Raw genomic sequence first — 58,874 nt, forward strand, 5'->3', positions numbered from 1 at the left:
TTAGAGTCTCCATTCATTCAGATATTGGCTGTCATCGCTTGGCTAGAGCAGTTGTCCAGTGTGCCCTGTTCTTCCTCTGCTGTGGTATCAGATGTCCTCTGCAGATCCCAGTGGGCTGCCATATTTTCCATGTGCGTCCAGACCAGCCGTCGACTACTCTGTCTTTTCCAGAAGAGGAAAAGAAGACCAGTTCTTGCAGGCAGGCCCAAGGGCCTAGGCCAGGCGACCCGGGCCCCACCAGACCCCCAGTCTCCATGGGTACCAGGTTAAGTCCTGGCTAGTCCATTTCCCATCTAACTTCCTACTGGTGTGGCTGGGAAATCAGTGGAAGATGGCCCAAACCCTTGGCTTCCCACAACCATGTGAGAGATCTGGATGGAGCTCTAGGTTCCTGCTTCAATGCCATCCAGCCCTGGCTGTTGGGCATATTTGGGGAGCAGATTCTCACATGTTCTCTCTCTCTCATTCAAATAAAATGAATCTTAAAAAAAAAAAAAGATTGAATTCTAGCTAGCATGGGACATTATCAAAATGCCAACACTCATACAATGTGAGAGAGCCTGGCACTTACTGCACATGAAGTAGGAAAAGACACACACTTACCAAGAAAGTACAATGTTTGCTCAGCGGAAAGACATTTAAATTCTGACTTGTCTAAGGGAAATGCAAAATGGACTGATTTTAAGGCACCCTGGCAATTGACCTCACCTGTCTTCCAACAAAGACCACCACCATGCCCAAAGACGCATCCCTAAGGTACAGCATTCATTTTTGGTACTGGGCTTGTAGCTCCTGACATACCGTCTTTGGGTGTTTCCTGGCTGATCTTAATGCTTCCATTGTTTTCTTCTAATGTATCTGGCCTCCAATCTCTGACTTTGAACTTTGTGCACTTCTTGTGCCCAGTATAATGACGGATCTGTAACAGGCCCAATAAATGCTAGTCCTGCTGCATCACGTCGCTGAGCTTTGTCCCACCACTTGATCCCTGGCCTCCTCTGCCCTCTAGTGGCAGCATGCAGGACTGCCCCATTAAGACAAGCCCAGGCAACTTGTTTAGGAAACAGCTATCTGCCATTTCAAAATTCCTGCACTTTCCCACCTCACTCATCTTCTTCACTTGTTGTTGTTGGTGATGGTGGTGGTTGTGGTGTTGGTGGGGTGTATGTGTGTGTGTGTGATCTACTTTAAAAAATGATTGATTCATTCAAAATGCAGGGTTACAGAGAGAGATGGAAAAGCAGTTCTTCAATCTGTGGTTCACTCTCCAAACGGCCACAACTGCCAAGGCTGCTGAGTCAAGCCAAAGCCAAGAGTCAGCTTCCCACATGAACATTGGTTCAAATACCAGATACTCCAGTTCCTAGCCTGCCCACTGCTAACATGTCTGGGGAAGCAGCAAAAGATGGCCCAAGTATGCAGGGAGTTCCAGATTCCAAGCTTGATGGAGGTTCCCAGAGCAAGCCAGTGCCCTGCTCTTTTCTTAATAAGAAGACTTTGGATTACTGATTCCATCTCCTGGATTCAGGTGTGTTCAGATTTTCCATTTCTCATGGAGTGCACTGGGAATTTTTGTGTCTAGAAATGTGTCCAGGGCCTGGCGCGATGGCCTAGAGGATCCCATATGGGCACTGGTTCTAATCCCGGCAGCTCCACTTCCCATCCAGCTCCCTGCCTGTGGCCTGGGAAAACACTCAAGGGTGGCCCAAAACTTTGGGACCCTGCACCAGCGTGGGAGACCTGGAGGAATTCCTGGCTCCTGGCTTCAGATCGGCGCAGCACCTGCCATTGCAGTCACTTGGGGAGTGAATCATCGAGACGGAAGATCTTCCTCTCTTTCTCTCCTCCTCTCTGTATAGCTGACTTTCCAATAAAAATAAATAAATCTTTTAAAAAATGTGTCCAGTCTGTCTAGATGAGAGAATTTGTTGGCGCACAATACCATTGTTCACAACATTCTCTTATAGTTCTTTTTATTTCTATATGATTCCCACTTTCATTTCTGATTTTTCATCTTCTCTGTTTATTTAAGTCAATCTAGCTGAAGTTGTATACATGTTGTCTTTTTGAAGAAGCAACAATTGGTTCTGCTGCTTATTTCTGTTCTAATCTATTATTTCCCTCCTTCGGCCGAGTTTCTTTCTTTCCCTGGTTTCTTGTGTTAAGGGCAGGGTCGCTCCTTTGAGCTCACTCTTTTTTACTTGTAGGCTCCGGCAAGTATGCATTTCTGTTTGGGATGTGCCGGCATCTGTTACACCACCTGTTACATAAATACATCTTCTCCCAAGAGACAAGGACAGCAGGCAGTACACTGAAAACTACTCAACATCATGAAGTGCTCAAGAAACACCGATGCAAGCATACTACACACCTATTAATAAAAGTGTGACCTCCTGAAAGCAATGGTGATTAAAATCTAATGTCGATGAGCATGCTGCCTGAGACCCAGGGTGGTGGCACTGCAGGGAGACAACGAAGGCGCAATTTCAGCTCCGGCCTCTGTGCAGCTGCCTGTCTTCTATGAGAACCACCCAGGGGAGAAGCAAAACTGTTCCCTGCCCCAGAGTTTCGGTTCCCAAGAACATCACCCCACCTCCGAGTAGAGCCTTCCTTCAATACCTCTCTCACACCTGTGTCCACCTCTGGCTAGCAGATAACGAGAAGGTACATGAGATGGAGCACAAGCGAGCACCGCCCCTGTGCCCCACATCCAGAGAACGTCTTCCCAGAAGAGAAATGAATGACAGGAAACGCAGCTGATTGCGCAACCACCGGCCTCAGGCGCAGCCAGGCCCTAGAGGAGGCAGAGGCTTCCCCATCCTGCCAACCCCCTTGTCGGCCTCACTCTCCCAGTACAGCCAGGAGAAGCAGACCTTGGAACTCTCCCCAGCTTCCGCCGCCCTTCAAGCCCCCCGTTCTGGCCACGCAGATCCCGAGTTAAAGCTGCTAGCTCTCAGGTCCCCCAAGCAGTGATCCTGGCACCTGAGACCTTTCAGAGTCCGCTGAGGATTTGGGGAGTGGTGCAGGTAAGGAGGGGAAGTTAGGGGTCTCAGCTCTTCCTGGGACCCGGCAGGAGGCGTGTGCCACCTTCCCCACGGGAGTCCCAAGCCCGGGTGGCAGAGCGGAAACTGCGTCCAGCGACTGGGGAGGCGACGGGACCGCCCGAGACCGCCAGTGCCCTGTGGGATCCTGCACCACGCCGTCAGTCCAGAGAAGGAAGTGCTTGCAGGAGACCGGGCAACTCCGGCCTTCTGGGCCTAGACGGGACGGGAGGAGCTGCACAGGGTCCCTGGGCGCACCGACCCTGGAGGCGGGGGGGGGGGGGGGGGGGGGGAAGGAGGCTATGGCCAGACCTCTGGGTGAGGTTGAGAGACCCGGATTGATCCGATTTCCTGGAACCAAAGACCGAGTTGGTTTCGATTCCTCTAAAGGCAGGCTGCTGGCAACCGGGGGCAAAGGAACCCGACCAGGGCAGGGGTCTGAGCTGGGACGACTCTGAAAGTGATGGCCCTTTTCGGGGGGATTTCTGCCTCTCCCAGGCAGCTAACGTGAAACGTCCTCTTGGTTTTGTACACAGGACCGAGTGGGTTTATCTGATCCACATTGGACGATTCTTTGCTTCTAGGTTGGCGTTCTTTCTGCCTCACCAGGGCTTGGCTCCCAGGAACGTGAACTCCTGTTAGTGGTGGCACTGAACGTCCTCAACCTTCACAGCCTCAAGCTTCCCTGTCATCTGAGGTAACACAAGTTCAAAGCGCTGAGTCAAGTGGGTTTGCGCTTTTGATTTTCTTAGGATATGCTTAATAAGCCTTGTTCCATTTTAGGTACTAGTTTTTCTTTTTTAAAAAATGGATTTTGGGACCCAACACGATGGCCTAGCAGGTAAATCCTCGCCTTGCATACACCAGGATCCTGTATGACCACAGGTTCATGTCCCAGCTGCTCCACTTTCCATCCAGCTCCCTGCTTGTGGCCTGGGAAAGCAGTCGAGGACAGCCCAAGGCCTTGGAATCCTGCACCCACATTTTTTAAAATGTATTTTTATTGAAAAGGCAGATTTGTAGACAGAGAAGGAGTGACAGAGAGAGAGAGAGAGAGATCTTCCATCTGTTAGCCCACTCTCCAAAAGGACACAGCAGCTGGAACTGAGTGTCCAAAGCCAAGAGCCTGGAGCCGCTTGGGCCGTTTTCTGCAACTCACCCAGGACAGGCAGGGAGCTGTATCAGAAGTTGGGACTACAACTGGCATGCATCTGGGATGCAGGTACCCCAGGTGCAGGTTTAACTTACTGTCCTCAGTATTGTTTTACCATATTTTATTATCTTAGGGCCTACATTGTGGCACAGCGGGTTAACCTGGGGTCGCACTCCTGCTCCCCCACTGCACATGGTCCCTTCTGTTTTGGTGGTGGTGGTTTTTTTGTTTGTTTGCTTGTTTGTTTTGTTTTTAATAACCTTCAGCTTTCTGATAGCATTGGTAAGATCTTTGGTGCTCAGAGGAGGAAGCTGACAGATTCCTATAGCAGCATTCGCTCATATGCCTCTCTGTCTTCAGTCACCCAAAATTATTTAGCCCCAGTCCTCCTGATCCCTGAGCAGTGGCTTTGAGAATTTCTGCTTGTCCCCTGGGAGCAGCTGGCCGGCCTGAGTCCCTGCTCCTGGTCACCTCTTAAACCAGATCATTGTGGCTGTTAGGCAACAAAATCAGAAGTGTGTCAGTTGCTCCTTTAGTGAGTCTCACTTCTGCCAGTGTCTTAGAGCCAGATCTGGGTTCGAGGCCAACTGACTTCTTCTCCGAGCAGCTAGGCAGGGGCCTGTCCACTGCTCCTAATGCGAACCCTGTTGACGTCATCAAGCTGCCGTGAGGATTAGCTCTAGGTCTGGAAGCACGTGGGAAGCTCTCTGTATCCCCATGCTTACCTTGAAGGTGGCCTCCCCCAGGCTCCAGAGGCTGACAGCAAGGAGCCGCCTTCAAGGGACCCAGGGAGGAGCCAGACATCTCCTTAGTGGGCCTTTCCCTGTCCCCACGTCATCATGGGTGCCCCTATGAAGGCTCCTAGGGTTCTGTCATGGCCTAGATCTAGATTTACAAGCATTTTGAGGTTGGATAATTCTTTGCTGTGGTTCTGTCCCGTGCACTGTAGGACACCCACCTCCACCTGCTGAATAGCAGTAGCACCCATGGCAGAATGCCTCTACACATTACCTGACACGGTGGGGCGACCCAGTTAGTCCCCAAAATCAGACACACTCAATTGTCCTTTAGCCAAGTGGTAAGTGCAGGAGGCGCTAAGACTTTGGCTGATTCTCTGCTTCTTCCAGGAATGGATAAATTGGGGCAGATCATCTCCTTAGGACAGTTCATCTACCAACAATGCGACAACCTGAAACTCTGCCGCAGGCAGTGCCAGCGCCTCAGGAGCCGGGTGCACAGCCTGCTGCAGCCACTGCAGATGCTTCAGGCCCAAGGGAAGCAGAACTTGTCCACCGAGCTCACCACTGCCCTGGACCGCTTCCAGGCCGTCCTGGAGAAAGCGAAGGGCCAGATAGAGGAATTCCAGCAGAAATCCAGCATTTATAGGTTTTTCACTGCAGGCCGGGACAAAATTCTTTTCAGGGAAGTGAACGAGCAGCTGAGGGATGTTTGGGAGGCGCTCTCACTGGTGCTTCAGGTTGACCAACGGATGCTGGTGTCCGGGGGTAGCCAAGGAGCGCACTGGCAGCAGGAAGATGAGCAGGATGCAGAGGAAGACTGGCAAGTGATCCAAAGGCGAAGAATGGACAAGTCAGGTGCTTGTATATGTGTATGTGTGCGTGCCGTGCATATGCGGGTTTTAGATGGTTGCAGTTGGGAATGGGGAGATTTAAAGTAACAATGATGAAAGAGTTTTTTTTTTTTTTTAGCAGCTGTGTATTCTTGTGACTTGAAATTCCCAATGGCGGAAGCTGGTGAAATTCAGAGTGGACAAGGAGCATTTCAAATTGCACAAGCTTGCATCTCCCAGCTTAAGGGTCTTTTGTCACCCTTCATTGGAGTAAAAATAATCCAGAAATAAGAAATAACCAGTCAGTTAAATAAACAGGAACTAAGTGCAGTGTGCCCAGAGCTGTTCTGGGTGTTAGGGATGCCACGCAGAGCACATAGACAGGACCCCTGCTCTATGAGCAACCAAGTCTGCTGATGGAGAGCTAAGGAAATGATAGTATCTAGCAGCAAGAAAACTCCTGAAAGAGAGACATAACATCCTGTTAGCTCTCTGATGGGATGATATTTAAAATTATTTATTTACTTTTTTTTTCTGAAAGCAGAGACTGACAAATCTTCCAATCACTGGTTCATGTCTCAAATGCCGCACTCTGAGTGGCAGAAACCTAAGTGCCTGAGCTATCTGCTGTTGCCTCCTAGTGTGCACATAGTCAGGCAACTAGAGTGGAGAGCAGCACCTGCACTCCGTCAGGTACTCCACTGTGGAATGCCCACTCCTGAGATGACATTTACATAGAAGAAGGAGGAGTCAGCCAGGTGGCCATGTGGGAGATGAGCAACTCAGGCAGAGAAAGCAGCAGGTGCAGAGGCCCAAAACAGGGGGCAGCCGTGGGCATATGCAAGGACCAACCAGAGGCCAGGCTGCTTGGACATACTGGCAAGGGAAGAAAACCAGAAGACATGGGAGCTGGAACACGCAAGGCTCCATGGGCAATAGGGGAAAGCAGATTTTATTTTAGGAGTTGAAGGAAGCTAGGGGGTGAAGATCCTTCTCTGTGGGCCTGTCATGGTTTGGTTTGTATTAAAAGAAAATCACTGTGGAAAGCCATGGATGAACAGTTGTTCACAGGTCCACAGATCTGTTCAGGTGCTCCTGGTCTCACGTGGGTTTGCCTGGGTTTGCCTCCAAGCCCCAGGGCTTCTTGGAGTCTGTCTATGTGTCCTGTCACATCGCTACACAAAGGTCTGGGCACGTGGACACATTGGGGAGGCACCAAAATCATTTAAAAACCATAGCAACTAGTGAGCAACAGTAATTCCGACCACAAGGAATGTGTTAGGTTAAAAAACACTATCCAGGGCCCGGCGCGGTGGCGCAAGTGGTTAAGTCCTCGCCTTGCACGCCCGGGATCCCATATGGGCGCCGGTTCTAATCCCGGCAGCCCCGCTTCCCTTCCAGCTCCCTGCCTGTGGCCCGGGAAAGCAGTTGAGGACGGCCCAAAGCTTTGGGACCCTGCACCTGTGTGGGAGACCCGGAAGAGTCTCCTGGCTTCGGATCGGCATAGTATCGGCCCGTTGCGCTCACTTGGGGAGTGAATCATTGGACGGAAGATCTTCCTCTCTGTATCTCCTCTCTGTATATCCGCCTTTCCAATAAAAAATAATAAAAATAAATCTTTAAAAAAAATTATTACAAAAAAAAAAAAACACTATCCAGATACTCCACTGTAGCACACCAGGTTATGCTGCTGCCTGCTATGCTAGCATTTCTTTTGGGTACCAGTTGGCATCCAGGCTACTCCATTTACTATCCAGCATCCTGTGAATGCACCTGGGGAAGCAAAGGTATATGGCCCAATTATTTGGGCTCCACCACCTGTGTAGGAGATGTGGATGGAACTCTGGGGTTTGGCCTGGTCCAAGCCACACCATTGCAGCTCTTTGGAGCTGAACCAGCCAGTTGAAGACCCTCTCGTTTTCTGTCTCTATCTATATATAACTTCGCCTTTCAAATACATTTGAAAAAAAAAATAGCATCATTTCAGTGGTTTTCATTAGCATTTGGTTTTGATTCACATGTAGTTTCCATTAGCATTTCGGTTTTGGAATATTTGCCACTCTTTCCCACCCACTGCAGACAATAAAGATCTAACGGCTTCACTGAGGTGGATGGAAATCAACCTAAAAGAGATCCAGGAAACTTTAAGACAGTGTAAGTTACTATACACTCTGCTGCTTCCAGCTGCTGCTAAACTGGAAGTCAGTCATATTTGCTCCTGCTTGCTTACAGGTTTGGGCGGGTATTCTCTTGGGCAGCCCTGACCCCTGACATTTGAGCTCAAAATCATTGGCTGAATTTCTATGAAGAATTTAAAATAAAATGCAGAATGTTCCTTCATTCATCTCCTAAGCCTAAGTCTATTGAAGGCCAATGCCTTTCCAGAGCCCCTGGCCTTAGGCTGGAGGGAGGAGAGGAAAGAGAGCCAGCAAGTGCATAGTCACAGTACTGGGCCTCAGTACTGGGCCTACGCCACCCCTGTCACTCGCAGGTCCAAAAGGAGGCGGCAAGAAGCCGGGAGCTCCGGGGCCAGGCTGCGAGGTCCTGTCTCTAGCCAGCTCTGCTTCCTGGCTTTGAGCTTCCTGCCTTTAGGGTCCACGGCTGCCACCTCGCTTAGGGTGAGTTCTTCAGCTCCTTGACCGTTTTACTTAACGCCTTCTCTCCCCGGGCTGAGGTCAGACTTCGGGAGACCGACAACGCCAGTGTCCCCAGAACCAATCAAGGAAATCCCGAAGGTGCAGCTTTGCACCTCCCCATGGAGCCTGCTGAGGGAGGATGGATTCAGCACACTGTACAAAGGAGAGTATCACAGATCCCCGGTGACCATCAAAGTCTTCAAAAATCCCCAGGCCAGCCCCAGGTGAGTCGACTGGGAAACTTGTTGGCGGTGGCGGTGCTCGCTCTTTGTATATTCCCAAGGACAGTTGAATCCCCGGGGCTGGCTCTGTGGCACCACAGGTAAAGTCACTGCCTGCAATGCTGCTAACCCGTATGGGCACTGGGTTTGAGTTCCATATACTCCACTTTCCATCCAGCTCCCTGCTGATGGCCTGAGAGAAGTAGCAAAAGATGGCCCAAGTACCTGGATCCCTGCCACCCACGTGGGTGATCTGTCTTTGACCTCACTTAGGCCTGGATCTTGTGGCCCTCTGGTTTTAAATGTATTTACAGTGTTTTGCTTTCAATAATGTAATTAATTTTAGAGTATTGTCATTAGCCCCCAAAGAAAGATGCCCACATTAGCAGGTGCTTCACATTCACCCCAACCCCCCACCATCTCCACTCCTAACCAACCACCAATCTGTCTCTATAGATTTTACCTGTACTAGACATTTAATACAAAAGGCATAATACAGTAGTATGTGTATGTATAGGTGTTTGAGTGAATGTGTGCCAAATAAGGCATTACAGTCCAAAACGATAGCATCAACTTGACATTTCAGTTTTCCTAATCAAACTTGATTATATACCATACACATATCATTCTATCAGACTGCTTGAAAGGGATTGACAAGCCCCAATACTGTCTTCAGAGATGCTGTAAGGCTAATTCTGCTGCCCAGTGCATCGGAGGAGCGCCACGTGCTCTTCTCCACCGCACCTGTTCTCTCATCCTTGGGAGATGCTGGAGAACCTCTTGACCCCACCCCCATCTACACACCAAGTATTTCCAAGGGGCCTTTCAGTTCTCTAATCCTACATTTTCTTTTACCCTATAGATCAGTGAGACATACCTTCAATAATGAGATCAGAACCATGAGGAAGTTTGATTCTCCCAACATCCTGCGGATCTTTGGGATTTGCATTGATGAAACAGGTAAGGAGGTACATCTGGGGTCGGGGAGGCTTCTGGTAGTCTGGAACATACTTTCTGGGTTTCATTGTGTCACATTTTTTGAAGAACAGCCAGACCGGAGCCCACATACAGTCGTTATTGTCGGCTTTAATTGCCTTTGTATCTCAACACGCAGATTTCGATCCTTCAGGACAGTAAAATGTCACCTCTGGGATTGGTTCACACTCCTGCAGTCACATCTCCTTCTGGAACCTAGGGAGAGCTTGTTTAGGTTCTTAGGTGCTTTGAGTTGTAGTAAAATATGATAAAACTGACCCAAGTAGGAAATTTATCTGAGGCCATCATTGGTTTAGTTCACATATAAAAATGTATTGACCTTCTAGAAGCTTTTCCATAATTCAGAGCTTGGAGTGTCAGGGTAAAGAAACACTTTCAGTGCTGCATGTTTTCCTGTGGCTGTTGTACCCACGCGAGGAAGTGAGGAAGCCAGCCGCGGGATGAGAGATGTGGGAAGTCGTGGCAGAGCTGAGCATTCCCGTTGGGTGAACAGGAGAGGTGGACAGCAGGCAGAGGAAACTCTGACTGGGGCTGCCTGGTTGCTTCCCCTCAGTGACTCCTCCTCAGTTCTCCATCATCATGGAGCACTGTGAGCTCGGCACCCTAAGGGAGCTGTTGGATAAAAAAAAGGACCTGACATCCGGCGAGCGCATCGTCCTGGCCCTGGAGGCAGCCAAAGGCTTGTACAGGTAGGTGGCCGAGGTGGAGATAGCAGGCCAGAAGAACTGGCTGACACTGTCCCCCTTGTGACCTTGCGAGGACCCCACAGAGGATGAGAGAACAGGTTGCAGGCCTCCGGTGGCCTCCTTGCCATCTGTTGATTTACTGTGAGCTCCAATGAAAACATGTGTGGTAGCGGGAGGTGAAGGCCTAACCAAGTGTACCCAGCTCCCAGAACTGAAGAATTAGGGTTCATGTCCATGCTGCCCTTGCACTGCCCTTGCACTGCCCTTGCAGTGTTGCTGGGTTAGGTGAATAGAAACACAGCAGACCCAGTTAAGTTTAAACTCCAGATAATCATGTTCATAGCGAATAGCTACATAGCTACATATATATTTTAATGTTTATTTGTTTACCTGAAAGGCAAGCATTACAGAGATAGGAAAAAAAAAGAAATTTTCCATCTATTGATTCATAACCCCAAATGACTATCGTGGCCCCAAGTTGGGACAGGTTGAAGTCAGGAGCCTGGAACTCCATTGAGGTCTCCTGCGGGGACCCAAGCATTCAGGTTATCTTCTCTTGCTTCCCCAGAAGTATCAGCAGGGAGCTGGAATGGAAGTGGCACATCTGGGAATCAAACCAGTGTTCATATGGGATTCCAGCATTATAGGCAACTGCCTGACTTGCAATTAACAGACTGTACCTATCTATTTTCCGATTTTCCCACCTGTCCGTGGATGGCTACTCCGGGGGAAGGCATGGTACCAACTAGCCTTGTTATCCTGGTAATGGCTATCAAGCCCCCCAGACCTATGACAGTCCGTGCAGAGGTCACTTACACTCTCTGCCTTTGATCATGCCAGGCTACACGATGAAGAAGTGCCTGAACTCCACAGAAATATCAGCAGCACGAGCTTTCTGGTAACCAAAGGCTACCAAGTGAAGGTAAGTACACCTTCCAAGGGGCTCTTGGTCACTTCCCCTTAGACACCTGGGCAGCCCTTCTGAGTCCATGCAACATGCATCAGGGCGTCTTCTTAAGCCCAGCGAGGGCTCTAGACTCACAGGACTACCACGGGCCACACTTCGCACTCAGTTTCTTAGAAGGAAGGGTTTCTTGCAGAAAGCACAGCTCGCTGGTCACATCAGCCTCTTTTCTTTCTTTTGGGAATCTGCAATCATCTGGAAGATGCTCTCTGTCCCCATCCCATATGGCAGAGAAAGAGGCACTCATCTTGGAAATTTAGAAGTCCCCTGACTCATAGGAGTCACCTTGCCTCACGACCCTGCAGGCCTGCCTGCCCATGTCTCTGCAAGCGACATGCCAGATGCCAGTTACAAGAGTAGTCACAAAGCACAACATCCATTTAAGCTGTGGATAGTCCCTTCCAGTCGCTGCCATCTGGAAGAAGCTTTTCGTCTATCTTTGCAAAGTTTCCAAAGGAGCGGAGTTAGAAAGTTAACTGAGGAAGGGGTTTTTTTAACTGGCTGGCCACAATTCCCAAAGGCTAGGAGGAGAATGCTTGAGGGGACAGTCATACATTGTTAACTTTCCTTCAGCTTTCTGATCATCGGGGATGCCTCTCCCTGTACTCATTAACAGCAGGCGGGTCTCTTCTTCCTATGATACCACAGTGCTCCCGAGGCCCTGGGGCTGCAACCCTCTCCGGGTCTTCATTCACCTCTTTGGTCCTAGTCAGTTTTCGTCTTGGTCTATAGGTGGCGCTAGATGCCAAAAAACTCAATACAGGGCCCGGCAGGATAGTGTAATGGTTAAGGTCCTCGCCTTGACCGCACCGGGATCCCATATGGGTGCCACTTCTAATCCCAGCAGCTCCACTTCCCATCCAGCTCCCTGCTTGTGGCCTGGGAAAGCAGTTGAGGACGGCCCAATGCCTTGGGACCCTGCACCCATGTGGGAGACCTGGAAAGAAGATCCTGGCTCCTGGCTCCTGGTGGATGGCCTGGAGCAAGCACATACACTCTTCTTTCAAGAGTACTTTGTGACCGACCGTCACGTCTACAGGAATAATTCACACTTGCCATGCCAAATTCACAGGAACACCCTATTGGGTCACAGAGAACCAAGGGACACCACCATGTCATTCTTCATTATCTTCTCTGTGAGGCAAACAGAGTCGCGGTGCCAAGCATCCACCTTCTTGCTCACTGCTTGGCTTGCATCTTTAACTGAGAGGGCCCTGTGTCTATCACAGCAATATACAAAAGCCACAACTTACTGAGTCTTTAAGATGCTTCATCACCACTACCTCAATTAACAGCTGCTGCCACCAGCCATTAAAACTTTTTTTTTTTATTTTAAATTTTTACTTATTTGAGAGGCAGGAGGAAAGAGAAAGCTCCCACCACCTGTTGCTTTATTCTCCCAAATACCTGCAATATCTAGAGCTGGACCAGGCAAAGCTAGGAGCCATGAACTCCATTTGGGACTCCCACACAGGCGGGAAGAACCCAGGAACTTGAACTAAACCCTGCTGCCTCCCGAGGTACTCATTAGCAGGAAGCTGGATTTGGGAGTAGAGCAGAATGTCAGGTTAGGTGATCTGATATGGTCTGCAGGTGGCCCAAGCAGGGGTTTTTATTTTAATTTTATTTTTTTAAAAATGTTTCTCCTATATATATATATGTTTTAATTTTTTTATTGGAAATGCAGATCTACAGAGAGGAGAAACAGAAAGATCTTCCATTTGTTGGCCCACTCCCCAAGCTGCCACAATGAGCAGGGCTGAGCTAATCTGAAGCCAGGAGCCAGGGGTCCTTGGGGTCTCCCCATATGGGCGCAGGGTCCCAAGGCTTGGGCCATCTTCGACTGCTTTCCAAAGCAATAAGCAGGGAGCTGGAAGGGAAATGGAGCACCTGGACACGAACTGGTGCCCATGTGTGATCCCAGGGCTTGTGAGGCAAGGATTTAGCCACTGAGCCATTGCACTGGGCCCTCTCTCAGGATGTTTTTATAAAGAGGAAATCTCTGTTTCTACTGGCTGATGCACTAGAAGTTGGGCCCATCACACCCACCGGTAGAGTAGCCACACGGATAGAAGGCACCCTGGGAAACAAGCTGTGTGGAGCCCTCCGCCCTGGCTTCCTGTGCTGTTTCTCCCTAAGCCGCCTCTTTAGCTTGCAGGATTTGAACTGAGCAAAACCCAGACTTCCATCAGTCGGGAAATGAAGTGGAATAAAACAGACAGAGTGCATGCTGCAGCATACATCTCGCCTCAGTGCCTGGACAACGTTTTTCATAAATATGACATAAAAGCTGAAATATACAGGTACGTTCCTATGCTTGTGCAGATTCCAGCTCAGAGGAACTGGAGTGGGAAGCTGAGTCACGCTTCTTCCCGGGGGAGCATTGTCACTCAGCGCTACTCAACGGAAGTGGGTGGCCACCAGGAAATTGATTGTGTTTTCTAGAAACACCAATAGGGCACAGGAAAAGGCCCCACGACCACCTGTGGTGGTTCAATTTCTTGATTTTCTTTTAGCTTTGGAATCGTCCTGTGGGAAATCGCCACTGGGAGGATCCCGTTTGAAGGTGAGGAGCGTGAGGGCAGTGTGGCCAGTCTGTCCCCTGCACTTTGGCCAGCCGGTGTGGAACTCCACGGGCTGGTCGGTGGTGCTGCTGGAAGCTCTTGTTTCCTTCCATACTCCAAGTCCCTGGCTCTCTCTCTCTAAAGGTTTGTTTACTTGAAAGGCAGAACTACAGGGAAGCGGGAGAGACAAAGGATACTATGTCCACTGGTTCTCTCCCCAAATGGCTGCAGTGAAAGCCAGGAGCTTGGAAGTCCATCTGGGTCGCCCATGTGGGTGGCAGGGACCCAAGCACTCACTTGGGCCATCTTTCCCTGCCTTGTTAGGCACATGAGTAAGGAGTTGGATTGGAAGCAGAGCAGCTGGGACTGAAACTGGCACTAGTATGGGATGCTGATGCGTAGCGAGAGCAGTGTATGTACTCCTGTTCTCTCGTCCCCATGCCAGGCTGTGATTCTAAGACTATCTACCAGCTGGTGGTCGTGCAGCGGCAGCAGGAGCCGCTGGGAGAAGGCTGCCTCCCGGTGCTGCAGGAGGTGATTGGGCAGTGCCGGGCCTACGAGCCCGCAGAACGGCCCTCCATGCACGGTAGGTGTTTTCTGGTGTCGGGGGCTCGGGCCTCACGCTGACTTCACATTCGCCATATTGCCTCTTCATCCTCTCCGCAGCACTGCTTCTCAGCCAGGGTGACTTTTGCCACTCAGGGAACATCTGGCGATGTCTTAAAACATTTCAGGTGGGGGCAGTGGCGTGGGGACACACTACCCATGCTCGTCTAACTTTTTGTTTATTCATGTGCAGAAATCATAGAGAAACTGACTACCTTCACTAACTCATGTATTAAAACCTGAGCCATGGATGCCCTGGACGTGAAACTGGAAGACACGTGAACTGGACATCTCTTTTACATCCTTCCTCATCAGGTTATTTACGGGTGCAGAGAAACTGAGCATCGCAGTTCACACAGCACACATCCCACTCCCAGTGAGACTGCCTCAACGCACTGTGCTAAGTGTTCCACAACAAGCTGGCGTCCGTAGCTCTTGACCATGTGACTTTCTGGGGCCTCCTATCAAGTGCAGCAGTCTGATGCACACCACCATGGGAATTTGGCCTGGCCTTTTGACTCACGTTTTGGCCACCATGCATTGTGTTGATAGGGTTCTAACACAGGCTGAAAGTTGCAAAAAAAAAAAAAAAATTCTTCTGATTATGGACTCAGCTATGACTTTCTACCAGCCTTTGGCTCCTCTCCAATGTCTCCAAATTATCTTAAAACTAAATATATGTTGTCTAGAGTTTTCAACTATTATCAGTTAAAATATTTGCCTAGTAAGAAATATTTGATTGTTATTAGATGTAGAAAGCTCTTAATTGTGTATATATATATATTTTTAAAGATTTATCTACTGGAAAGAATTACACAGAAAGAGATGCAAAAAGAAATCACCCATCTGCCGGTTCACTCCCCAGATGGCCACAAAGGCCAGGGCTAGGCCAGACCAAAGTCAAGTGTTAGGAGCTTCATCCAGGTCTCCCACTTCCATGTAGGGTCCTAAGGACTTGGGCCTCCTCTACTGCTTTCTCAAGAATATTATCAGGGAAGTAGATTGGAAGTAGAGTAGCCAGGGCTCGAACCAGCTTCCATATGGGACTGGCACTGTAGATGGTGGAATAATACCGGCTCCGACTTTGAAATTCATGTAAATTGTGTAAGGTTTCACATCCATTCCCACTCTGTATTTCCTGAAAGCCTTATACTGTTTTAGGAGAGAAGCCTTTACAGAGCAATGACTTGAATAAATTCCCAGAATGTGTTAATAGTAACGTGTCCACATATCAATTTCCAGAACTTTCTAAAGTGCTAATGCATAAGGACTCTGCATCCCTATTGTTTTATTTAGTAGCCATCTTTCTCCTCGAAGTGGAACACTTTGTAGTTTTTTTTTTTTAATGAAAGATTTTTTTATTTATTCTTACTGGAAAGGCTGATATACAGAGAGAAGATACAGAGAGGAAGATCTTCCGTCCAATGATTCACTCCCCAAGTGAGCGCAACGGCTGGAGCTACGTCGATTTGAAGCTAGGATCCAGAACTTCGTCCAGGTCTCCCACGCAGGTGCAGGGTCCCAAGGTCCTGGGCCACAAGCAGGGAGCTGGATGGGAAGCAGGGCTGCTGGGATTAGAACCAGTGCCCTTATGGATCCCAGTGCAGGCAAGGCAATGACTTTAGCCACTAGGCTACTGCACCTGGCCCATGGAACACTTTGTAGTTTTCTAGAATTGTTGTACCTTATTCACACCATTTCTCAGACATTTCCTTGAGGTCTCTAGGTCTTGGATCCAACATTAGTATCTCAGAGTTGTTGTTGTTTTTTTTTTTTTTTGAAGCATTTTCTATTCATATCCTTCTTTTTAACTATTTATTACACTCACTCTTCAAAGTTACCTTGCTTAGTCATGCTTATTGGTTTATTGTCTACTTCCCCTTAGTAGAATATAAGTTCCTTTGAGTCTGTGAATTTCTCTTACACACCAACATTCCAATCTTATAAACCAGATATAGATCTCAGTAGTCATTGAATAAATACGTGTTGAATGAAGGAAGGGACAAATAAATGATGGTCCTTCTAATTGTAGAGCAAAATTGATGTCCCAGCATGATCCACAACAAGCATCACATTTATTTGTCATCTTTTTCAAAACAGATTTATTTGTTTAATTTGAAAGTCAGAGTTTTAGATCCACAGGGAGAGATGCAGAAAGATATTCTATCAGCTGATTCCTTCCCAAGGCCACCACAATGACCAGTTTGGACCACGTCAAAGCCAAGAGTCAGAAGCTTCATCTGGGTCTCCCATGTAGGTGGCAAGGACCCAGACAGTTGGGTCATCTTCCATTGCTCTTCTAGGCAGAGAACCGGAAATGGAGCAGCTGGGACTTGAACTGGTGCCTGCATTTCAGACAGCGGCTTGATTTGCTATGCTATAGTGCAGGTTCCTATTTGCCTTTCTGACACAAAAAATTATTTTTGAGCTGAAGGCAAATAGCAAACAGAACGATCTTCGTCCAGCGAGCCCCCGCCCCCCGTTTCTGCTTAAAGACAGGATGTAAATTTCTCTTTATTGGAGATGACTCTTAGGAACCCAGAGATGGCATCCAAGTCATCATCTGCGAAGAAACCTTGTGCTATTACACCTGATCCACATGCTCCTCGCTCCGTCCTTCCTCTGTGCCTTTACCTTCTTGGAAGGTCCACACTGCTTTCCTCCATCTATCACTTTTCCACAGACGTATCATTCCTGGTGGAAGATGCAGCACAAACCCAGCTTGGCATCATGGCCACGAGTTATTTTTCGCTGAGCTTTCTCCCTCATGATGTGTATTCTACACATTCAACTTGTTGAACCTGTGTGTCGTTATAGGACCTATTCCAAGTCCAGAATTATGAGGATTAAAGAAAAATTTTTTATTTCCGGTGTGGGAGCCATTAAGAATATCATAAATGGGGCCTGGCAGCATGGCTTAGCAGCTAAAGTCCTTGCCCTGAACGCGCCCGGATCTCATATGGGCACTAGTTCTAATCCCGGCAGCTCCACTTCCCATCCAGTTCCCTGCTTGTGGCCTGGGAAAGCAGTTGAGGACAGCGCAATGCTTTGGGACCCTGCACCGTGTGGGAGACCTGGAGGATGTTCCTGGCTCCTGGCTTCAGACCAGCATAGCATCGGCTGTTGCGCTCACTTGGGGAGTGAATCATCGGACGGAAGTTCTTCCTCTCTGTCTCTCCTCCTCTCTGTGTATCTGACTTTGTAATAATAATAATAAAAAGAAGATCATGAATGAATATATGTTCATAACCATTTAGACAGATTTTGTTCGTTTTTCACTGTGCAATCCTTGTGTTCTATTGTTTTCGCATGTATATATGTATTTACCTATTTTTAATCAAACTTTTTTTAATGAAAGAGTTACCAAGTATTTGATGGGTCACCTATATATTCATTTATATGGAAAGCAATTGGAGAGAGGTTTTGAGTTTAAACATCATTTCACTATATTTAAATCAATGAAGATTTTACAGAAAGGTCATGTTTGATGAGAGACCATTTTCTTTCCTTGCTACTTGTGTGTAATTTTTCTTTGTTGAACATACAGTACTTGTAAAACAACAATGCTAATCTTATTACACAGTGCATACATGTATCAAAACATCATGTTGTACCCCATAAACATGTACAATTTTTATGTCAAAAAGGAGTCACTCTGAACCTTTCTTGTTCTGCTTCATATTCATTTGTTAAAAAAATTTCTGGGCCCCGCACGGTGGCCAAGTGGTTAAAGGTCCTCGCCTTGCACGCCCGGGATCCCATATGGGCGCCGGTTCTAATCCCGGCAGCCCCGCTTCCCTTCCAGCTCCCTACCTGTGGCCTGGGAAAGCAGTCGAGGACGGCCCAAAGCTTTGGGAACCTGCACCCGCGTGGGAGACCCGGAAGAGGCTCCTGGCTTCAGATCGGCATAGCATCGGCTGTTGCGCTCACTTGGGGAGTGAATCATCGGACGGAAGATCTTCCTCTCTGTCTCTCCTCTCTGTATATCCGCCTTTCCAATGAAAAAAAAAAATTTCTGACTTTTCATATTAGCCATCCTATGATTCTGTAGCTTCTCTTTTGAGAAAAAGGAAAAGTACCTATTTATTTGTTTTTATTTTTAAGATTTATCAATTTTCACTGGATATGCAGAACGATCCTCCATCTTCTGATTAACTCCCCAAATGGTCACAAGGGCCAAAGTCAGGAGGCAGGAGTTTCCTCCGGGTCTCCCGCGTGGGTGCAGGGTCTCAGGGCTTCGGGACATTCTCTACTACTTTCTCAGGTCACAATCAGGGGACCACACCGGCGCCATACGGGCCCCCGGCTCCTGGAAGGATTTGGCTTCGGCTTCAGCGACAGGCTTGGAGGTTTCAGTTCTCTGTGACCTTCCAGTATTTATGTTCTCTATCCACTCTCTCCACAGCTGGCAGCTGAATTAATAAAATGCTGGCAATACGCAGTCGACCTGAGGTTTGTCAGTGTTAGGTGCGAAAATGAGATTTTAATTTATTTCAGCCTTTGAGCTGGATCTGGAAAAACATCTGCTGTGGAGTTTCAAACTACGACAACTATCACAACACTCCATAAACAGGAAGGAGAATGTCTCACAGTGCTCCACGCCCTGGAGAATTCCGGAGAATTCTGGGAACAATGTTTTGGAACTTAACTCCTACGAACACAGATGATTTTCTAGACAAAGTTCTTTATTTAAAGAGTAAAACAGAGGCAGCAAGTACTCCAGCTTGAATATTTTCATCCTCATTCCAAAATGAAGTCCTGTTCCCCGTCTCCCGCCACCCCATACCACGAGCTCTCCAGAAAAGTTCAAAATAGAGCGCGACAGAAATTAACCGCGTTCTTCTCACCGGACTGAGCGCGAGGTGACGGACAGGCGTCGTTGCCAATAGTTTGAGGGTTCCTCCAATGTGGTCCCGCCTAGTTTCTAGCCAATCAGAGCGCCACTGTTTCAGTCTCGGGCCACCCAGGGAAGAAGAAGGGACGCTATTGGCTGTCCGGCTGGGTCTATCATCCAATAGGAGCAGACCGGCTCGGCGCAGTCGGGCGTCTTGACGCTGGAGCGGCTTGAGGAAGCGGCGGTTTGTGAGCTCGGTTTGGTGTCGGAGTTGAACTGCTCTCGGGTGGACCGGAGCCCGCGTTCCCCCGCGGCGTCCTTCAGCCTTAGGTGAGGTGGGACTGCTTCCTTCTCTGGCTTTGGTCTGTGATAACTTCTCGGGTTTGGTCTCGGACCGCTCATCGGGCCTTCTGGAGGGGCCTCTCCTGTCGGGGCCGCGGGGCTGCGAACCCCAAGTTCTTGCCGGGCTCGTGCGGGTGGGACCCGGGGAAGGCGGCGGTTCCCGGCGGTGGTGGGACGGGACGGGACGGGCGGAGCTGGCCAGGCCCGCGCCTGGACGGGGCTTCGGAGGGCCCTGCCCCTCCCCCCACCGCACGAAAGCCTGGCCGAAAAAAAGATTTTTTTTTTCCTTGACCTGAAATTGTCTTCCCCCGTTTTATGGGGTGAAGAAGTTGAGCGAGCCATCGGGAAACCCGCCACAGGCCCTCTACTGCAGCCGAGGTCACCCCCATCCTCACCCCTTCCTTGCTGCCGCCTCGTGCCCACACGACAGGTTGTGGGTGTTGATGCCTGAGTTGGAAAGTTTAGGAAGGATGCTTAGCGGGGAAGCTGGCATGGTGGGTTTTTAAAAGTTTGTTTCTTTGCAAGACAGAATGCGCAGACTTGCCTAGTGTCTGCCGGTTCTTTGCCCTCAAATGCCCGCCCACAAGCCAGGGCTGGGACAAGGCCGGTGCTGGAAGCCGTGGACCCTTGAGCCGTTTTTGGCTAGCTTTTTAGGGTGCTCCTGAGCAGAAAGGTGGGACTAGAATCCGGGCTCTCCGATTGGGGTTGTGGGTGCCCCTAGTCTTCTCTGCACCCTGTGTCGCCCTCCCACCGCACCTGTCCCTTAAGTCGTGACACTTTGAAGGGCGCAAGTAGAGAAGGTGACAGGATGTGGTGAGGGTGCTGGGTGGTGGTCTCTGGCCCCAGACACCCCGCCCCTGCATGGCGCTGCAGCAGAGAACCTTCCCCAACCATCCGCATGTTGCTTTGGAGCCCTGGAGATGTGCCAGTGCGACTGAGAAGCCTCATTGTTTGTGTTATCGAGTGGAGTGGCAGTGGGAGTTGCTTCCTAGATCCTGCCCGTGGGCATCTCCCCGCAGGTCCGGAAGGGTAACTGAGTGTATCTCTGCGATAGCTTGGGGCTTGCGTTGGAAGTGCTGCTTTGGGAAGGCCGCCCCTGCGCCCCGGAAGTCCACTGAACACTTTCATATTACTGTAGCTCGGTTGAGTGTCATTCCTTTCTTGAGTAATACGCTGAACTTGGTAGGTTTGTTTGAAAGCCTTACAGAGAGATTTTCCATTTGCTTGTCCTTTCCTCAAATGGCTCCAACAGGCAGCGCTGGACAGCTGTTTCTTAGGAGCTGTGCCTTGTTGACACTACTCCCAAAACCACATATCATAATCTTATTTTGTCGTCTTAGTTCTTACCTGTTCTTCTGTGTGCCTGATGGTATAACAGGTTCTTAATAAATATTTGTTAAAAGAGCTAACCTAATGACGTTAAAGGTGGGAAACAGCAACCAACAAATTGAGAAAATTTTTGGAAGGTAGTAAATTCCTATTGTTAGTAATTAAATTGATTTTGCAAATGCAAGAATGTGCTTTATGTTTGTATAATTTTTGAAGCCATGATGAATATTGCCTTCTAAAATTAGTTATGTCATCAGGTACAGTTGTTTTTGCTAAATGTCCATATTTTAAGTCAAGACCAAACTATGGTGTATCTGGAAGATTACTTTCAGACTCAATACTCAATAGTTCAATCCTCCTATATATAATATAGATATAATAATTTGGAGGGTACTGCTGTGGTCACAGGATTTTTTTTATTATTAATAGTACTGATTATAAGTTTCTTTTGTAGAAGAATGAAAGTAGATGATGACCAAAACACTTCAAGTTAAAATGAGCATCTAGTGGTAGGCTTTTGGCCTGCCATCAGTTAAGACTTGTTTGAGTTGGGCGTCTGGCACTGTGGCATAATAGGTAAAGCTGTCGCTTGCAGTACCAGCATTCTGTATGGGCAGCATTTCAAGTCATGGTTGCTCCACTTCATTCCAGCTCCTTCCTAATGCACCTGGAAAAGCAGTGGAAGATGGCTTAAGTCCTTGGGTTCCTGCATGCATGTGGGAGACATGGAAGAGCCTGCTGGCCCCTGGCTTAGGATCAGCCCAGCTCTGGCTGTTGCAGCAGATGGAAAATCAACAACCTTTCTCTTTCACTTACTCTCTAACTCTGACTTTTAAGTAAACAATAAATCATTTTTTTAAAGATTTATTTATTGTTATTGCAAAGTCGGATATACAGAGAGGAAGAGAGATAGAGAGGAAGATCTTCCGTCCAATGATTCACTCCCCAAGTGAGCGCAACGGCTGGTGCTGTGCCAGTCTGGAGCCAGGAGCCAGGAACTTCCTCCCACGTGAGTGCAGGGTCCCAAGGCTTTGGACCACCCTTGACTGCTTTCCTAGGCCACAAGCAGGGAGCTGGATGGGAAGCGGGGCTGCCGGGAGTAGAAATGGTACCCACATTGGATCCCAGCACGTTCAAGGTTACGGTTTTAGCCTCTGGGCCACCGCACCAGGACCAAGAACTCTTATTCTGTTGCTGTTTCTCAAGTTAATAAATTAAAAATAACCAAAATCTTTAAGGCTGGAACCTGGCACTGTAGCCTAGCGGCTAAAGTCCTCACCTTGCGCCTGTCAGGATCCCACATGGGTGCCGGTTCTAATCGCAGGGGCCCCGCTTCCCATCCGGCTCCCTGCCTGCGACCTAGGAAAGCAGTCAAGAGTGGCCCAAAGTCTTGGGACTCTGCGCCCATGTGGGAGACCTGGAAGAAGCTCCTGGCTCCTGGTTTCGAATCGGCTAAGCTCTGCCCATTGTGGCCATTTGGGGAGTGAATCAGTGGATGGATCTTCCTCTCTGTCTCTCATTGTCTCTGCATATCTGATTTCTAATAAAAATAAATCCTAAAAAATTCTTAAGGCCGTCATTTTTGCTGATAATAACATTAAATAAAATTCTGGAAGGTGAGATATATTAGCTGCATAAGATGTTTTGTCTGTTTCACTAATTAAACTTTTTATAAATATTGTTTCTGTAGTGATGGCTCAAGAAGCAATGGAATATAACATTCAAGTGCAGGTGGAACATCCTGCCTCAGAACAGCTTGTTCCTGATGTGTTCGTCACCAGGCCAGGACAGTTTCTCATCCTTCCGCCTCATGTTGAAGTTGTCAGCAGCCAAGAGGGATCACTTGTGATCCAGCCTAATCGTGTTGAAGTTGTGAACAGGCAAGAGCAAGCAGCCCTGCTTCAGCCTACCTCTGCCGAAGGGGCCGACAGCCAAGGGATGCCCCCCTTGCTCCAGCCACCTCCCACAGATGTAGGCCACAGACACTTCATAGTGCCCCTGCCTCCACCTGCTCCCCAGGGCTCTGTCAGCCAGCCAGAGGAAGTGGGCCTTGCCGGGGAGGTTCCTGTGGAGACCATGGATCCTGGAGCTCCTGAGCAGCACGGGCAGATCCCTGCAGCTAACCACAATTTCCAGGAGGCTTCATTGGGTTCCGTGAGCAACTTCATCAGTGGGCTACAGAGACTTCACGGCATGCTGGAATTCCTGAGACCCACTGCAGAGCACAGTGTGGGGCCGGTGCGAGTAAGGAGAAGGGGTGCTGCTTCACGCAGAGCCAGAATTGGAGGGTCGCAAAGGACCGATAATGCCAGGTAAGATTTCTACGTAAGTCCTGTAGTTGGTGCTGTGCTGCTGCAGACTGGCAATGTGATTTTTTCCCAGGCCACAAGCAGGGAACTGGATGGGAAGTGTGGAGCTGCCAGGATTAGAACTGGCACCCATATGGGATCCTGGCACGTTCAAGGCAAGGACTTTAGCTGCTTAGCCATGGTGCCGGGCCCCCATGGTTTTTGTTTTAAACATTTATTAATTTGATGGAATCGGTGTGATGACTCCATAGGCTAACTCTCTCTCTCTAGTAGGCCCATTATCCTGTATGGTTGCCACTTCTCATCCTGGCTGCTCCACTTACAGCCCAGCTCCTTGCTTGTGGCCTGGAAAAGCAGTAAGGATGACTCAAATCTTTGAGCCCCTGCCTTCTCCCTCTCTCTCCATCTCCCCTTCTCTTCCTCTCCTTTCTTTCCTCTCTCCTCCTCTCCTCTCTCCCCCTCTCCTCCTCTGCCCCTCTCCTCTCCTCCTCTCTTCCTTCGTGTGACTGCCAGAATGTGCATTCTCCAGGAACTTGGGGGATGGACAGAGGTTGGACTTAAAGATTTCTTTCTTTAGTTATTTTTATTGGAAAGTCAGATATGCAGAGAGGAGGAGAGACAAAGAGGAAGATCTTCCATCCAGTGATTTCAGTCCCCAAGTGGCCACAATGGCTGGAGCTGAGCCAATCCGAAACCAGGAGGCTGGAGCTGCTTCTGGGTCTTCTGTGCAGGGTCCCCAGGCCTTGGGCTGTCCTTGACTGTTTTCCTAGATCATAGGCAGGGAGCTGGATTGGAAGCAGAGCTGCTGGGATGCGAACCAGCGCCCTAATGGAATCCCAGCATCTGCAAGGCAGAGGACCTTAGCTGCTAGGCCGTTATGCCAGGCCGTAAATAAATCTTTTATAAGTTAAATAAAATCAGGTATTGTGGCACAGTGTTCTGAAAAATTTCCTTAGTTTTAAAGGCAGATTTATATAGAGAAAAAAAGAGAGATCTTCCACCTACTGGTTCACGCCTCAAATAGTTGCAACTGTTGTAGCTGAGTCAATCCAAAGCCAGGTGCCAGGAGCTTTCTCTGGGTCTCCCACATGGGTGCAGAGGCGCAAGGACTTGAGCCATTCTCCACTGCTTTCCCAGGACAGAAACTGGCTGGAAAATGGAGCAGCCAGGACATGAACCCCTACCTATATGGGTTACTGACAACACAGGCAGAGAGTTAGCTTACTATGCCACTGTGCTAACCCCTTTCAAGTAAATTTTAAAAGTGATCATAGTGGGGCCGGCATGGCGCAGCTTGTTGGCCTAGTGGCTGGGGTCCTCACTTTGAATGCGCCAGGAATCTATATGGGTGCTGGTTCTAATCCCAGCAAGGCCCACTTCCCATCTAGCTCCCTGCTTGTAGCCTGGGAAAGCCGTCAAGGACGGCCCAAAGCCTTGGGACCCTGCACTCTTGTGGGAGACCCAGGAGAGGTTCCTGTATCCTATCTCCGGATTGGCATGGCACCAGCTGTTACGGTGACTTGGGAAGTGAATCATCGGATGGAAGATCTTCCTTTCTGTCTCTCCTCCTCTGTGTATATCTGACTTCCCAATAAGTCTATCTTAAAAAAAAAAATGAAACAATTGGCAAAATTGGTTAAAGTCAAATTTTCAGAACACTAGAAATTAAGCAAATGCTTATAATAATCCAAGGACTTATTTACAAAAGTAGCTGAATTCTTACGAATTTTGTTGCACATCCTGTTGCATCTCTCGCCCCAGCTAAGCAGGAAGCATAGAGAACAGCAGTTGGATTGACGCTCCTTCAAAGCCTCTTTCCCAGAGAATGCCTTCTGGGTGACCTGTGTGGTGGTTTTATGAAAGCCTCCATGATAAGGTTGTCCTTGACTCAAAGGTTGCCTAGCACAGAAGGCCTGAAATCATTTCTGCAGGGCCTGCTTGGGTAATTATCAAGACAGATAGTAGAATAACAAGATATGTGGGAAGAAAAAAGGGAAGAATGAGATGTTGGCATTTTCTGTTATTTTGTTTTTAACTTTGGGAGGCAGAGGGTCTGTTTATTGGCTCATTCCTCACATGTCCTATAACGGCCGGAGCTGAGCCAGAGGGAAATCCACCCTGGTCTTCATGTGTGTGGCAGGTCCTCCCAGGGTCTGCACCAGCAGGAAGCTGGAATCCAGAGCAGACATTAGACTCAAGTTCTTCAGTTTGGGGAAGTTGGCATTTTAACCACTGGGTCATAAACCTACTCCTTTTCAGCAGTTTTGAAAAGCCTTTGACATGTTAATGGGAATTTGGAAGACCACAAGTGCATCTGGCCATGGTGTGTACAGTTATGCCATCTTTTGGGAAAGACATAAGGCAATACCCCTCTCTCAGCTTGACTGACCTGGAAATTCATCAAAAGCAGTGTGGAGAGAGTTAAGACAGAATTGTCACCTGTTTAATGATTGAACAAATCCCACCCACGTACACAGTCCTTCAGCGGAAGAGTGATGTGGGCTCTCCAGGCAGCTGAGTAGAACTGGTGAAGTGCAAGTCAGAGCCCATGACTAGTTCTGTCATACCCATCAATCAGAATGCCCCCTTTCTCGAGATGTGTGGTTGGTGTTTTTTTTTTTTAAAGATTTATTTTAGTTTTATTTGAAAGGAAGAGTCATAGTGACCGTTTAGAAAGTGAATGAGAAAAAAAAAGTGAATGAGCAGATAGAAGATCTGTGTTTTGTTTTTTTTTTAATTGCAAAGTCAGATATACAGAGGAGGAGAGGCGGGGGGCGGGGGGAAAGGAAAATCTTCCGTCCGATGATTCACCCCACCAAGTGTCTGCAACAGCTGGAACTGCGCCAATCCAAAGCCAGGAGCCTCCTCTGGGTCTCCCACACAGGTGCAGGGTCCCAAAGTTTTGGGCCATCCTCGACTGCTTTCCCAGGCCACAAGCAGGGAGCTGGATGGGAAGCCGGGCTGCTGGGACTAGAACTGGCATCCACATGGAACCTGGCACATTCAAGGCAAGAACTTCAGCTGGTAGGCCACCGCACCGGCCCCTCTGTCTCTGTCTCTGTCTCTGTGTATCTCTGTAATTTCGACTTTCAAGTAAAATATATCTTGAAGGAAGGAAGGGAGTAGAGGAACGAGGAGAGGGGAGAGAGGAAAGAAATGAAGCTGTAATAAGAGCGAAGTTTTAAAATACTACTGAAAACCACAGATATTAACAAGAAAATGAATTGTCATAATTGAAGTGTTAATTGTAAAGGTGAGAAAAAACTATTAAGGCACTAGCCTAGTGATTAAGAAGCCCATAGTGTATTGGGGTTCAGTGTTTGCCTCTGGTCTGGGCTGTTCCCGGTCTTGGTTCTTGTGTCTGCCTGTAGTTTGGAGAGAGGAGTTTCTGAAGCTCCTCTATCAGAACCTCTCCCAATGCCAGATCTTGTGCACACTGGTGGATCCATGGGCCAGTGCTACTCGATCCATCTCCTGTCCTAGCAGGAATAATGGCCTTTCCTGACCGGCCTTCACCCATTTTGGTTCTTACTATTGGGTGCTACAGCCTAGCCAAGCCTGGTCCACACCGAGATACAGCTCATGCAGCTGAGCAGGAGCAGAGACCTAGTCCAGCCCGTCCTACACCTACCCTGGTTCTCATAATTACCAGTGCTGGAGTCTAGCCCAGCCTGGTACATCCCAGATCCAGTCCACACCCGTGCCAAGGGATACTGCAGACTTTTCCAGATGACTGCTGCCCCAATTCTGGCTCTTGCACTTGGTAGTGGGAACCACAATCCAGCCAGGGCGTTCCCTTAGCTCTCCAGCCAGGCCTGGATGGGGATCTTGCACATGCCAGTGGTTGCTCTGACCTAGTTTGGCATAGTTGCTCATCTGTGTTGGCCTTTGCCTTTGGTTGCTGCAGCCTGGCCTGACCTAGCCAGCCCCCAATCCTAACTTTTGCTGGCGGGTGCTGCAACCTGGCCCTGTTCAGTCTGCTCCCATTCCTGGCTCATGCTTATCAGTAGGTGTGATAGCCTAGTCCGGCATGACCTGCACTCCATTCTGGTTTCTGCACTTGCCAGTGGGCTAAGATTTGCTTGGCCCTGCCCAGTCCACCCCCTTCCAAAACCAATCCACACACTTGCCAACAGATGAAGCTACCTTACCCAAGCTTGCCAGCCAACCAGGCCTGGACCACATGCTCACCAGCAGAAGCTATGACCCACCAGGAATGTTTCCCAAGTTCCCCTACTTGGCCAACTCCCAGATCCAGATCTCACGCATGCCAACCAGTGCTATGCCCTTGCCCAGCATAGCCTGCCCCTTCCTGGCCTTTGTATGAGCTGGTGAATGTTGTGATCGCCCCATCTCCTGTTTTAGGGTGCGCATGTGGATGCTGCAGCCTGGATCTACCCAGCTTGTTCCTAGCCCCAGTACTCATTAGTGTCAGTGGGTTCCATAGTCGCACCTAGCTCAGCCCATCACCACCCCAACTCTTAAGCTAACCAGCAGGACTTGAAATTCCACAGGGTAGGGCACATGTATCCCACACAAAATCTACCCCTAGACCTGGTTCGTGTCATGGTCTAGCCTAATGTGACCCATCTCCTGTTCTGACATTCTAAGGTACTGGAATCTAGCCCTGCTAGGCCTCCACCCTTAACTTTTGTCTGGGCTGGTGTGCCGTGGTCAGGCAATGCTTCATGCTAACTAGTCCTGCTCCATCTCCCATGCGGGCTGTCCCATAAAGGTCTTTCGATCTCTCCTCTCCAAACCACCAAGTCTCAGTCCCCTCGCTTACCTGCAAGTACAGTGTTTTTGTCGTTTGGAGTCTTTCAGGAGCCGTTCTTCACTTGCAAGATAATCCCACAGCAGTCTTCTCTACTCCATATCCCCTTGCTGCTTTCCCTGATCTACAATCCATGTGCCCAGGAGTCCGGGGTTCTCCAGCCCAGCCTTTGGAAGCCCAGTGGGTGGTGTGCTTATCCTAAGCTCTGTCCGCCTACCAGAGTCCCAAGCTCCTAGCACTTGTGCTGTCTTTGTGCCTTAGCCCTCCACACACCCCTGATTTGGGTCCATTGAAGTTCTCCAGGACTGGTTCACCAGCACACCAGAGCAGCATGCTGACCTGGGGCTCTCCCCTCCCCTCAGCTCACCCAGGACCAAGCATGTGGGGAAATCCCCAGGTTTTCTCCATTTTCCTAGAGGTGAGCTCCTAGGTCCCCACATGCCCACTAGTGCTATGCCCTTAGCTCTCCCCCCGACTCAAGCCTGCATCCCCTTCCCCCCACAGAACCCTTGCTGCCCCCTGGCTGGCAAACTGGCATGGGAGAATTCATACGAGACCATTTTTGAACAAAATGTTTTTGCCCACATTTGCTTTTTAGCTGGTAATACCAGCAAACAAATTCCTCTGTCTAATCCTTTGAAGTTATTGACACTTGGTGCCAGAGCTTTAACATAGCAGGTTAATTTCCAATTGCAACACTGACACCCCTTATGGGGCACTTGTTCCAGTCGTGGCTGCTCCACTTTTTTTTTTTTTTTTTTTTTAGATTTATTTTTATTATTTTTTCATTGGAAAGGAGGATATACAGAGAGGAGAGACAGAGAGGAAGATCCTCCGTCCGATGATTCACTTCCCAAGTGTGCGCAACGGGCCGATACTATGCCAGTCCGAAGCCAGGAGCCTCTTCCGGGTCTCCCACGCGGGTGCAGGGTCCCAAAGCTTTGGGCCGTCCTCGACCGCCCTCCCAGGCCACAGGCAGGGAGCTGGAAGGGAAGCGGGGCTGCCGGGATTAGAACCGGCGCCCATATGGGATCCCGGGCATGCAAGGCGAGGACCTTTAACCACTTGTGCCACCGCGCCGGGCCCGTGGCTGCTCCACTTTCAATCCAGCTCCCTGTTTATAATCTGGGAGAGCAGTAGAAGATAGCCCAAGACCTTGGCTGCCTGCACTCATATGGGAGATCTGGAAGAAGCTTCTGGTTCCTGGCTTCAGGTCAGCCCAGCTCTGGCTGTTGTGATAATTTGTGGAGTGAACTAGTAGAGGGAAGATTTCTCTCTCTCTCTCCTTCTCTGTAATTCTGCCTTTCAAATACAAATAAATAGATCTTTAAAAGAAAAAAAGATATTGTCACATGGCAAAAGATGAGTATAATTGGTTTTTAGTGGAAAGGTTAAGCTCCAGTGTGGGATAAAGTAGCAGAGTTAGTGGAAATGATAATATCAAGGTCAGCTGCCATCTTTTAAAATCCGGCTTGGAGACAGATTTAAATGACTGGGATTTACTTCAGGTTACTCTGGGTTATTCTGTTGGTTATGGTTCATGGTACTATAATTCTGTTGTCTTCTCTGCTTCCATAGATTGAGAACACCACTGGATGCTTATTTCCAGGTGAGCAGGACCCAGCCTCCCATGTCAGATACCACTGATAATTCAGGCACTAGGAATCCTGTGCCTGAAAATTTGGTTCTGTCAAGTGGTTCTGCTTCTGACAGTGATAGCTCTGCAGAGAATGAAGAAGTGGTTGCCCAGCCAGAGCAACCTGGAGATGTCGTTTTAGAAGGTGAGTATTTCATTTACCATGCTGACAACTACGCAGCCTATAGTTGTCCCACAGTGTAATATCATTTGTGACCCAGTGAGTTAGTTATTTTATAATGGCATTTTGTGAACTTTTATTCCTTTATACAGCCAATAAGTTGTTTTAAAAAGTTTTATAAATTCAGCACCCTGTCTAACATCCTAGTAATACTGTATGTTGTGAAGGTGGGACATTATTTAGCAAATGGTGAGTGGGCAGGGAATCCTAAAGTAGATGTCCTGCTTGAAATAAAAGCCCACTGGTACCCCAGATTGTGGTTTCTTGTTATTTTTTTTCCCCAGGAAAAAGGACTAAGGCACCCTGGGAAATGACTTTCCACATACTCAGAGATACACAAGTTGAGCCTGACATTTTCTTATACTGGAAAACAAGGAAGCCATAAGAATCAGAGGTTTATCAATAGGTGCAAAATCCACTTAAAGGTGCTCTTGGTAGTTTACGATAGCTTAAATTTAGCAGAAAGAGTATTAACATATGTTATTTTAAGATGTTGGGCTTAAATGGATTGCAGTATATCACCTCTAATTAGATACAATTTTCATAAACCTCATCCCCATTAAACATTGTTAAATACCTCATTAGTCTGAAAAAAATGTTAAAAAAAAAAAAAGATCAGGGCCCAACATGATGGCTCAATTGGTTAATCCTTCCCCTGCAAGTGCTGAGATAACATATGGGCTCCACTTCGCATCCAGCGCCCTGCTTACTGGCCTGCGGAAGCAGTAGAGGATGGCTCAGAGCCTTGGCACTCTGCAGCCATGTTGGAGACCCAGAAGAAGTGCCTGGCTCCAGGCTTCAGATAGGGCCAACTCTGGCTGTTTGGCCATTTGGGGAGTGAATCAGTGGATGGAAGATCTTCCTGACTCTCCTCTCCTCTCTGTAAATCTTCCTTTCCAATAAAAGCATAAATCTTTAAAAATAAATAAACTTTTTTTTCTTTTTGGCCAATTGAGCTATTGCACTGGGCCCAAACCTTTCTTTTCTTTTTTATTTCAAAGACAAGTTAAACGTCTGGGTGATTAAAGGATATTAAAGGACTATTAGTCTTGTTAATTATGATAATGATACAATATAGTTTAAAAATCCTTATCAGTTAGTGTTGTAACAAGTTGTATAGTGTGATGACATTTTAGAGTTTAAGTAATACATTGAAAAGAAAACAGTGGAATGTGGGTTCAATAAAATTAGCAAAATAATGATTTTTAATTGCATTATGAGTACTTGTGGGTTAACATGCTACCTACCTTTAAAAAATATTTATTTACTTAATAACTTTGTTTGAAAGGCAGAGTAACAGACAATGGGAGCAACAGAGAGAAGGGGCCTGCATCGACTGCTTCACTTCCCAAGCACTGCCCCGGCCAGCCTGGGCTAGCTGGAGGCCAGGGGCCCAGCTCACCATCCTGCTGTCCCACGAATGGCGTTGGCCCCAGTTCTCAGATTACCTGCAGCTTCTCTCCCGGATATGTGCAGCTAGATTAGAAGTGCAGGAGCTGGGACATGGGTACAGGATGCTAGCGTCACAGGCAGTAGCTTAGCTTGCTGCACTGCAGCGCCTGTCTTTGTTTTGTCTAACTTTTATATGTATTTGAGAATATCCAAAATTTAAAAAAAATATTTATTAAGGGTCTCTTGGCTTCGAATCGGCTAAGCTCTGATTGATGCAGCCACTTGGGGAGTGAATCAGTGGATGAAAATCTTTCTGTCTCTCCTCTGTAAATTTGAGTTTCAAATAAAAATTTACAAATAAAATTTTAAAAAAGATTTATTTTATTTTTTTGCAAAGTCAGATATACAAGAGCGAAGGAGAGACAGAGAGGAAGATCTTCTGTCCGATGATTCACTCCCCAAGTGACTGCAACAGGTGATGCTGTGCTGATCCGAAGCCAGGAGCCAGGATCTTCCTTCAGGTCTCCCACATGGGTGCAGGTTCCCAAGGCTTTGGGCCATCCTCGGTTGCTCTCTCAGGCCACAAGCAGGGAACTAGATGGGAACAGGGCCACCGGGATTAGAACTGGCGCCCATATGGGATTCCGGTGTGTTCAAGGTGAGGACTTTAGCCGCTAGGCTACCGTGCTGGGTCTGACAAATTAAAAAATTAAATAAATTAATGAATTAAATTCACCAATCATATGTGGGGAAAGTGTTGTAATTTTTATAGAAACACTGTCAATTAGCAATGGCTTTAGCAGGACCACTGATGTTCCAGGGAGAATTACAGCTCAGCCTCTGAAGCCAGTGTTACATAAGAGCCCCAGTTCAAGTGCCAGCTGGTCTACTTCCATCTAGCTCCATGATAATGTGCCTAGGAGGGCTCAGTGTGGTAACCTAGCTGCTAAAGTCTTTACTTTGCACATGCCAGGATCCCACATGGGCGCCAATTCGTATCCCAGTGACCCCACTTCCCATCCTGCTCCCTGCTTGTGGCCTGGGGAAGCAATGAAGGATGGCCCAAAGCCTTGGGATCCTGCATCCATGTGGGAGACCCGGAAGAAGCTCCTGGCTTCTAGCTTTGGATTGGCTCAGCTCTGGCCATTATGGCTGCTTGGGAAGTGAACCATTGAACAGAGATCTTCTTTTCTGTCTCTCTTCCTATCTGTATATCTGCCTTTCCAATAAAAATAAATACATCTTTTAAAAAGAAGATGGTCCAAGGACTTTTTTTAAGAGATTTATTTTTAATAAAGATCTCGCCCAATATCATGTAAGATACATGGAAAAGGATGATTCACCTTAAAAGTATCCTTATTCCGGGCCCGGCAGCATGGCCTAGAAGCTAAAGTCCTCACCTTGAACGCACCAGGATCCCATATGGGCGCCGGTTCTAATCCTAGCAGCTCCACTTCCCATCCAGCTCCCTGCTTGTGGCCTGGGAAAGCAGTTGAGGACGGCCCAAAGCTTTGGGACCCTGCACCCGTGTGGGATACCCGGAAGAAGTTCCTGGATCCTGGCTTCAGATTGGCATAGCATCGGCCGTTGCACTCACTTGGGGAGTGAATCATTGGACGGAAGATCTTCCTCTCTGTCTCTCCTCCTCTCTGTATATCTGCCTTTGTAATAAAAATAAATAAATCTTTAAAAAAAAAAAGTATCCTTATTCCATGAATTTTTTCTGTAAGTTGATAAATGAATAATTTTTAAATTCTTGAAAGTTAAATGTACAAATTAGAATCTGAAATTATATCAGTTATAAAATTGACATGTATTAAAAACAGAATGTCTTTTTATTGGAAAGGAAGGTAAACAGAGAAGGATATACACAGATAAATATTTTCCATCCCCTGGTTTATTGCCCCAGTAGCCATAATGGCTGAGCTGATCCAAAGCCAGGAACCGGGAACTTGCCCTGAGTCTCCTATATGGGTGCAGAGTGCCAAGGCCCTGGGCCGGCTTTGTCTGCTTTCCCACAACACAGTCCCATGCCCACATGGGATCTCTGCACATGGAAGGCAAGGATTTAGTCACTAGGCCATCATACTGGGCCCTGGTCCAAGTACTTTTGGGCTTCTACCACTCACATTGCATACTTGGGTAAGCTCCAGGTACCTGGCTTTAGCCTGGCCCAGCTCCAGCCATTGCAGCTATTTGGAGAGTGGACTGGAGAGAACATGGAAGGTCTCTCTCACTATCTTTCTCCCTTTTTCTCACTCTGCCTTTGAGATAACTAAATCATAAGGGAAAAAAAGAGCTTTAGTGAGTTAGGCTTTTTATATCTAATTTATGTCTTTGTATGTGTGTGTGTAACCTGTTATTTCTGGAAACGACTTGGCAGAGCAAGAAGGAGGTGTCTCAACCGAGCAAGAAGCTACATGTACCGGTGAAGGCAAGGTTGCCTCCGAACAGGTAATTTAAACATTCTTTGAAATGTATCTCTTCAGTTTTCATTTTAAAAAGAGGTGGCTAGTAAAGTACAAAGTTTATCAGCAAGATATCCAAGGGTGAGGGGTTAGTGTTGTGGTATAGTGGGTTAGGGCACTGGTTACAGTATGAGCCTGCCAGTGGTTACAGTGGGAGCACTGGTTTGACTGGGCTGCTCCATTTCCAATATGTCTCCTTGATGTTGTGCCTAGGAATGCAGGAAAAGATGACGTCAGCTGCTTAGCACCGCCCCCCACGCCCCCCTCCCCGCCGAGGGAGACCTAGATGGCATTTTGTCCTGACCCAGTCCTGGCTGTGTGCCATTTGAGAGTGAACCAGGGATGAAATCTGTTTCTCCCTTTCTTTCACTACTTTTCATAGAAATAATAAAGTAAATCTTTTTATTTTTGGTTAAGATTTATTTATTTTTATTAGAAATGCAGGTCAGATTTACATATAGAAGGAAAGATAGAATGATCTATCTGCTGGTTCATTCCCCAAATGACCACAGTGATCAGAGCTAAGCTGATCTTAAGTCAGGAGCCAGAAGCCTCTTCTGGGTCTCCCACATGGGTTCAGGGTCCCAAGGCCTCGGACCGTCCTCTATTGCTTAACTAGGCCATAAGCAGGGAGCTGGGCGGGAAGCGAAGCAGCTTGGACATGAACTAGCACCAATATGAGATCTGGTGCAAGGCAAGGATTTAGTTGTTGAGCCATCATATTCGGCCCAAAAATAAAATCTTAAAAAAAAAAAAAAAGATTCCTGGTACTGGTGTGGTGGCTGAATTGGCTGATCTTTCACCTGCAACTGGTAGTCTCTCATATGCGCGCCGGTTCGTGTCCCAGCTGCTCCATCTCCCATCCAGCTCCCTGCATGTGGCCTTGGAAAGCATAGAGAGGATTGCCTGTGTCCTTGGGCCCCTGCACTGGTGTGGGATATCCAGAAGAAGCTCCTGGCTCCGGATTGGCCAGCTCAGATCGTTGAGGCCACTAGGAGAGTGAATGAACAGATGGAAGATCTTCTTTTCTGTCTCTCCTCTCTGCATCTTGACTTTCTTATATTAACATAAAAACTGTAAAAACAGAAAAAGTTCGCGAATGCCAGTTTCAGGCATTCATTATCTGCCTGAAAATTTTGTAAATGTGTTTCTTACAAATTATCAAAGACAATGTGATTATTGTATGGTAAACAGTTTTTATAATTGCTTTACATCATTGTTCTTTTTAAAAAATTTTTATTACAAAGTCAGATATACAGAGAGGAAAAGAGACAGAGAGGAAGATTTTCTGTCCAGTGATTGACTCCCCAAGTGAGTGCAACAGCTGGTGCAGTGCCGATCAGGAGCCAGGAACCAGGAACTTCCTCCAGGTCTCCCACATGGGTGGGAAAGCCTCTGTACCCTGCACCTGCTCGGAGACCTGGGAGAAGCTCTTGGCTTCAAGTTGACTCAGCTCTGACTGTAGCTGCCACTTGGGGAATTGAACCAGTGGATGGAGGATCTTTGTCTTTTCTTCTCTATGTAAAAGCTGCATTGCCAATAAAAAATATATATAGGGAATCATGTTTTCCATGTTTATATGTCTTTGTTTATATCCTCTCTGTAGTTTCCTAGTTTTTTTTTCTTTGATCCACATGAGCCAAAATATAAAGCCTGAATTGATAATGAACGTAATTTTTAATTTGTATAAACTTGTTACTGATGTTTTGTTATCTGTTTTTATTTATGAAAAGATAAAAGTAATCCAGAAATTTCTTAAGATCAAAGAGTTGCAGTATTTTCATGCTTTGTGCTAAGTTTTTGTAGATTACAGTCTGGAAGGAATGATAAATAATTCATTGGTGTTGCAGGTTCTTTGTCTTTTCCATTAGATGTGTATAATTTTTGTATACTTCCTAATCTGGAAGAATTGCATATTGTCTTAAGACTGACTTTACGTATCCTGTCTTCTGAGTGCCTTCCACTTTGTGTTCAGTCTCGCAGTGGGTCCAGCCCTGTCGCACCTTCTGCTTCTGTTGATGATGAAGAAGGGGACACTTGCACGATTTGTTTGGAACAGTGGACCAATGCTGGGGAACACCGGCTGACAGCACTACGTTGTGGGCATCTCTTTGGGTATAAGTGCATTTCTCAGTGGCTCAAAGGACAAGTACGAAAATGTCCCCAGGTAAGGACATAGGTTAGGATGAACTGTTTTAATGCAGAATCCTTACGCTTATACTAATTATGTCCTATTGGGCTCCTTAGTGCAATAAGAAAGCCAAGCACAGTGACATCGTTGTTCTTTATGCCCGAAATCTGAGAGCTTTGGACACGAGTGAACAGGAGCAGCTCAAGAGGTAGGTGTTACGTGTGCCCAGCTGGGATGTTTCCTCTGCTTTTTTTTTTTTTTCCTTTTTGATAGGCACATATGAAAAAGATATATGACCCAATATTGGTGTGAGGAGTTTTGCCTTGACCAATGAAGATCATTGGTAGGCTCTTACATTATTGTTAATACGTATGTGATGCATTCTAAAGGAGGCCTACATGGTTTGTTTTCCTTCACACCGTACAAGTGAGAGTTTGGTAGACTGGCATGGCATATGGGTTAAGCTGACCACTTTGGATACCAGCATCCTATTTTCACAATGCCAGTTTCTGGCTCCCCACTTCTGATTGGGCTTCCTGTTAATGCATGTAGGAATGAAATGGATGATGGTTCATGTGTTTGGACCCCAGCCATCCATGTGGGTGACCCAGTTGGAGTTCCTGGCTCTTGGATTTAGCCTGGCCTAGCCATGACTGTTGTAGCTGTTTAAGTAGTGAAACATTAGATGGAAAATTCTCCTTTTTCTCTTTTTACCTTATTTTTCTTCAAGGTTGTCTTTTGTTATGGCGAATGGCATAGAACTTAAATCACTATAACACATCCCACTTGAGTATGAGGTTGGACTCCTTCCTTTGGTCTGACTGAATTGTCCTGGGTATTGAGCCAGAGTGCAGATCTGTCATTTTCTTTCTCTCTGCTCTACATTTCCCTGCTTTTCAGAAATTAAAATTTGGTTTTTCTGTTCTGAGTAGCTGCTATTCCATGTTAATTTTTAAGTTCCATGAAAAATCCTTTTGGGCACCTGGCGCAGTGGCCTTGTATGGCGGCTTAAAGGCAAAAATCCTTGCCTTGAATGCACCAGGATCCCATATGGGCGCTGGTTCTAATCCCGGCAGCTCTACTTCCCTTCCAGCTCCCTGCTTGTGGCCTGGGAAAGCAGCTAAGGATAGCCCAAAGCCTTGGGATCCTGCACTCTTGTGGGAGACCGGGAACAAGATCTGGGCTCCTGGCTTTGGATTGGCACAGCACTGGCCATTGTAGTCACTTGGGGAGTGAATCATTGGATGGAAGATCTTCCTCCGTGTCTCCCCTCTCCATATATTTGACTTTGCAATAAGAATAAATAAATCTTTTTCAAAAAATATTTTTGGATTCTAAGTAACATCAAATTCATAGAGTTACTTGAAATATCTTCATGATAACTTTGTTTCTCCAGCTGTGAACATTGCAAAATATTCTGCCATTTATTTTCTGTACTGTCTCTCCTCAGTTATACTCTGCTTGGTAAAATACTGTATAACTTTAACTTTATTCCTGAATTGCCATCATTAATATTGCTACTGTAAATATATTATTTCCTATTATGTTTGTAAATCATATATTTGATATATAAAGAGTCCCACTGATTAATTTTCTTGGTACCTTGATTTCAACAACTTTGTTGAAATGGAAAAACATTGTGAGTTCTCTTGAGTCATTCGTGAAAATAAGGGCAACTTGTCTCTTCCTTGTCAACTTTTTAAAAGATTGTTTATTTAAAATTAATTCGTTAATTGGGCCCGGCGCGGTGGCGCAAGTGGTTAAAGGTCCTCGCCTTGCACGCCCGGGATCCCATATGGGCGCCGGTTCTAATCCCGGCAGCCCCACTTCCCTTCCAGCTCCCTGCCTGTGGCCTGGGAAAGCAGTCGAGGACAGCCCAAAGCTTTGGGAACCTGCACCCGCGTGGGAGACCCAGAAGAGGCTCCTGGCTTCGGATCGGCATAGTATCGGCCCGTTGCGCTCACTTGGGGAGTGAATCATCGGACGGAAGATCTTCCTCTCTGTCTCTCCTCTCTGTATATCCGCCTTTCCAATGAAAAAATAATAAAAATAAATCTTAAAAAAAAAAATTAATTCGTTAATTAATTTTTGGAAAGGCAGAGTTACAGAGAGAAAAGGTGATACAGGAAGAGATATTTTTGTCCACGGTTCATTTCTCAAATAGCTACAGTGGTCAGAGCTGGGTTGATTGAAGCTAGGAGTAAGAAGATGCCTTTTTTTTTTTAATTAATTAGTTTTTTTTATTGGGAAGTCAAATATGCAGAGAGGAGAGACATAAAGATCTTTCATCTGCTGATTGATTCTCCAGATGTCTGCATTGGGTGGAGCTTAGCTGATCAGAAGCCAGGAGCCAGAAGCTTCTTCAGGTCTCCACGTGGGTGCTGACTCCTAAGGCTTAGGTCCATCCTCTACTGCTTTCCCAGGCCACAGGCTGGGAGCTTGATGTGCAGCAGGGCTGCTGGGACACAAACTGGCACCTACACAGGATCCCGACGCATGCAAGACAAGGACGTTAGACACTGGGCTATTGTGCCAGGCCCAGGAGTTTCTTCTTGGTCTCCTAGGTGCTAGGGCTCAAGGAAAGTCAGATATGCTGAGAGGAGGAAAGACAGAGAGGAAGATCTTCCATCAGATGATTCACTCCCCAGGTGACAACGGCCGGTGCTGCTCTGATCTGAAGCCAGGAGTCAGGAACTTCTTCCAGGTCTCCCACTGGGTGCAGGATCCCAAGGCTTTGGGCCACCCTCGTCTGCTTCCCAGGCCACAAGCAGGGAGCTGCATGGGAAGTGGGCTGCCAGGAGTAGAACCAGCTCCAGTGTGGGATCCTGACGCGTTCAAGGCAAGGATTTTAGCCTCTAAGCCACCATACAAGGCCCATGCCATAAGCAGGGAGCTGAATCATGAAGTGGAACAGCTGGGATATGAAACAGCGCCCATGTAGGATCCCAGCGTCAGCCTCTTCCTTAATTCTAATTTGTTATCCTTTTGTTAGTATTTGCTTTTGCTTTTGTGATATTATTTTCTTAGAGTGTCTCATGAATAGCAGCTTATTTTAGCAGAACCTTGGCATCGCTTCTCGGCCTTTTGGCTAAGATCAAGTGTAGGAGAATCTTGGCCTTTAACCTGTTTGTGTAATCTGTAATTTACATTAGCTGTGGCAGTGAGCTGGCCTTGACCTTCCTTTTACCTGTGGCAAATAGTTCCCATCCCATATCCCTAGTTGCTTTAACATTCCTCATCACAGATGCTTGGTTTTTTTTTTTTCTTTTGTTTATTTATTTATTTGTTTTATATAATTTTATGACACAGTTTCATAGGCTCTGGCATTCCCCCAGTCTCTCTTCAAACCCTCCCTCTTCATATTGAATTCCTCCTATTGTTACAGTAGTACAGTGCATAACCAGTCATGATTCCTTCATTGCGGGCATGGACCATGCGGAGAGTCCAGCATCTTATTGTCCAAATAAATTCAACAGTTTCATTGGGAGACCTTCCTTGGTCTAAAAGTAGAGCTGGCAGAATCTCATCCCCTTCAATGAGATATCACTCAACAGGAAGAAACATGGAAATCAACAACATCATGAAGTTAATTAACATGGTATTGAGTGACCAATATGTTTGAAAATGCAGGTTCTTAACTACATCCTGTAACTACTTCTTTGACATCTCAGTTTTAGTATATATACAACCAGCTGCTATAAACCTTTTTTTTTTCTTCCCAAGCTAACTTGTTTTTGAGTTAGCCTAAATCAGAGTGGCACAGGAACAGTGAAAGGATCAGCATTAACATCCATCATATATAACAGCTGAGTACAAACTTAACATCAAAGTTTCTATGCAGTTACATTTTGGCTTAGCATCAACAGTCATAAATTGAGCAATTTTTGGGGGGTAGAATATTAAGCCACAATTTAAACTTTGCAGCATACAGTGATTAAGCATGGTTTTATAGAACTTTGCATTTTAACAATTGAAGTATAGAAAAGTTTTAGGCAGGTGAGCAGGGAAATCCCCAACAATTTAACTCTGCATCCTACCTAGTAAAGTCCAGGAGAAGCGAATAGGGAGCCTGACCAGTAAGTATAGGCTGAGCGATTACAGGCTAGTTGGCCTTTTCCCTGGCTGTTCCAGACTATCTATGTCAGTGAGTGTCTCTGTCTATCTGAAAAGCCAGATGGGAAGCCTGATCAGTAAGGTACAAGCTGAATGATTATCAACTATCTGACCTTTGTTAGTCATTGATTATCTGAACTAATTTTGGGGCTCACAAGCAACCCTAGTGGTTGGTATAAGAGAGTGCTGGGATCCAAGGCTGGAACTAGATAAGAACCTGAGAAAGCTCCTCTCCTGAGTCCTGAAGGAAATTTACAATCCTTTGATCTCTGAGTGCCTCTTGGGGCTCCTGGCTGTAGTTCCGATGTCACCAGACCCTATGAGAGGGTTTTGGGCTGCTACCATCCCGTGTGGGAAATCCAATAGGAAATGACTGACCTCAGAGTTCTCTGCCTCTGAGGGCATTCATATTCCCAGTGATCTCCTAGGCAGTCAGGATACGGTTTTTGGTGTCCATACTGACAGTCCTCGACAAAGCATCCTTTGCTTCTGTGGTAAAAGCACTTGGGAGGCCTCTGGGAGTCTCCGGGACTAGGAAACAGACCTCCTCTCATGCTCCTGTCCACCCTGAGATCCCCTGCTGCTCTATACACACACCCTCCTTTTAAGAGGGTGTCAGGGTTGTTCTTGGATCCCACCACAAATTTTTATGGTTTTTCTAATGTCTAAGGCTATTAAGAATTTGTTATCTGTAAATAAGTTACACTTAAAGTCTTCCTCAAACATTGTAAGAAGGTGGGGAATTTCTCTGCACTCCTGACCTGTAGTAGAACAAGAGGAATATTAAACAAATTTAGTTTTTCAATTCTTAGAGCAGTTGCACTAAGGGTTCCATCTTCTCCAGGGGCAGTGTTGTATTCGAGGGAGTTGCTGCACTTCCGAGGTCAGATGAGCCATAGTTTTGAGGATCCATCAGGAAATTTTAGGGACAAAAAGCATAATCTTTTCCACAGATTATTAGTATTCCAGGATATCAGTCATTCAGTTGTTTTATCAAATGCATCATGAAGTCAGGGACAGTTGTGCTTGATGTGCCAATCTCTTAAAATCCCCCATGTCACCCAGTGTTGGGAGGGATGTGGCCTCTTCCTCCTCCATTGTCTCCTTGATGGTGATGGATCTTTCAGGATGAGGTTGCGAGGTTGTCTTACTGGAGGGGCTTCCTCCAGTGGATGGGGTACAGGGCTTTACGTTATGAGCAGGCACCCACACAGACTGCAGTTGTTTCTGGGAAAACACAAGCAAACCCTAGTTAGCAGGTACTCAGGAACTCTCCACTTTTGGGTGGCTGGGTCCCTCCAGTGAACCAAAGGCAACAGATGCTTGGTTTAACGCCAAAGTTTTAGCTCATGGGCTTAGTCCTGTATGCTACTTTTTGATAGTTTCTAGATTTCAAAGTTTGGTTTTTTTTTTTATTATTATTATTATTATTTATTGGAAAGGCAGATATACAGAGAGGAAGATCTTCCGTCCGATGATGATTCACTCCCCAAGTGAGCGCAACGGCCGATGCTATGCCGATCAGAAGCCAGGAGCCTCTTCTGGGTCTCCCACACGGGTGCAGGGTCCCAAAGCTCTGGGCTGTCCTTGACTACTTTCCCGGGCCACAGGCAGGGAGCTGGATGGGAAGTGGGGCCACCGGGAATAGAACCGGTGCCCATATGAGATCCCGGGCGTGCAAGGCGAGGACCTTAACCAGTTGCGCCACTGCGCCGGGCCCCAAAGTTTGTTTTTTTTTTTTAAAGATTTATGTATTTTTATTACAAAATCATATATGCAGAGAGAAGAGACAAAGAAGAAGCTCTTCTGTCTGATGATGATTCACTCCCCAATGGCTGGAGCTATGCCAGTCCGAAGCCAGAAGCCAAGACCTTCCTGGTCTCCCACGCGGGTACAGGATCCCAAGAATGTGGTCTGTCCTCGACTGCTTTCCCAGGCCACAAGCAGGGAGCTGGATGAGAAGCAGAGTTGCCGGCATACAAACCAGGCACCTATGTGGGATTCTGGCGTGTTCAAGGCGAGAACTTTAACCGCGCCAGGCCCTTAAAAGAAATCTTTGTATGTTTTATTCATTATCATGATCTGTTTTCAGCAAAGTGTGCATCATAGTGTGTATTTACTGTGCCCTCTTGATGGGAAGTCCGTGGCCTTGCTGATCTAACCCCATCCTCATCTCGCTTTGCTGGCTTTCTCCCTCTAGTTCCTTACTGAAGGAGCAAATGCTTAGGAAGCATGCTGAGTTAGAATCAGCCCAGTGCCGGCTGCAGCTCGAGGTCCTCACTAATGAATGCACTAAACTGCAGAATCGTATTCAGGTAAGTTTGCCCTTTTCCTAAAAACTTTTGGAATAGCAGTTGTTAAGGAATCTGAACATTACTTAGGTTTATCTCAAATATGGGTAGTGTTTGTCTAATTGTTTAGAAGTAAACTTGACTAGTTTTTTATTTCTGACTAGAGCATTGTCCAAAATGTGGGCATTTTATGTGAGTTGCTGCTGTCTGAATTTCAGAAGAAAATTAAAATAATAAACAATATAAAAATTAGACTTGAACTTAAGTATTTTTTAAAGGTTTGTTTATTTTTATTGTGAAGTCAGATATACAGAAAGGAGAGACAGAGAGGAAGATCTTCTATCCAGTGATTTCCCAGGCAGCCACAACAGCTGGAGCTGCACTGATCCGAAGCCAGGACCCAGGAACTCTTCTGGGTCTCCCATGTGGGTGCAGGGTCCCAAGGCTTTGGGCTGTTCTCAACTACTTTTCCAGGGCACAAGTGGGAACTGGATGGGAAGCAGGGCTACTAGGATTAGAACCAGTGCCCATATGGGATCCCAGCACGATCAAGGCAAGGACTTTAGCTGCTAGACCACGCCGCCGGGCCCCAAGGTTTTTTTTTTTTTTTTTTCTTAAGATTTGTTCTATTTTCTTTGGAAGGAGAGACAAAGATCTTCCATCTACTGGTTCACTCCCCAAACGGCCACAACGGCCAGAGCTGAGCCGATCTGAAACCAGGCGCCAGGCACAACTTCTTCGTCTCCTATGCATGTATAGGGTCCCAAGGCTTTGAACTATCCTCTGCTACTTTCCAAGGCTATAATCAGGGAAAGTGGAAGGCAAGTGCAGCAGCTGGGACATGAACTGGGACCCATGTGGGATGCTAATGCTTGCAAGGTGAGAATTTAGTCATTGAGACATTGTGCTGGGGCTGAGCTGAAGTCATTTTATTCCACACAAATTGCCCAGTATCAGGAGAGCTTTAGGCAAAATGACCAGAACTTTTTATAGATTTGCCAGTTCTCTGAGGTGATATTTTTATTTTTCTATTTTAGATCATGAGATTGTGTTTGAGGTAACTATTAAATGAAAAAAGCCTTTCATTTATAAAGTTGTAATTATTTTAGGACTTGCAAACCCTGATTCTACAACATAGGGAACAGACTTTACAGCAGCCCGGAGGCTCTCAGGCACAGTCCCTGGGCTGCCAGCCTTCCAGCCAGGGGCAGCACAAATACCACTTCGAGAAGACCTTCCCAGTATCTCAGACAGGAAACTGCCGGATCATGGCATACTGTGATTCTCTTAGCTGCCTGGTGGTGTCGCAGCCTTCTCCTCAGGCCTCGTTCCTTCCAGGTAACTACCCCCAGAATTCCAGCCTTCACATTCATTGTTGGACTCCATTTGCTTCTTTCCTGTCTGCTTTTCGAGATTCTAGGACTTAGGAGTAAGTGAGCATTGACTACAACTCACAAATCACCTTTTCCTGTTAACTTTCTGTTAATCACATACTTCCTCATACTTGAAAAAAAATATCTATAGTGTCTGTTGCCTTCAATCTGTAAATATCAGGGGTGAGAAATGCTGGTAATCATGATGAAGTAGAAGAGAATGGGGTATGAAGCATAGGTTACCCGTGGTAGTCCAAGGAGGATAATGCCACTCTGTATATATCCCACTCAACTTACAATTTTATTTTAAAGTTTCATTTTATGTATTTGAAAGGCATAGCAATGACACAGGGATCTTCCATTCACTGGTCAACTCCACGAATGGCCACAGTGTTTAGGGCTGGGCCAGGCTGAGACCAGGATGTTGAAACTCCCATTTGGGTGACAGCCAAGCTACGTGGGCCGTCTTCTGCTGTGTTTGGAAGTACAGCAGCTGAGATGTGAACTGGTACTCTGATATTGGATGATGGTGTTCCAAGCAGCAGCTTAATCTGTGAAACCACAACACAAACATTTTAGGTTAGAAACATTTGACAGAATGCTTCCCCAGGGGCTAATTCAAGTAAAAACGAAATTACAAACTTATTTTCAGTAGTCTTCAAGTTGATGAATTCCAAGAGAGAATTTGGGGAAGTATATTAATTGCCTTATTAGCACTATACTAATTTTTTCACAAAATATTTTGTGGTTTTTATGTACTGTTGTCTTAATGTTAAAAATCAAATCTCTTTGCTTGCTCAGTTAAATTATTTCTGAATGTTTCTTTGTATTATGTTAAACAAATGATTTCTGCCAACTGAGTCCCTTTGCCTCAACCCTGTTTCTTTGTTTCCCTGCTTAAAAGCTTCATTTGAGTAGGCATTTAGCCAAGCATTAAAAAGCCTATGTCTCACATCTCCATACTTGGGTTGGATTCTTTATCAGGCTCCTGACTTCAGTTTCTTGCTAATGCAGACCCTGGGAGACAGTGGTGATGGCTCTGATGATGGGGTCACTCCCAGATCCGTGGAGACCTGGGTTGAGTTCCTGGCTTATGCATTCTGCCCTAGCCCAACTCTGTTACTGTAGACATTTGGGGAATAGTAAACCAATGGATGGGAACTCTGACTCTGTGTCTCTTTGTCTTTCAAATAAATAAGTGATTGTTAAAGTTTCATTCAAATACTTCACAACTGTGTTCCTAAATCTAGATAAAAATGGTTGAGAATGTAATCCTAGATTATCATACAGTTCTCCATTTGCTGAGAGAAGCTGTGAGTTGAGAGGCCATCAGGAGATTTCATTTTTTAAGGAAAAGTGAAAGGATTGTTTCATATTCTTTATATCCCAAGAAAAAGATTTATCATTGAATGAAAGTTTGCCACAAATTGGAAAAAATGTTTTATTTCTTTTGATGCTGCTCGGTCCTTTTTTCTTCGTGTTGTCTGTTACCGTTGCAGCTGACTGCTTTCTAGCCTGCAGTGCTAGTTTGCATTTTTTATCTTGGTGATTAACAAGACATGTGGTCGAATTTCGTTGTCGATTTAAAGCTCATGGGTTCCTTATTTTTTGCTGACTTTCCTAATTTTGTTCCAGGAGAGAACACAGTAAACTTCATCTTGCTTGGTTTCCTGTAGTAGTTCATGTGATTGAAGGCTGTCTTTAATCTAGAAGTTAACAAATTACATATTTTTATGTAACTAAGATTACAGAATATGTAATTTTATGTAAGAGAACAGAGTAACAAATAAATTAAGGGTGCACATTTTTATTGTCCCCCTCCCACAAATGTTAGACATTGATTGGATTCTGAGATGTCGTCTGTTTCATTCCACTTCAGATAATGTAGCATAACTTGATCAGATGACAAATTATTTTTCTCCCCTTTTTTTTTTTTTTTACTATTTGCTGTCCCTTCTGCAACTTGAGTGGTTCCAGTAGGCCAATCTCCAATCTGAGTTTAATCATTGTAAATTAGTTTGCATCTTCTGCAATTTTATACAAATAAAATGACTCTGTAATGTTTGTGATAGGAGTTACTGTGTATATTGGTAGTTTATTGCTTTGTATACAGTAAAATTGCTTATTTGTTAGTGGATATTTTGGATACATACACCATTTAAAATAAATTGTAAGACAGGAATTTTTTTTTGTTTTATCAGTTGGTTTCCTGGAACCTGTATGCCAAGACAGGTGCATGCTTTGCCCAACGTGGACTTTTACTGATCTGTTTCATATTGTCTTTATCAGGCTTTGGTGTTAGGATGTTGAGTACTGCCAACATGAAAAGCACTCAATATATTCCGATGCATAGCAAACAGATCCGTGGTTTGGCTTTCAACACCCGGTCTAAAGGCTTGCTGCTTTCTGCTTCCTTGGACAATACAATTAAACTGACCAGGTGAGTACTTTATGATAGAAGATGGGACCCCTCCTGCTTAGTGCTACCACCACTGAATTACTGTCACTATTATGATGTTCTTACCGTTCTTTTCTTGATCTGAGGCATGCACTATCTTCTGTAGTCCATTTAAAGTGTATTGCTTCTCAGAGTGCACACTGCAGGTTACAAAAGTATTCAGGTACTATCCCATATCTGTAAAATTATATTTGTTCAAAATACGTCTTAATCCATGCAAATGATACAAAGATAGCAGATGGGAAACTTTAGCTCATGACACTTTGAAGTTACCATATCATCTTCTGACTGGTTAACAAACCTAGCGAAGATACTCACTGGGAACAGGCTTTTGTAAGAGTTAAGCTGCTGGTTAGGACACCATGTCAGAGTCTGGGTTTGAGTCCTGGCTCCACTCTCACATCCAGCTCACTGTATATGCACATCCCTGAAGGCAGCAAGTAATTCAGCCCTGCCCTGAGAGACCTGGCTTGAGTTCCTCACGCCCTGGTTTGACTTGGCCCAGCCCTGGCTATCGTGGGCAGTTAGGGAGTGAATTCTCTCTCCCCCTCACCTCCTAAAAAAATTGTAGGGTGCTCACAAGGCCCTAGCTGTCCTTAGATGCTCTGATGACTTTTTTTTTTCTTTTTGCACACTCTATGTGCATTGTAAAAACAGTTTTGTTTTTCTAAATATTATTTTTAAATACGTATTTTATTATTTTATTGGAAAGGCAGAATCAAAAAGAGAAGAAGATACCATCAGTTCTCTGGTTCACTCCCCAAATGGTCGTGATGATAACAGCTGAACTGGTCTGAAGCCAGCAGCCAAGAGCTTCGTCTGGGTCTCCCACATGGATGCAGAACTTCAAGAACTTGAGCCATTCTCTACTGCTTTCCCAGGCCATAAGCAAGGGAGCTGGATCAGAACTGGAGCAGCTGGGAACTAGAACTGGGTCCCTTATGGGGATGTAGACACCACAGGCGTGGCTTACTAAGCCATAAAACCTGCTCTAATATTTATTTATTTCAAAAGTCATCTGTTGCTCTTTTTCAGACCCATTAGCAAGACAAGGACAAGGAGCTGTCAGGATTTGAACTGGTAACCATATTAACCATATGGGATGCTTTGAAGGCAGTGGCTTAAATGGTTACAGGACAACACTGCTGCCTTTATGCACACCACTCCCACGTGCCCCTGCCATGGATTTTTTTTTTTTAAGATTTATTTATTTTTATTGGAAAGCCAGATATACAGAGAGGAGGAGAAACAGAAAAATCTTCCATCCATTGATTTACTCCCCAAGCAGCCTCAACAACCAGGTCTGAGCCAGTCTGAAGCCAGAGTCTGGAGTCTTTTCTATGTCTCCCACATGGGTGCAGGGTCTAAAGGCTAGGTTGTCCTTGACTGCTTTCCCAGGCCACAAGCAGGGAGCTGGATGGGAAGCTGGGCTACTGGGATTAAAACCAGTGTCCATATGGGATGCCAGTGCTGGCAACATGAGGACTTGAGCCACTAGGCTGCTGCGTCAGGCCCACCATGTGGTTTTCTTAATGCTTGGTTATAAAAATCTCTTGTAATGTCATAGCCTGGAGACAAATACTGTGGTGCAGACTTACAATACTGGACGGCCTGTTTGGAGCTGTTGCTGGTGTCTCGATGAAAGCCAGTATTTCTATGCTGGACTGGTCAGCGGTTCAATCCTTGTATATGACCTGCGGAATACAAGATGTCACGTCCAGGAATTGGTCTCTCAGAGAGCCAGGTAGGCAACAGTTTTTCACTGGATAACCGCTTTTTCATGGGTGGTTGTTGTTATATTCTCTCTTCAGAGCGTGTTCTATAGTTGGTCGAAAATCCCAACAGGAGCCAGTTCTTGAAGATCCACTGATGTCTTCTTTGATAATCGTGAACATCCTTAATGTTTATGTTTTGTCAAAAAGCATTGGTATAAAGTATAGCTGAGTTCAGATCAGATTTGTGTTCAGAACCAGACTCCACTGTCTGTAAGTTATGTGACCTTAGTCATGTTGCTTAGCCTGTTGTGAACTTTGTGAAATGTGGCTATTGTAGCCTTGCTTTAGATGCTACCTGTCTAGCATGCTGGGAGAGACCAGTGGAGGGTAGCATAATAGAAAGTGATTTGAAACTTCCCTAATCCAAAGCTAAACTTGGTCTGAGGAAAATATATTACTTATTTTCATTTATAGTCCAGTTATATTATAACAAGGCGTGTAAATTAGTTGGCCTAAATTCTGAGGGTGACAACATTGTTGCTGCTCAGAATGTGCTGCATGCCCTTGGGACTGTCCTTGATGTATGAACTTCTCAGTGAGTGAGTTCTGTGATCCAGCCAGATGAACAATGTCTTAAGAGAGATTTCCCATTTCCAGTTTGATTGAATGCACATGAACACATAGGATGATAGCACTGCAGTAATCGGTGTTTACTAAGACTTGGGCTCAACATGGTGGAGTTTTTTCCATCCAGAGAAGCATGGAATCATGTTTTAGTTCACAGGCTTGAAGATGACTGATAGGAACTCCAGGCAAATGAAGTAGCTGCCATTGCTGCAGAGGGAGGAGGCGTGTGAAGTATGAGTTTAAAAATAACAGGGAAAGGATGTGTGTTTTACTCATTTTTATTTTAGTTTGTCTTGGGTTATTGTATTAGAGAAAATGGTCTCGGCAATATTACTGCAAATGAATTCAGAGGAACATACTCTGAAGACATGTTTCTAAGAATTCTTGACATTCAGTCTTGGTCATAGGTTTGCAGAAAGAAATTTAGAAAATTTGAAACAAATTAGTTTAGTTTCTGAACTAAAGTTGCTTTAAACTATATATATATATATATATATATATATTAACTATATATATAAGCTATATTTATTTGTTTTGAAAGAATTATAGAGATCTTCCTTCCGCTAGTTTATTTTCCAGATGATACCACAGCCAGCACTGGGCTGTCAGGTGTCCAAATATTTGGGCCACCATCTGCTGTTTTTCCTGGGCCATTAATTAGCAGGGATCTGCATTAGAAGTGGAGCATATTTTGTTCATGCCTAATCCCATTTCTAGAGATTTCATATCATTTGCATTTCTTAATCATTTTGATTAGGTCCATAAGTTTCCTAGTTCTTTCCCCACCCTCACCCCACCTTAATTTCTTGCAGAGCTCCTGCTCTTTCCGTGGTAGTAAGTGCAGAATGTTATATGCCTTTTGCTTTCTACAGAGTTGGTAGTTTTTATTAGGTGTCAACAGAAGGTAGCACAGCGGTGCATCTTCGGTGGACGTGAGGTGGGAATGTGGCGTAGGTCTCCTGATAGTGGTGTCTAGAGCCATCAGGTCTTAGGGTCTGAGGCATGGTGTCCTTTCTCTTCCTTCAGATGCCCAATGGTATCCCTGTCATACATACCCAAAGCTGCCTCAGCTGCCTTTCCGTATGGTGGGGTACTGGCTGGAACCTTGGAGAATGCTTGCTTCTGGGAGCTGAAAGCAGGCCTTCTGCATTGGCCTTATTCACTGCCCTTGGAGCAAGGGGGCTGCGTAGACTTTCAGACCGAAAACAACACCCGGCACTGTCTTGTGACCTTCAGGCCAGGTAAGCGTCAAAGTGTGCTTGGGGCTTCCTATTATTTCTTTGGGAGCAGAATGATAGAGGAGAAGTAAGGAGGGTTTGACCCTTCCCTTATAGGGATTGTGAGGTTAACAGCTCGTACTTCACACCTTGCCTTCCTTGACTGCTTTCCCAGGCCACAAGCAGAAAGCCAGATGGGAAGCGGGGCTGCTGGGACTAGATGGGATCCAGGCGCTTTCAAGGCAAGGACTTTAGCTGCTAGGCCATGGCACCGGGCCCTAGCCTCCCTCTTACTTGGGGTCTATACAGGTAAAGGAGTGGATAGTCATGTTTGTGTGGGTGGACCTAGTCAGCTGACTTGAGAGCCAGGAGCAGACCCACTGCAGCTGACTACTTCAGTTCACTGGGTTTTTGTAACCTGAAAGGCATGAATCTAGATTTCTTATGCATCATACTGATATTTGCTATTGTAGTGCTTTATCCCTTCCCAATTAGGTTTTGTGTGTCAGTTTCAGGAAATTGGCTATAAACTCTAGCTTGGTCCTGACGGTCCAAGGATTTGGTTGAGGATGCCTGCAATGTGCCGGTCACTAGCACTTTTTCCTGGTGGATAATCTGTTTAACCTGTGACCAAAGAGTTAGTCTCAAAGCAAATTTGTTTGTACTGGCAGGTCCATTTATGATTAAAAAAAGAAAGATTTATTTATTTGTAGGAGTTAGAGATGTCTTTTATCCAGTGGTTTACTCCTCACATAGCTGAAGCTGGACCATTCCGGAGCCAAGAGCTTCCTCTTGATGTCCTGTGTGGATGCAGGAGCCCATGCACTTGGGGCCATCTTTCACTCCTTTCCCAGGTGCATTAGCAGGGTGCTAAATCAGAAGTGGAACAGCCAGGACTTGAACCAGCACTCATATAGGATCCCAGTCCTGCAGTTGGCAGTTTTTTACTTTTTTTTTTTTTAAAGATTTGTTTTTTTTTAATTTTTATTGCAAAGTCAGATATGCAGAGAGGAGAGAGAAAGATCTGATTCACTCCCCAAGTGACTGCAGTGGTCATTGCTGCGCCAGTCCATAGCCAGGAGCCAGGAATTTCCTCCAGGTCTCTCACATGGGTGCAGCGTCCCAAGGTTTTGGGCCATCCTCGACTGCTTTCCCAGGCTACAGGCAGGGAGCTGGATGGGAAGTGGAGCTGCCAGATTAGAACCAGCACCCATATGGGATCCTGGTGTATTCAAGGCAAGAACTTTAGCTGCTAGGCCACGCCACTGTGCCAGGCCCATCTTTTTACTTTTGTTTTTGAAAGAGAGAAATGACTCTCCATCCACTTGTTTACTTTCCAAATGGCCACAATGGGTAGGGAGCAAGGAACTACAACCTGATTACCATGTGGGTGGTAGGGGAACAAATACTTGAGTCATCATTTGCTACTATACTAGGTACATTAGCACAGGGCTAGGGTGAAGTGGACCAACAGGATTCTGGTATGGGATGTTGACTTCACAGTTTAATTCACTATATCACATCCTACCTTTGTGACTTTTTTTTGTTGTTGTTGACCTATCTGTTTTATTCCTACCAGTATAGCCACTATCTAGGACATCCTTGGCCGAGAAAGAAGTTTAAGATTCATGCTTTTTAGATTAAGGTGTCACATCTAAGTTTGAAACAATTTACTGTAGGTTTGAACACAAATGCCAAGGTTGCAACTATGTTTAAAAAAATGATGAGGCCCAGCGTGGTAGTCTAGCAGCTAAAGTCCTCACCTTGAATGTGCCGGGATCCCATATGGGTGCCAGTTCTAATCCCGGCAGCCCTGCTTCCCATCCAACTCCCTGCTTATGGCCTGGGAAAGCAGTCGAGGATGGCCCCAGAGCCTTGGGACCCTACCCATGTGGGAGACCCAGAAGAGGTTGTTGTGGTCACTTGGGGAGTGAATCAACAGATGGAGTATCCTCTCTCTCCTCCTCCTGTCTGTATATCTGACTTTCCAATTAAAAAAAATAAAATAAAATTTTTTTTAATATGAAAGGCAAATATTTCAGATAGGGTTAGTCATTCAGGTGACCATAATGGTGCTACTCTGGGCAAATCAAATCACAAGTTTTGCTTGAGCTGGGAAATTGTCTCCAATGCTGTGATTTGCTGTGACTTGTGTGGAAAGCTTTGGAAGCCCCATTTTATTCTGCTTGCCTTCCAGTAGAACCTCAGATACATGCTTCCCTTGTGTAATAACATGCTTTCACTTTATAATGACATGATAGAAACAGTAGGTACCTAACTGGGAGAAGGAAAAAACTCTTTAAGACAACTCTCTTGCTAGAATTCTGGCTTGGCATGGTGGCATTGGTAAATTTGCTTTATCGAGCCTAGGTTTCTAAATTTTGTTTGTGCAGTATGATTTTTTTTTCTTGTTGGCTATATTTGCTTTGTAACTATTTGTGGTGATTTGGTATACTTTTCATTTCATAGCCTTTTCATTCACCCATGGGTGGCACTAATTTCTCTGTCCCATAGATAAAAACCACAACACTATGCGAAGTGTACTGATGGAGATGTCGCACAGGATAAACGATGCTGGAGACCGCGTCTGCCTCTGCAATCCTGTACAGACGTTCCACGGTGGCCCCACTTGCAAACTACTTACCAAAAATGCCATCTTCCAAAGTCCAAAGCATGATGGCAGCCTTTTGGTGTGTACTGGGGATGAAGCATCAAATTCTGCCTTGGTGAGCCTATTACTTTTTATTTTGCTTTAAAAGTCACTTATATTATATAAATATTGATTGGAAATCTTGAATATTTTGTGCAAAAGTATGTGTAGTAGAGAGCCAGAGCTCTGTTCCATATTCTCACCTAGCCTAAGTGTGGTTCTGTGCTTTGTTTTTCACACAGATCTTAACTTACTGCTCTATAGTTTATTTCTCCTGTTTAATTTATGTCTTAAATATCTTTTCATTTTAATATCTGAAAACTTACTTCGTTCTTTCTGGCTGAGCCATACTGTTCCACGGGCCACATTGTTAATATTTGGGGAAAACAGACAAATAAAAACATAAAAGCACTTTACTAAGTAGCTATTGTGGTGTTGCAAGTTAAGCCATCAACATTGACATGCTGTTTGCATTCTAGTTCAAGTCCCAGCTGCTCCACTTACAATTCAACTCTCTACTAATGCACTGGGGAAAGCAATGGAATATAGCCCCCTGCCACCTACATCAGAAACCTGGAGAAAACTCCTAACTCCTGGATTTGGCTCTTATAGCTATCTGGGGACTAAAGATGCAGGTGGAAGATTCTCTCACTGTAGTCTGTCTTTCAAAGGCAATGTTGTGGCATAGTGGGTAAATCTGCTATGTACCAGCATGTCCTAAAGCCACCAGTTTGAGTCTTGGCTTCTCCACTTCCAATCCCACTCTCTGCTAATGGCCCAAATCCTTGGATCTCAGCCATCCATATGGGAGATCTAGGTTAATATCCTGGCTCCTGGCTTTGGCTTTGTCCAGTCCTGGCCATTGTGACCATTTGGTGACTGAAGCAGTAGATAGAAAATCTCTTTCTCTGTGTTTCCCTCTCTACACTCTGCCTTTCAAAGGCATAAGCCTTAAAAAAAGAATCTCTCTTCCTGTTTTTCTGTATAACTCTGCCTTTCAAAGAAATAAATGAATAATAATCTTTAAGGGGAGGGAAAATGCATTACTGAAACTCCAATAAAGTAACTGACCCAGACAGCAGCTTCATCAATTCAGAATGAAGTCAACAGATGAAAGGGTGATAAAGAAATTAGTCATGGAAGAATCAACCTGTCACTTGCACTTGTTGATCAGTCTTAGCATCGCTCTAAGTGGGTAAGCAGTATTGTGCCTTTTTTGATGTAAGGTCAGTGAAGCACACAGTGCCTCTTGTAAGGTGTACTTGACACTGAGTTTAATGGAGGCTGAAAACAGCACTGTCAGGGCGCTTTTCTAAAGTCTATTGCTTAAACTTCATTGACTGGAGTGAGCCAGCAGATGGAATCTCTCCTCTTCTCTGTAAATCTGCCTTTCAAATAAAAAGAAAAATAACCACCAAATGTAATGTGGACCACATTTGGATTCTGATTAGAAACAGGATGTAAAAAACCTCAGAGTTATGTGCTACTTTTTATATAGTAGCATGGAATTACAATTCATTTTATTGGACATAATTTTGAGGTTTTAGATGCATAAAGAGTAAAATGGCTGAAGTCAGCAAAAGGAAAAGTAAGATCAGTAAAACAGATGTAAAGGTATAATAATGTGCTGCTTGTCATTAAAGATCTTTAGAAAGAAGAAAATGCCAGTTAGAAGGTGTGGTCGATGAGGACTGGTCCAGGGACTTTGCCTGTGACCTCCCCGTCCCTAGAGAGGACAAATCCTAGAAGACTGCCTGGTGCATCAATTGAAGAAATGAGTGCTGGGCTTGGTTTTCAAATTCATTCAAAGTTCGCATTCTTAGATGAGGTTGTATTTGGTCCATTTCATCAGTGCTAGCTTGAAAGTTATGGTCTACTGCCCAGGCAGGGCTGCCTTAGTGACTGATTCAAAGCTGTTTGATGATAAGAAAACAAATCATGTTCCTGAGCAGACTCTTAACGTTTGTCTTTGCTTGTCTTTAGCTGTGGGATGCTGGCAGTGGCTCCAAGTTGCAGGACCTGCAGACTGATCAGCCTGTGTTGGATATCTGCCCATTTGAGGTGAATCATAGTAGCTACTTGGCCACCTTAACAGAGAAGATGGTCCACCTCTATAGGTGGCAGTGACCTTAGTTTTGAACTTTCAGACTGCTGATGATGATAATTTTAAATGTTTTTTGCTGGCACCTGGCAGTGCTCAGTAATATTCTTTGGTATTACTTGTGGACTAGAATTTGGGGACCATGGTTCTTTTGGATTAATATGATTCTGGAGCACCAGGTCACTGAGACACTCTGGATTATCTGTCTGCTCTGTCCCTTGAGTGGTGGTACTCCATCTACATTGTCCATTTCTTGGGTTACAAGCCTCTATGAGTTGTTTGGGAACTTACCTTTATTTCCTGTCTTTCTGTTGGGACTGAGAATATCCTCTCAGCAATCATTCACCAGGCATTTTCCAGGGAATATGACACCCCTTCTGAATGCCTTTTTCACTACTGATTGCCTTAGGGGTGCTGCCTTATTGAAAGCCTAACCATTCTGGTCTCTTCAATGCAGTGTGGGTATACACGTCTTCTGCTGAACACCAGAGGGCACTGTGGAACCTTGTATATGATTTAATTTCTTTCTCATCCTAATGGCTAACCTTTCAGTATCTTGGTCTCAGATCCACAGAGTGTGGGAGAATATATCTGGCATTCTTTGCGGCAACAGTGGTGTTCAAGGCACACAGTCCTGGGATGAGAGAAATCCCAGTGATGCAGGCCACTGATGAGGGTTAGAGCCTTTGCCAATGCTGAGTGCATTAAATTCACTGCATTTTTTGAGAGCTAAACCGGAGACCAATTGTTTCAGCAATAGGGAAGACTAGTGTTGTAGCTATTTTAGGATCTCAGGGTTGGTGTTAGCCAAGTCAAAGCTTGAAATAATACTGTGTTTCCCCTTCACTAGGAAACATTGAAAGATTTGGCAAAGCTCTTAAGTCTCCCTGAGTATCAGAGCTCAAGAGCAAAGGACTGAGAGCTCAGAGGAGAGAAGTTGCACTAAAACTGCTGTGGAGGCTGTAAAGGCTTGTTTCCACCATTCTGAGATTTCATATCCGAATAAGCCAATCCCTCAGTAAGGGACTATTCTTGAGCATGTTTTTAAATCCAGGTATAGTAAACTGATGCTTGACTTCAGTCCCTCTGATTGGCCTCTATAACTTGTGAAGGTGTGGTTAGTAAAAGGTTATTCTCCCTCTAGTGGAGGCTCAGTTGCTTTTTGCCTCAGGCTCCTTTGTTAAACCACCACCCTCATGAGAACATGCTCAGGATAGGGTGGCAGGGTGGCTTTTCCTTTAATGATTATTAGAGAGGTGTTATTTTGATTATAAAACACTTCTGATTGCCAACTACTGAATCATTCCCAGGATTTATCTCAGCAACCAGGGAGTGTTGCAGTGGATTTCCCCAAGTTCCAAATTCTAGATGCTAGCCTTTTCATGACCTCTTTGCATCTGAAGATAAATTTTTAAAAGCCTGCTTCTGGAGCCTGGGCATAGCCCCCTTTTCTCAGAAAAGATGTTTCTTTTGGTCGTCGAGGATTACAGGCGGCTGTTTAGGCCTGATGCTTCAGAAGCAGGATACCTGTAATAAAGCCAAAGTCACCTGACTTCAGACTGCCGGAAAGCATGCAGGTGGTCAGTCTAGCAGGGGAGGAGTTGACTCCGAGATCTCCCCTAGGACTAGGAACCAGGGCCTACCCTCGCAGTCCTACGGCATACTTGGATATTTTAGAAGTAAATTGACATGACCATGACTGATTTTTCCACTGGGAAGCCCTGGGGGAGAGCAGAACCACCCTTCCTGCAGGAAACTGTCCTTAGCTAGCTTTAGTCCACAGGGTACCACCAAGGTCCCTGTCTATCATGTTTCCTTACCTCTGTCTACCTCTTATAGGGGTTTCCCCATTAGAGGATTTAGAGTTAAGCTGATTCACAATGTCATTTTTGTGTGTCTTTGTGTCTGCTTGAAAATGGGTGGGTAGAACCTGTTCATACTCTTTTAATATTTGTGTTTTCTATTTTAGTGTTAATAAGAAAATAAAGAGTTTGCCACAATAACATCTCCTGGTGTCCTTTGTCATTTGACTAAAAAAGGCAGGTACAGTTCACCTGCCTCTTGGCAGAGAGATATAGCCCCAACCTGGGGTAGATTCTCCACTGCGTGTATATCATGTCTGAGTTACCCACAGTGGTCCCCGATTGTGAAATAAACATCGGATTGAAACCCCTGGTTGAGCCTTCAGCTGTAATTCTACTCTTTTGCCATGGCTGATGGGAAACTGTTTGCATGTTGATGATCTCCCTCTGTCCCCATGCTAGTCATACATCTCTTGACTATTAGATCCAAGGATCTATATTTCCCAGACTCTGCCTGCTGGCTTCCTGTTAGTTTCCTTGAATCTAGAAGATTGTGATACGGGAAGAAAAGAGAGGAAGGAAGGAACTCCCACCACTCCCTTTGTTTTGGTTATTTGGCAGCATTTCAGCAGTAACAGCAGCATTAGGTAAGGCTGCTTGCCTCAGTTTCTCTATTCTGTTTGAGTTCAGGAATCTCCATGTTTGTAAATCAATGGTGTTCTAGGATTAGGCTGGAAAGGTCGGAAATGTCTTCCAGTTGAACAACCAATGGAGTATGTAAAATCAGGAGGACTGAGTTACAGTTGTAAACTTACTATTGTCATGGAGCCTGGAACTCCAAGGGAAAATGACAAATATTTTAGGGTAGAAAAAAATCCCAGGTTCCTAAGAAACCCAGTGCTGTTGCTTTTCCCATCTCATTGACTGCCTGAAGATATGAATCTGAAAACAGGGTATTTGCTGGTTAGCTTCTGTTTGTGGGTAACAATTTCTGCTCTTTATCCCTTTGCAGCTTACAAAGCCATTTCTTGATACATTAAATAATTCTCTGTTTTTGGCTGTCCTAAATGGCAATATTAGATATGAATTTTTTAAACATTACATGTGTTAATGGTAACAGTGCAACTGGAAGTGTTGTGCCTGCACCACAATAACTGCCAACAGTGTAGTGGAACTTGCTGCCCTTTCCAAATCCACAGCTCTTGCAGTCTGCAGGTCTCAGCACACACGGCCCCGTGCTTGTGTGCTAGCTTGGTGATCCACTGGAAGTCAGGTTTCTTCAGCGAGCTTAATGGAGTGGACCAATGAGGAGAACCTCAAGAGTCTATATGTGGTGTCTTCCACGCCCAGTCTGCACACAGGGTTCTCAGAACTCCACAGCCATGCCCAGCTCGTTCCATGGCAGCAGACGGAAGGCTTCGTGCCAGTGTCAGTTGCTTGACACCATGATGGACTGGTTTGCTGTAGGTAGCACCCTTGGGAATTGGGCATTCAGAGCAGTTAAAAACCAAATGAAGCAGATGGGTTTGTATTGTGGCACAGCAGGTTAAACCAGTGTTTATGACATGGACAGTCCATGTCAGTGTGCTGGTTTGAGACCTGGCTGCTGTGCTTCCAATCCTGTTTCACTTCTGGTCTGGCTCCCTGCTAATAATGTGCCTGGAAAGACAGCAGGAGATGGCCCAGATACTGGAGTTCCTCTATTCCCCACCCCCTTTTAAAAAATATTTATTTTTTTTTTATTGGAAAGGCATATTTATGGAGAGGAGAGACAAAGAGAATTCCCGTCTGCTAGTTCACTCCTCAGATGGTCACAATGGCCATAGCTGAGCTGATCTGAAGCCAGGAGCTTCTTCTGGGTCTTACCATGTGGGGGTACAGGATCCCAAGGACTTGAGGCATCCTTCCACTGCTTTCCCAGGCAATAGGCAGAGAACTGGATGAGAATTGGAGCAGCTGGGATACGAATTGTCACCCATGTGGGATGATGGCACTTGGAGGTGGAGAATGAGCCAGTCAAGCCATCATGCCAAACTGCAGAGTGGGTATCTTTAACAGCTAGGTTAAATGCCTGCCCAGGTCATTCATATTTCAGTGACAATGTCATGTCTCTTAGCTGGGTTAATTTGAGTTTGTCTAGTATGTTATTACATTTTTTATTCCATTAGTATTTTTAAAAATCTGAGAGTTCCCATCTCCTGATTGACTCCTCAAGTCCTCCCCCCATCTTCTCCCCCTCCCCCATGGCTTGGGGCTGGGAACTCGATCCAGGTTTCCCATGAGGCTGGCAGGAAGCCATCACCCGCTACCTCCTGGAGTGCACGTTAGTGGGAAGCTGGACTCTGGAATAGAGATGGGACTCAAAGCCCAGGTACCCCAATGTTGATCATGGGTGTCAACCAGAGGTTTAACTGCTAAACCAAATGCCTGCCCCATTAAATCTTGTCAGTCTTAAGTCACTGATATATCCTTCTAGCTTAGTGGTCTATGCAAAATTTTATTTTTCCTAATGGATTGAAAAATGATGATAGTTTACTTTAGGGCCCAGCACAGTAGCCTAGCGGCTACAGTCCTTACCTTGCATGTGCTGGGACCCCATATGGGTGCCAGTTCTAATCCCAGCTTCCCATCCAGCTCCCTGCTTGTTGCCTAGGAAAGCAGTTGAGGATGGCCCAAAGCCCAGAGCCTTAGAAC

General features: G+C 45.9%; 2 protein-coding genes across 3 annotated transcripts; both read left to right on the plus strand.

Moving 5' to 3' along the window:
* Positions 1-2,835: 2,835 nt before the first annotated feature.
* Positions 2,836-15,270, plus strand: MLKL (mixed lineage kinase domain like pseudokinase). The gene is made up of 12 exons (XM_040982371.1): positions 2,836-3,026; positions 3,626-3,738; positions 5,322-5,784; positions 7,848-7,918; positions 8,444-8,624; positions 9,484-9,581; positions 10,171-10,306; positions 11,144-11,225; positions 13,419-13,570; positions 13,784-13,833; positions 14,277-14,417; positions 14,631-15,270. Exons 3-12 carry the CDS (start codon positions 5,324-5,326, stop codon positions 14,678-14,680), a joined length of 1,422 nt encoding a protein of 473 aa, XP_040838305.1. The 5' UTR covers positions 2,836-3,026; positions 3,626-3,738; positions 5,322-5,323; the 3' UTR covers positions 14,681-15,270.
* Positions 15,271-19,463: 4,193 nt separating this feature from the next.
* RFWD3 (ring finger and WD repeat domain 3) lies at positions 19,464-56,374 on the plus strand. 2 transcript variants are annotated; one of them, XM_040982373.1, is made up of 13 exons: positions 19,464-19,601; positions 22,633-23,254; positions 29,604-29,806; positions 33,618-33,688; positions 35,678-35,869; positions 35,950-36,041; positions 42,147-42,261; positions 43,347-43,575; positions 45,900-46,050; positions 47,636-47,812; positions 49,437-49,651; positions 52,142-52,353; positions 54,261-56,374. In XM_040982373.1, the coding sequence occupies exons 2-13, from the start codon at positions 22,635-22,637 to the stop codon at positions 54,402-54,404; spliced, it is 2,421 nt and encodes an 806-aa protein (XP_040838307.1). In that variant the 5' UTR covers positions 19,464-19,601; positions 22,633-22,634; the 3' UTR covers positions 54,405-56,374. The 2 variants fall into 2 exon arrangements, with proteins under 2 accessions (XP_040838307.1, XP_040838306.1); XM_040982372.1 differs by having other exon boundaries at positions 19,512-19,606.
* Positions 56,375-58,874: the final 2,500 nt, after the last annotated feature.

The sequence above is a fragment of the Ochotona curzoniae genome, unplaced genomic scaffold (assembly GCF_017591425.1).
Source record: "Ochotona curzoniae isolate NIBS_2020 unplaced genomic scaffold, NIBS_Ocur_1.0 contig_3622, whole genome shotgun sequence".
Taxonomy (NCBI): Eukaryota; Metazoa; Chordata; class Mammalia; order Lagomorpha; family Ochotonidae; genus Ochotona; species Ochotona curzoniae.

Coding starts and splice junctions, on each gene's coding strand:
- MLKL (XM_040982371.1), top strand. CDS start 5,324: ATGGATAAATTGGGGCAGATCATCTCCTTAGGACAGTTCATCTACCAA. Junction 13,571..13,783: donor ATAAAAGCTGAAATATACAG/GTACGTTCCTAT, acceptor ATTTTCTTTTAG/CTTTGGAATCGTCCTGTGGG. Junction 14,418..14,630: donor AGAACGGCCCTCCATGCACG/GTAGGTGTTTTC, acceptor ATTCATGTGCAG/AAATCATAGAGAAACTGACT.
- RFWD3 (XM_040982373.1), top strand. CDS start 22,635: ATGGCTCAAGAAGCAATGGAATATAACATTCAAGTGCAGGTGGAACAT. Junction 23,255..29,603: donor CAAAGGACCGATAATGCCAG/GTAAGATTTCTA, acceptor CTGCTTCCATAG/ATTGAGAACACCACTGGATG. Junction 43,576..45,899: donor TCAGGCCTCGTTCCTTCCAG/GTAACTACCCCC, acceptor TGTCTTTATCAG/GCTTTGGTGTTAGGATGTTG.